At 30.9% G+C, this 72,089-nt stretch overlaps 6 non-coding genes across 6 annotated transcripts; all 6 read left to right on the top strand.

Annotated features, from left to right (window-relative positions):
* Positions 1–3,103: 3,103 nt before the first annotated feature.
* Positions 3,104–3,175, top strand: Trnac-gca (transfer RNA cysteine (anticodon GCA)). Its single transcript has one exon. It is a non-coding gene; the product is annotated as a tRNA-Cys (tRNA).
* Positions 3,176–19,552: 16,377 nt separating this feature from the next.
* Positions 19,553–19,624, top strand: Trnac-gca (transfer RNA cysteine (anticodon GCA)). The gene has a single exon. It is a non-coding gene; the product is annotated as a tRNA-Cys (tRNA).
* A 10,999-nt stretch (positions 19,625–30,623) lies between these two features.
* On the top strand, positions 30,624–30,695 carry Trnac-gca (transfer RNA cysteine (anticodon GCA)). The gene has a single exon. It is a non-coding gene; the product is annotated as a tRNA-Cys (tRNA).
* Positions 30,696–37,727: 7,032 nt separating this feature from the next.
* On the top strand, positions 37,728–37,799 carry Trnac-gca (transfer RNA cysteine (anticodon GCA)). Its single transcript has one exon. It is a non-coding gene; the product is annotated as a tRNA-Cys (tRNA).
* Positions 37,800–40,868: 3,069 nt separating this feature from the next.
* Trnac-gca (transfer RNA cysteine (anticodon GCA)) lies at positions 40,869–40,940 on the top strand. The gene has a single exon. It is a non-coding gene; the product is annotated as a tRNA-Cys (tRNA).
* A 3,991-nt stretch (positions 40,941–44,931) lies between these two features.
* Trnac-gca (transfer RNA cysteine (anticodon GCA)) lies at positions 44,932–45,003 on the top strand. The gene has a single exon. It is a non-coding gene; the product is annotated as a tRNA-Cys (tRNA).
* The last annotated feature ends 27,086 nt before the right edge of the window (positions 45,004–72,089 follow it).

A 72,089-nucleotide genomic window follows, 5' to 3' on the forward strand; every position in this document is an offset into this window, starting at 1 on the left:
CAGTTGCCTTTTCATATAATATAAAAAAGGAAAAAAGGAAAATAACGTTTCGAACGAAATGAGTAAATGTATACGCTGACCAATCCCATCTGGGAAACAAGAATGATTAAACATTATTTACAACATAGTAACAGATGGTTTTGCAACTAACAATTTAACGTAACTCAAAACTAACATTGATGAAATTATGACTAGCAACTAGGAAGTTGGAACATTTCATACCATTTTAAGCAATATTTTTCCATTACAATAATGCAGCAAAGTGATATCAGCCGAAAAGCAGATTGACACATTTGTATTGAAACAAAATATATGAATGCTAGTCATCTTAAGTAAAAATAGCACCTGTTTTTCTGTTTATCTTTTGCAATAGATGGAATTATAATTAAATATTCAATGTTTGTGCTTTAAATGTTGCTTCAAACAAACATAAATGTTTTAAGAGAAAGAAGTACAAATAGGTAAAGATGAGTTTGTAACAACATTATGACATTAGAGGGACGAACATATAAAGCAAATCGGTCAAATAAATGTGAACGTAACAGAAGTAAGATTAATACACGAAAAGAAACACAAATCTGAATTATACACGCACTGGTAAAACATGCAATATAACCACAATAAAAATGTATTGTTGTCTTTGTAAGGAGAATACAAAGAACGGCATAGATCTTAGTAAATAGAATACAGCTTGTTGATATATTGCTTATTTCGTACTTTTGTCCATGTTATCTATATCACTCGCATGTTTTACATTTGCTTTAACATATTTAGCGTTGGACTTTAGAAATAACTTAAATAACAAATTCTTGAATTTCCTTTGACAGATACGAATTGTCTTGAGAGAAAATGCAGGATGTACGTACGCAATTTGTAGATTGATAAATGAAAATGACATGTATTAAGCAGATCAAAAAGAATATTGTCATTCCTTTTAGATATCTAACAACAGCATAACAATCTGATGACTTAATCATATGTATTGTAGACAATATCACATAGAGGCTTGATTCAATCGTCATATATAAACGAAAACGTGTGATTCAATGTGTGTTTCTGAGCACATGGTACTTTCGGTGTTTTCTAAGGGACACTATTACAACAGTACGTATACAAACGCCAACGTTGAACAACTCATTTGTATGGTTTTGTATGTTTTTTTTATTTTAATACGTCTAGCATAATGTAAACGATTGTTCAATGCTATGTATCAAAAGAATCTTAGAAGAGGGTGCTCAATCAAACGATTTAAAGGTGAAAATTGCAAACTCGGTTTGATTTCATATCTCTCTAGCATATAGACCTAAAGTGTTTTTATTCAACACAATCACATTTTGGATTTGACCAGAACAATGAAACAACACGTTACGTTACATAAAGTTGAAATAAATACCTCTAACCACTTGATAGAAAAAATGATTAAAACGGAGAAATAAAGCTATAAAATAAGAATTGTGTGATTTTATAATTTCATTTATTTGAAAGAATATGAAACAAAATGAAAATAGATAAAAATAGCTTTCGCAAATTGTTGATATATGATCTGTCAAAAAGATGACAAACTTATTAATTATTTTAAGTTGGCTTGAAGTTTATGGAACTTCTTACCCTTCAATATGTTTGCACTTTCCAATACCGTCCATGAACAAGCTCAATCAAACCTAGCCTGCAACACTGTCAATTTTGCCGTGTTAGGCTTTCTTTAGTGATTCTGTTTTTCTCTATCATTTTTGATGAGACAATCTGAATAAATTGCAAGTACATAAATGTAACACTGCTCGTCAATTATGTTTTTCTACTAGACAATGATGGTTTTCTGATCGTTATAATATGTACGGCGTAATAACATATTTGTTCTAGACGAATATTTAAGATCTGTATCATATATCTTGGTATAATTTGTCATGATTAAAACCAAAAATAGAGATAGTTTTCTGCGTATGTGATCCAACAGAATATATTTTTTTATAATGTCTATATAAGAATTCTCCTACCTTAAGTTTTGTAATTTATGTGTATTAAAAACATACATTCTAATATAACACGAGAGAATGTTTGTAATCTTTTTTCCTAAGGATGGCTAAAATAACGTTAGACGTGATAAACATTTTGTGACATGTGTGATATGTGGAAAGCTTAGTGGCAGATCGTTTTTCCAGACAAGGTGGTCTCCTGTTAAAGCATTTTCATTTCTACTTGACAACATTTCACAGAACAACATTTATCAGCTTGCATATTGGACAATATTTAAGCCTAACAACGCTAAATTCTTTACATGGACATGGTCATCTTCCAATCTAGACATACCATTCATCGTTTCAGGGAAACTTTAAAAGTATGTACATGTGCCAAATGAATAGCAAACCGTGCAGACCACGTGCACACAGAAAGGACCTCTGGCACACTTAACAACTGGAAAGAATATCTGTTGCTGCCAACATCATCAGATAAGAACATTTGCATTCAAATGCTAATGGAAAGCTTACAAAATGCATGGTTTGGAAAGCAAGATATTAAAAAGCATAGAATATAATTTGTTAAATTGCACTGAACAATACTTTAAACATCATGACTGATATAATTGCATATTTAACATAAAATATTCATATTCGAAGCAGAGCAGTTGCTGCGTCGCCATTAGGTTCATTCGACTGTATGGTTAGCCCTTTAGCGACGTGGTAAAATATCCGTCAAGTATTTCGGAGGTTTGTTGTACAACACCCAGATATTGCTTTGAGAATGTTAGAGGTTTACAATCCTTTCTAATTCTTTTGATGTGTCAATATTGGTTTAAATGTTTTACATGTGGTAAACACGTTATCTGTCCATATCTATCTCAGGTTGTTCAGATTGTTAGAAAACAACATGACCATTTTTTGTTCGTAAATAAAACTCAACATGAACATTTTTTGTTTCTTAAACAATACTACCAAGTCAAAAGTTAATGCGACATAAGATGATAATAATTACAGAAGTTAGTTTAAAGCAAGTATATATGCTATCTTTTGAGGAAATCGATAGCATTAATTTGAAGAAGACAACATGTGTTACAATAGTAAAGATAAACGTTTATTCATAGATAAAGACGTTAAGAAGATAAGAAGGGGATATAGCTCAGTGGTAGAGCATTCGACTGCAGATCGAGAGGTCCCCGGTTCGAACCCGGGTGTCCCCTTTCATTTTTAATTTCCACTGAAAAGAATTAACAACATAACGGCAAAGAGCTATATAATGAATGAACCACATAAAAAAATAAATAGAATAAATAGTGATTTAATTTTATATTCCCTAATTCACACATTATTTATATTACACATTTTATTGATACAAAATGCATGCTTGTTGTACATATGATACATTTCTCTCCCCATTAATATGTAAATGATACTGAATGACTTTTTTCCCACACGTGTTAGCATCTTTTAACGCAATGTCATCATTATATACAGTATATAATTAATAACATGTTCATTAGTTGAATTAATTTAATAAAGGTTCGAGCGTGGTAAAAGCTGGCGGCTTATTGAAATCGCTCCTTTGTGTCTTAGCATGCGCAATTATGTATACATCATCAAAACAAAAATGCTCCAGGTATATTATATGGGAATTTGCAAATGATTGATTCGCGTTGACGTTGCGGTGTTCTATACGACAAACAACAATCAAGTAAGTTAAAATATGCCATTTGTACATTTTGTTTGTTTGTTTTGGGTTTTACGTCACATCGACACAGTATAGGTCATATCGCGACGTTCCAGCTTTACTAGTGGAGGAAGACCTCAGGTGCCCTTCCGTGCATTATTTCAGGCACGAACGGGCACCTGAGTAGAACCACCGATGCCATTTGTACATAAATGCAAAAATATTTCATCTGTAGATATAGAAATAAAATGCAAAAATCTTGTTAGTGTACTTCTTGTCACTGTAACATTACGATTTGCACCAGTGACGGATTTGTCCTTTATCAGAACAGTATCCATTTGTCATATTATTCCACGAAACACTGTTAAAAAGAGCACGTAGATTGAATGCATCTTCAGCTCTTCACATCTATTTAATATTTTTTGGTCGGTTTCGAAATAATTTATCACTAAAGTGAATAAACCGAATTTGTTGAATGCAAATAATGTAAATACAAATATTAAAACGGGCGACCATTAAACTTTGATTGCCTGGCTTAAATTGAATATATCTTAATATATTTCAAACCCATATGTTTAGTTACCTTAACAATTTATTATTCGGGCATATAAATTCATTACATTGGGTATGCAATAGTATAAACTTATACTGAATTAATAATTTAAACCATGTATGTTGTTCGTAACAAAATAAGATAATAATCTTTTAAGGTCCTGATGAAGGTCCAGAATTGACCAAAACTAGTAGATATAAATAACATGTTGTATACCTGTCCTTGTGATGACGTACATTATTCATTTACTTGAACTTATATTGCAAGATCAGTCAAGTACAAACAAAACATTAGTGATAAACAAAGTATATATAGCATTATACAACTGGTCTGACTAATAAACAAAACAAAAAAGCTCTAACGGACATAAAACGTAATTCATTATGTGAATTCATTCAAAATATGCAAAGAATTGTTACGAATGTGCAGTTCAGCAAGACAAATGTTATCATGCCCTTTTGGAAATGGGCATTTTGGGAAATCTCAGAAGAGACGTTTCTTAAAAAGAACAAAAAACAAATTATGTTATTAATGAAAGAGTCATAAACGAACTTAATCATCAACCATGTAGGGCTAAGGGTTCGAATAAGAATTTTAATCAAACGGTGAAATTATTTACCCCTTTTGTAAAATGAATATAGGAAATATGAATTAAAAGACACCCTGGAAAAACAGAACAAGAAAGATGTCGGTATTGCCATTTTTGTTAGGAATGTTTGCTAAGTTCGTTTTTAACACTACTAGTCTGTTTTAAGTTTTTTTTATTCTTTCATTTCATGTAAAACTATAAGTATTTTCATTATTTCTCACAAAAGGAAAATGCTCGAGCTCGAGTTACTTCCGGAGTTCGCTAAAATTCATAATAGGGTCAAACACAATATTAAAGATATGACTGAGCATTTTTAAACAGAAAAAATGAAAATATGAATTAAAAAGGTAAAAATTGAAGCCTCAAGTAGATAATAATATTGTTAAAAACATCTCTCGCTTGTTTAAAAAATCAGCACTTTCAATTTCCAGCAGAAATGACTTTTGAAACTAGTGACCTCTAACAACCAGTACAAGTAAAAAAAAATACTTGCTAGAAAAAAATGAATATGAGATACAAAACGAGGAAGTAAAGAAATGAAAAAGGAAGAATATTAAATTGCAAATTTTCGATTCTTCGATAAAAAATGAAGAAGAAAAAGCGAAGCATTCAGTTTCGCAGCCAAAGGATGTTAATCATTGTAACTATATACCCCAGAATCCTGACAAAGATTAAACATCTCTGTCCGACTTCTTATTTGTTTTCATATTTCCTCCTAGCAGAAGTTATGTTCTGATTATCATAACCGTTTTAGCAAAAATGTTACTTTATAAAATAATGCAAGTTTATTTGTTAAAATAACAATATTGAAACTAAGGAGACAATGTAATTACAATGTAATAATTCTATTTTTATATGATTGATAAAAGTTATAAACTTACTTCCTCTTCAAGCAGTGTTAGTTAAGACAATCTGATTAAATATTCTACAACATAAACAACAGCATCAAGGAGAGCTTGTCAATTATGAAACACCTTTAAAAAACTAAGGTTTTGTGAACATTATGAATGACACTACTGTGCCACATTGAAGATTCCATGATAAGCGCCGTATGAACACATCTGCGGATGTTTTTGTCAATTCAAAATTTCACCATTTTCGTGTTAAATGTTGAATCTGGTTAAGCCGGTACTAGGGGGCGTGGACGGTAACTTGCACTTTCCAGTACCGTCAATGAACAGGCTCAATCAAACTGAGCCTGCAACATTTTCAATTTTGTTGTGTTGGACTTTCTTTAGGGATTCTGTTTTTCTTCGTTTTAATGACATATTAAATCTAGACGACATTCTAAGATATGTGTTTGATATCTTCGTATACTATGTCATGATTAAAAACCAAAAATGGACAGTTCTCTGCTTGTGTGACATAGAATAGAATATGAAGATAATTATTGACTGTATAAGAATTATTCAATCCTCAAGAGATATTGCCGAGGGCTTCTTGCTTCACGGGAGTTAAATTATTTTTTCGAAACGTAGTACATGTGTACCATTATATGGTCTTCGCAAAATACGAGTGCGTTAAATGCCAGATCATTTGCTTATGTTGTTCTTCCAGAAAAAAAGATCAGTTTTGTTTTGTGTAAACATACTCAAGAATGAAAAGCGTTTTATCACGTTTAACACAATTTGGATTAACACAGAAATGAATTTAAATGTAATGCTGAGTATTTTCTTTTTTTCCGTTTTCATTATTTCTTGTTCTCATGTTGATTTTTGTAAGATTTTGAATTTTTTTATGTTTATAGGCTTTTAGGCCTTATTGGAGCTCTTTTTAATTTTGTAAATAATGTATAATGAAAATACCTGTTTTAATATGACAAATTTAAACAAGAGAGCAAAATCAGTTACCGGCATATACAATAACTTGGCTAAACAATCAACAATCAACAATCGACATTCAATGTCTAGCTAGACAATCAACATTCAGCTCAACATTCGATCTATAATAATAATCAAACAATTCTCAAAGTGAATGTTGAGCTAGACAATCAACAATCAGCTAGACATTTGAAAATTTCTTATGTCGAGCTAGACAATCAACATTCAGCTCAACATTCGACTGTAATAATTATCAAAGTATCCTCAAAGTGAATGTTGAGCTAGACAATCAACAATCAGCTAGACATTCGATAATTTCTTATGTCGAGCTAGACAATCGACATTCAGCTCAACATTCGATCTATAATAAAAATCAAAGAATTTTCAAAGTGAATGTTGAGCTAGACAATCAACAATCAGCTAGACATTCGATAATTTCTTATGTCTAGCTAGACAATCAACATTCAGCTCAACATTCGATCTATAATAATAATCAAACAATTCTCAAAGTGAATGTTGAGCTAGACAATCAACAATCAGCTAGACATTCGAAAATTTCTTATGTCGAGCTAGACAATCAACATTCAGCTCAACATTCGACCTGTAATAATTATCAAAGTATCCTCAAAGTGAATGTTGAGCTAGACAATCAACAATCAGCTAGACATTCGATAATTTCTTATGTCGAGCTAGACAATCGACATTCAGCTCAACATTCGATCTATAATAAAAATCAAAGAATTTTCAAAGTGAATGTTGAGCTAGACAATCGACAATCAGCTAGACATTCAGAAATTTCTTATGTCGAGCTAGACAATCGACATTCAGCACAACATTCGATCAATAATAATGATCGAGGTTTTCTTAAAGTGAATGTTGAGCTAGACAATCAACAATCAGCTAGACATTCGATAATTTCTTATGTCGAGCTAGACAATCGACATTCAGCTCAACATTCGACTTGTAATAATAATCAAAGTATTCTTAAAATGAATGTTTAGCTAGACAATCAACAATCAGCTAGACATTTGAAAATTTCTTATGTCGAGCTAGACAATCAACATTCAGCTCAACATTCGACCTGTAATAATTATCAAAGTATCCTTAAAGTGAATGTTGAGCTAGACAATCAACAATCAGCTAGACATTCGATAATTTCTTATGTCGAGCTAGACAATCGGCATTCAGCTCAACATTCGATCTATAATAAAAATCAAAGAATTTTCAAAGTGAATGTTGAGCTAGACAATCAACAATCAGCTAGACATTCGATAATTTCTTATGTCGAGCTAGACAATCAACATTCAGCTCAACATTCGATCTATAATAATAATCAAACAATTCTCAAAGTGAATGTTGAGCTAGACAATCAACAATCAGCTAGACATTCGAAAATTTCTTATGTCGAGCTAGACAATCAACATTCAGCTCAACATTCGACCTGTAATAATTATCAAAGTATCCTCAAAGTGAATGTTGAGCTAGACAATCAACAATCAGCTAGACATTCGATAATTTCTTATGTCGAGCTAGACAATCGACATTCAGCTCAACATTCGATCTATAATAAAAATCAAAGAATTTTCAAAATGAATGTTGAGCTAGACAATCGACAATCAGCTAGACTTTCAGAAATTTCTTATCTCGAGCTAGACAATCGACATTCAGCTCAACATTCGATCAATAATAAAAATCAAAGAATTTTCAAAGTGAATGTTGAGCTAGACAATCAACAATCAGCTAGACATTCGAAAATTTCTTATGTCGAGCTAGACAATCAACATTCAGCTCAACATTCGACCTGTAATAATTATCAAAGTATCCTCAAAGTGAATGTTGAGCTAGACAATCAACAATCAGCTAGACATTCGATAATTTCTTATGTCGAGCTAGACAATCGACATTCAGCTCAACATTCGATCTATAATAAAAATCAAAGAATTTTCAAAATGAATGTTGAGCTAGACAATCAACAATCAGCTAGACATTCGATAATTTCTTATGTCGAGCTAGACAATCAACATTCAGCTCAACATTCGATCTATAATAATAATCAAACAATTCTCAAAGTGAATGTTGAGCTAGACAATCAACAATCAGCTAGACATTCGATAATTTCTTATGTCGAGCTAGACAATCGACATTCAGCTCAACATTCGACTTGTAATAATAATCAAAGTATTCTTAAAATGAATGTTTAGCTAGACAATCAACAATCAGCTAGACATTCGATAATTTCTTATGTCGAGCTAGACAATCGACATTCAGCTCAACATTCTATCTATAATAAAAATCAAAGAATTTTCATAGTGAATGTTGAGCTAGACAATCAACAATCAGCTAGACATTCGATAATTTCTTATGTCGAGCTAGACAATCGACATTCAGCTCAACATTCGATCTATAATAATAATGAAACAATTCTCAAAGTGAATGTTGAGCTAGACAATCAACAATCAGCTAGACATCCGATCATTTCTTATGTCGAGCTAGACAATCGACATTCAGCTCAACATTCGACTTTTAATAATAATCAAAGTATTCTTAATATGAATGTTTAGCTAGACAATCAACAATCAGCTAGACATTCGAAAATTTCTTATGTCGAGCTAGACAATCAACATTCAGCTCAACATTCGACCTGTAATAATTATCAAAGTATTCTTAAAATCAATGTTTAGCTAGACAATCAACAATCAGCTAGACATTCGAAAATTTCTTATGCCGAGCTAGACAATCGACATTCAGCTCAACATTCGATCTATAATAATGATCGAGGTTTTCTTAAAGTGAATGTTGAGCTAGACAATCAACAATCAGCTAGACATTCGATAATTTCTTATGTCGAGCTAGACAATCAACATTCAGCTCAACATTCGATCTATAATAATAATCAAACAATTCTCAAAGTGAATGTTGAGCTAGACAATCAACAATCAGCTAGACATTCGAAAATTTCTTATGTCGAGCTAGACAATCAACATTCAGCTCAACATTCGACCTGTAATAATTATCAAAGTATCCTTAAAGTGAATGTTGAGCTAGACAATCAACAATCAGCTAGACATTCGATAATTTCTTATGTCGAGCTAGACAATCGACATTCAGCTCAACATTCGACTTGTAATAATAATCAAAGTATTCTTAAAATGAATGTTTAGCTAGACAATCAGCAATCAGCTAGACATTCGAAAATTTCTTATGTCGAGCTAGACAATCGACATTCAGCTCAACATTCGATCAATAATAATGATCGAGGTTTTCTTAAAGTGAATGTTGAGCTAGACAATCAACAATCAGCTAGACATTCGATAATTTCTTATGTCGAGCTAGACAATCGACATTCAGCTCAACATTCGATCTATAATAATGATCGAGGTTTTCTTAAAGTGAATGTTGAGCTAGACAATCAACAATCAGCTAGACATTCGATAATTTCTTATGTCGAGCTAGACAATCAACATTCAGCTCAACATTCGATCTATAATAATAATCAAACAATTCTCAAAGTGAATGTTGAGCTAGACAATCAACAATCAGCTAGACATTCGATAATTTCTTATGTCGAGCTAGACAATCGACATTCAGCTCAACATTCGATCTATAATAAAAATCAAAGAATTTTCAAAGTGAATGTTGAGCTAGACAATCAACAATCAGCTAGACATTCGATAATTTCTTATGTCGAGCTAGACAATCGACATTCAGCTCAACATTCGATCTATAATAATAATCAAACAATTCTCAAAGTGAATGTTGAGCTAGACAATCAACAATCAGCTAGACATTCGAAAATTTCTTATGTCGAGCTAGACAATCAACATTCAGCTCAACATTCGGCCTGTAATAATTATCAAAGTATCCTTAAAGTGAATGTTGAGCTAGACAATCAACAATCAGCTAGACATTCGATAATTTGTTATGTCGAGTTAGACAATCGACATTCAGCTCAACATTCGACTTGTAATAATAATCAAAGTATTCTTAAAATGAATGTTTAGCTAGACAATCAGCAATCAGCTAGACATTCGAAAATTTCTTATGTCGAGCTAGACAATCGACATTCAGCTCAACATCCGACCTGTAATAATTATCAAAGTATCCTTAAAGTGAATGTTGAGCTAGACAATCAACAATCAGCTAGACATTCGATAATTTCTTATGCTGAGCTAGACAATCGACATTCAGCTCAACATTCGATCTATAATAAAAATCAAAGAATTTTCAAAGTGAATGTTGAGCTAGACAATCGACAATCAGCTAGACATTCAGAAATTTCTTATGTCGAGCTAGACAATCGACATTCAGCTCAACATTCGATCAATAATAATGATCGAGGTTTTCTTAAAGTGAATGTTGACCTAGACAATCAACAATCAGCTAGACATTCGATAATTTCTTATGTCGAGCTAGACAATCAACATTCAGCTCAACATTCGATCTATAATAATAATTAAACTATTGTCAAAGTGAATGTTGGGCTAGACAATCAACAATCAGCTAGACATTCGAATATTTCTTATGTCGAGCTAGACAATCAACATTCAGCTCAACATTCGACCTGTAAAAATTATCAAAGTATCCTTAAAGTTAATGTTGAGCTAGACAATCAACAATCAGCTAGACATCCGATAATTTCTTATGTCGAGCTAGACAATCGACATTCAGCTCAACATTCGATCTATAATAATGATCGAGGTTTTCTTAAAGTGAATGTTGTACTAGACAATCAACAATCAGCTAGACATTCGATAATTTCTTATGTCGAGCTACACAATCAACATTCAGCTCAACATTCGAATTTTGAGCTGAATGTCGATTGTCTAGCTCGACATAAGAAATTTCTGAATGTCTAGCTGATTGTCGATTGTCTAGCTCAACATTTTCTTTGAGAATTGTTTGATTATTACTATAGATCGAATGTCTAGCTGATTGTTGATTGTCTAGCTCAACATTCACTTTAAGCATACTTTGATAATTATTACAGGTCGAATGTTGAGCTGAATGTTGATTGTCTAGCTCGACATAAGAAATTTTCGAATGTCTAGCTGATTGTTGATTGTCTAGCTCAACATTGATTTTAAGAATACTTTGATAATTATTTCAGGTCGAATGTTGAGCTGAATGTTGATTGTCTAGCTCGACAAAAGAAATTTTCGAATGTCTAGCTGATTGTTGATTGTCTAGCTAAACATTCATATTAAGAATACTTTGATTATTATTACAAGTCGAATGTTGAGCTGAATGTCGATTGTCTAGCTCGACATAAGAAATGATCGAATGTCTAGCTGATTGTTGATTGTCTAGCTCAACATTCACTTTGAGAATTGTTTGATTATTATTATAGATCGAATGTTGAGCTGAATGTCGATTGTCTAGCTCGACATAAGAAATTATCGAATGTCTAGCTGATTGTTGATTGTCTAGCTCAACATTCACTTTGAAAATTCTTTGATTTTTATTATAGATAGAATGTTGAGCTGAATGTCGATTGTCTAGCTCGACATAAGAAATTATCGAATGTCTAGCTGATTGTTAATTGTCTAGCTAAACATTCATTTTAAGAATACTTTGATTATTATTACAAGTCGAATGTTGAGCTGAATGTCGATTGTCTAGCTCGACATAAGAAATTATCGAATGTCTAGCTGATTGTTGATTGTCTAGCTCAACATTCACTTTAAGAAAACCTCGATCATTATTATAGATCGAATGTTGAGCTGAATGTCGATTGTCTAGCTCGACATAAGAAATTTCTGAATGTCTAGCTGATTGTCGATTGTCTAGCTCAACATTCACTTTGAAAATTCTTTGATTTTTATTATAGATCGAATGTTGAGCTGAATGTCGATTGTCTAGCTCGACATAAGAAATTTCTGAATGTCTAGCTGATTGTCGATTGTCTAGCTCAACATTTTCTTTGAGAATTGTTTGATTATTACTATAGATCGAATGTCTAGCTGATTGTTGATTGTCTAGCTCAACATTCACTTTAAGCATACTTTGATAATTATTACAGGTCGAATGTTGAGCTGAATGTTGATTGTCTAGCTCGACATAAGAAATTTTCGAATGTCTAGCTGATTGTTGATTGTCTAGCTCAACATTGATTTTAAGAATACTTTGATAATTATTTCAGGTCGAATGTTGAGCTGAATGTTGATTGTCTAGCTCGACAAAAGAAATTTTCGAATGTCTAGCTGATTGTTGATTGTCTAGCTCAACATTCATATTAAGAATACTTTGATTATTATTACAAGTCGAATGTTGAGCTGAATGTCGATTGTCTAGCTCGACATAAGAAATGATCGAATGTCTAGCTGATTGTTGATTGTCTAGCTCAACATTCACTTTGAGAATTGTTTGATTATTATTATAGATCGAATGTTGAGCTGAATGTCGATTGTCTAGCTCGACATAAGAAATTATCGAATGTCTAGCTGATTGTTGATTGTCTAGCTCAACATTCACTTTGAAAATTCTTTGATTTTTATTATAGATCGAATGTTGAGCTGAATGTCGATTGTCTAGCTCGACATAAGAAATTATCGAATGTCTAGCTGATTGTTGATTGTCTAGCTAAACATTCATTTTAAGAATACTTTGATTATTATTACAAGTCGAATGTTGAGCTGAATGTCGATTGTCTAGCTCGACATAAGAAATTATCGAATGTCTAGCTGATTGTTGATTGTCTAGCTCAACATTCACTTTAAGAAAACCTCGATCATTATTATTGATCGAATGTTGAGCTGAATGTCGATTGTCTAGCTCGACATAAGAAATTTCTGAATGTCTAGCTGATTGTCGATTGTCTAGCTCAACATTCACTTTGAGAATTGTTTGATTTTTATTATAGATCGAATGTTGAGCTGAATGTCGATTGTCTAGCTCGACATAAGAAATTATCGAATGTCTAGCTGATTGTTGATTGTCTAGCTCAACATTCACTTTGAGGATACTTTGATAATTATTACAGGTCGAATGTTGAGCTGAATGTTGATTGTCTAGCTCGACATAAGAAATTATCGAATGTCTAGCTGATTGTTGATTGTCTAGCTCAACATTCACTTTGAGAATTGTTTGATTATTATTATAGATCGAATGTTGAGCTGAATGTTGATTGTCTAGCTCGACATAAGAAATTATCGAATGTCTAGCTGATTGTTGATTGTCTAGCTCAACATTCACTTTGAAAATTCTTTGATTTTTATTATAGATCGAATGTTGAGCTGAATGTCGATTGTCTAGCTCGGCATAAGAAATTATCGAATGTCTAGCTGATTGTTGATTGTCTAGCTCAACATTCACTTTAAGGATACTTTGATAATTATTACAGGTCGAATGTTGAGCTGAATGTTGATTGTCTAGCTCGACATAAGAAATTATCGAATGTCTAGCTGATTGTTGATTGTCTAGCTCAACATTCACTTTGAGAATTGTTTGATTATTATTATAGATCGAATGTTGAGCTGAATGTTGATTGTCTAGCTCGACATAAGAAATTATCGAATGTCTAGCTGATTGTTGATTGTCTAGCTCAACATTCACTTTAAGGATACTTTGATAATTATTACAGGTCGAATGTTGAGCTGAATGTTGATTGTCTAGCTCGACATAAGAAATTTTCGAATGTCTAGCTGATTGTTGATTGTCTAGCTCAACATTCACTTTGAGAATTGTTTGATTATTATTATAGATCGAATGTTGAGCTGAATGTCGATTGTCTAGCTCGACATAAGAAATTATCGAATGTCTAGCTGATTGTTGATTGTCTAGCTCAACATTCACTTTGAAAATTCTTTGATTTTTATTATAGATCGAATGTTGAGCTGAATGTCGATTGTCTAGCTCGACATAAGAAATTATCGAATGTCTAGCTGATTGTTGATTGTCTAGCTCAACATTCACTTTAAGGATACTTTGATAATTATTACAGGTCGAATGTTGAGCTGAATGTTGATTGTCTAGCTCGACATAAGAAATTTTCAAATGTCTAGCTGATTGTTGATTGTCTAGCTAAACATTCATTTTAAGAATACTTTGCTATTATTACAAGTCGAATGTTGAGCTGAATGTCGATTGTCTAGCTCGACATAAGAAATTATCGAATGTCTAGCTGATTGTTGATTGTCTAGCTCAACATTCACTTTAAGAAAACCTCGATCATTATTATTGATCGAATGTTGAGCTGAATGTCGATTGTCTAGCTCGAGATAAGAAATTTCTGAATGTCTAGCTGATTGTCGATTGTCTAGCTCAACATTCACTTTGAAAATTCTTTGATTTTTATTATAGATCGAATGTTGAGCTGAATGTCGATTGTCTAGCTCGACATAAGAAATTATCGAATGTCTAGCTGATTGTTGATTGTCTAGCTCAACATTCACTTTAAGGATACTTTGATAATTATTACAGGTCGAATGTTGAGCTGAATGTTGATTGTCTAGCTCGACATAAGAAATTTTCAAATGTCTAGCTGATTGTTGATTGTCTAGCTCAACATTCACTTTGAGAATTGTTTGATTATTATTATAGATCGAATGTTGAGCTGAATGTTGATTGTCTAGCTCGACATAAGAAATTATCGAATGTCTAGCTGATTGTTGATTGTCTAGCTCAACATTCACTTTGAAAATTCTTTGATTTTTATTATAGATCGAATGTTGAGCTGAATGTCGATTGTCTAGCTCGACATAAGAAATTATCGAATGTCTAGCTGATTGTTGATTGTCTAGCTCAACATTCACTTTAAGGATACTTTGATAATTATTACAGGTCGAATGTTGAGCTGAATGTTGATTGTCTAGCTCGACATAAGAAATTTTCAAATGTCTAGCTGATTGTTGATTGTCTAGCTTAACATTCATTTTAAGAATACTTTGATTATTATTACAAGTCGAATGTTGAGCTGAATGTTGATTGTCTAGCTCGACATAAGAAATTATCGAATGTCTAGCTGATTGTTGATTGTCTAGCTCAACATTCACTTTAAGAAAACCTCGATCATTATTATTGATCGAATGTTGAGCTGAATGTCGATTGTCTAGCTCGACATAAGAAATTTCTGAATGTCTAGCTGATTGTCGATTGTCTAGCTCAACATTCACTTTGAAAATTCTTTGATTTTTATTATAGATCGAATGTTGAGCTGAATGTCGATTGTCTAGCTCGACATAAGAAATTATCGAATGTCTAGCTGATTGTTGATTGTCTAGCTCAACATTCACTTTGAGGATACTTTGATAATTATTACAGGTCGAATGTTGAGCTGAATGTTGATTGTCTAGCTCGACATAAGAAATTTTCGAATGTCTAGCTGATTGTTGATTGTCTAGCTCAACATTCACTTTGAGAATTGTTTGATTATTATTATAGATCGAATGTTGAGCTGAATGTTGATTGTCTAGCTCGACATAAGAAATTATCGAATGTCTAGCTGATTGTTGATTGTCTTAGCTCAACATTCACTTTGAAAATTCTTTGATTTTTATTATAGATCGAATGTTGAGCTGAATGTCGATTGTCTAGCTCGACATAAGAAATTATCGAATGTCTAGCTGATTGTTGATTGTCTAGCTCAACATTCACTTTAAGGATACTTTGATAATTATTACAGGTCGAATGTTGAGCTGAATGTTGATTGTCTAGCTCGACATAAGAAATTTTCAAATGTCTAGCTGATTGTTGATTGTCTAGCTAAACATTCATTTTAAGAATACTTTGATTATTATTACAAGTCGAATGTTGAGCTGAATGTCGATTGTCTAGCTCGACATAAGAAATTATCGAATGTCTAGCTGATTGTTGATTGTCTAGCTCAACATTCACTTTAAGAAAACCTCGATCATTATTATTGATCGAATGTTGAGCTGAATGTCGATTGTCTAGCTCGACATAAGAAATTTCTAAATGTCTAGCTGATTGTCGATTGTCTAGCTCAACATTCACTTTGAAAATTCTTTGATTTTTATTATAGATCGAATGTTGAGCTGAATGTCGATTGTCTAGCTCGACATAAGAAATTATCGAATGTCTAGCTGATTGTTGATTGTCTAGCTCAACATTCACTTTGAGGATACTTTGATAATTATTACAGGTCGAATGTTGAGCTGAATGTTGATTGTCTAGCTCGACATAAGAAATTTTCGAATGTCTAGCTGATTGTTGATTGTCTAGCTCAACATTCACTTTGAGAATTGTTTGATTATTATTATAGATCGAATGTTGAGCTGAATGTTGATTGTCTAGCTAGACATTGAATGTCGATTGTTGATTGTTGATTGTTTAGCCAAGTTATTGTACATGTTACCGGCATGTTTATATCTTAACACGACTAAAATAGCGTTCGAAATGACATAAGAAATAATAAAAAACTATTTTAAGAACAACATGTATATGATACATGGTATGCTTAGTGGCAGAACGTTTTATCAAGATAAGATGGTCGTTGAAAGAAACATTTATAATTGATAACATTACACCGAATAATACTCATCATCAAAAGATGTAACACTTATATTATGGACATACAAGTTGAAACGTAGACTTTGCTAGATTTAGCCATCACAACGCTTTATATTTTAAATGGACACTATATGGACGTTATATTTCAAATTATACAAGTTTATTAGTTAAAATAACAATATTGAAATTAATGAGACATCAAAAGGGGACAAACAGTTTACAATGTAATAATTCTATTTATATATGATAAATAAAACTTATATAATTACTTCCTCTTCAAGCATTAGTTAAGACAATCTGTTTAAATAATCTACTATATAAACAACTGCATCAAGGACTGCTTGTCAAAAATGAAACACTTTTAGGAAAAGTAAAGTATCGTGAACATTATATATGGCTTAATGACATATTTAATCCAGGCAACACTCTATAATATGTGTCCTATATCTTAGCATACTTTGTTATGATGAAAAGCAAGAATGACAAGAACCATTTTAGACAAGATTTTTAAATATGTTCTGACTGGACAGCGAAGAGTGCAATCCGTAATCAAGCAGGGCGGAGGTTTCGACCGACCTTGGTCATCACTGGTCGGCTTGTGGTCGCATGGATAGAATAGGTTGCCGGCAGCAGGCTTATGGGTAAATCATGCTCTCAGATAACGGTTGCTTCGCTGAACATGATTATGTTTCAAACTAGCATTTGTTCAACAGACGAGCCACTAATTGAAAGTTTAAAAAGTAATGACATGTTTTGATGTGTAGTGATTAAAGGCACATGTCTCTTCAAGCAGTCTTGCTATTTGGTTAACCCTTATGCGACCTGGTTCAGTTTCGCCAGTCATGACCTTTTATATTTATAATTACGGCGGCAAAATTAAAACAAAAATGTGCATGTGCTTCTAAAGTTACTGTTATAGGAAAGAAAGATTATGACAGAGCTTTTAGCATGCCTGTTAAGATGAAGGTAAGAAGAGCATGAGCATCCGGTTTTCCGAACTAATATATTGTGTGGGAAGCTGAGTAGTTGAGGCATCGCTTCCGATTGCACTGTCAAATAAAACTGGGAGCATCGCAATGATAACAGATACATGAGCTTTCTAACAGTCTTGCTGTTGTGTTAGTCCATTAACGACGTGTTTGATTATCCGACTAGTTAGTAATCAAGAGGCCTTAGTTTTCAAACCAGTGACTGCGCTTTTTTCAGGATTACAATAGTGCGTTAACACATATCTAATTCCTTTGTTGCGTAAGTGGTATTAAAGGTATATCTATGTTTTCATATTTATTTCCGATTGTATATTTTGTGAAATACTCGTGTAGGGTTAATGAAAAGCAAAAATACTTTATAAGACACGAACAGAAGTAATAATTAACTGGAAAATGGGATATTATAAAAAGATAAGAATAATTACAGTAATTTGATATTATCTTTTGTGGAATTGATATCGTAAATTTTATTTATTTCTGCCAATTAGAAATGACAATACATGCACTATAATTACAAATTTTGCAAGGAAAGCAGTTTATTTGTAAAAATTATTTCTATCTTTTTTACTTTCTATTCATAAGACGATTATCAATACAAAGACAAGGCATGTGTTGTATATGACTTGTCCCACTTAATCTGTTAATGACACTCAGCGTGTTAGCATCTATTATTGCAATGTCATCAGTGCATACTATATCTTGTTAATTATATATATGTTTTCGTTACATTAATTTAATAATAATTCCAGCTCGAGAAGAGCTTGCAGCATAGTGAAATAGCTCCTCTGTGTCCAAGCATGTGTAGATATACATGTGTACATTACCAGAACAAAACAGTCATGCTTATTATTATAAGATGTATTTTATGGGAATTTGTAAATGACTGATTTGCGTTATCTTTGCGTTGTCAAAACATAAAATTAGTTAATTTGTACCTAAATTCAAGTAATAATTCAGATGTAAGAATTAAAAAAATTGTTACGGGTAACAGTTTAGCGGAAACTTGGCACAGCCTCGAGTTACCCTCGAGCTAGATATTCCGGTCTGTACCGGCAGCCGGTGTAAGATTCTTATAAGGTTCATTCAACTGCCAACAGCCTCTCCGTGTGTGTATGGCTAGCCCTTTAGCGACGTGGTAAAATATCCGCCAAATAATTAGGAGGTCTGTTGTTCAAAACCCAGCTAGTGCCTGGAGAATGTTAGAGGTTTACAATTCTATCTTATTCTTTGATGTGTCAATATTGGTTTAAATGTTTTACATGTGGTAAACTCTTTATCTGTGCATATTTATCTCTGGTTGACAACTTCTTAGATAATACTAGCATTAAAGAGTTAGTGCGAAATGTGATGATAATAATTACAGAAATTGGTTTATAGCAAGTATATACTATCTTTTGAGGAAATCGATAGCATTAATTTGATGAAGGCAACATGTGTTACAACAGTAAAGATAAACGTTTATTCAGAGATAAAGACATTTGTAAGATAAGAAGGGGATATAGCTCAGTGGTAGAGCATTCGACTGCAGATCGAGAGGTCCCTGGTTCGAACCCGGGTGTCCCCTTACATTTTTAATTTCCAACAAAAAGAATTAACAACATAACGGCCAAGAACTATATATTAAATGAACCACATACAGATATAAATAAAATAAAAAGTGATTCACTTTTTATATTTCTTTATTCACACATAATTTGTATAACACATTTCATAGATACAACAATCATGTTTCATATACATATGATACTTTCTGTCCCCATTAATATGTAAAATATGTAAATGATACTCAATGACTTTTTCCCACACGTGTTAGCATCTTTTAATGCAATGCCATCATTATATACAGTATATAATTAATTACATGTTCATTTGTTGAATTAATGTAATAGATTCGAGTGTGGTAAGAGCTTGCAGCTTATTGAAATCGCTTCTTTGTGTCTAAGCATGTGCAAATATGTATACATCATCAGAACAAAAATGCTTTAGGAATAATACAAGGGAATTTGCAAATGATTGATTCGCCTTGACGTTGCGGCGTTTTATACGGCAAGTAACAAACAAGTAAGTTAAAATATGCCATTTGTACATAAATGTAAAAGAATATTTCATCTGTAGAGTGTATTTCTTGTCACTGTAACATTACGATTTGCACCAGTGACAATGACCTTTATCAGAACAGTATCCATTTGTCATATTACTTCAAAATATGACATAATGACACAAGCAGTTCCCTATATGAAAACTAGAATATAATCATTATTATAATATTCTGTATGAATATATTCTATTAAATATATAATATTATTTTGAATTATACCGAACTATATTTATTATTCCACGAAACACAGTTAAAAAGAGCAAGTAGTATTGATTGAATGCATCTTCAGCTCTTCACGTCTATTTTACATTTTTTACTCGGTTTCGAAATAATTTATCACTAAAGTGAATAAACCGAATTTGTTGAATGCAAATAATGTACATACAAATATTAAAACTGGCAAACATTAAACTTTGATTGCCTGGCTAAAATTAAATATATCTTATTATATTTCAAACCCATATGTTTAGACACCTTAACAATTTATTACTCGGGCGTATAAATTCCTTACATATACAATGCTATAGATTTACACTGAATTGATAATTGTAACCATGTTAACGTTGCTCGTAACAAAATATGATAATAATCTTTAAAGGTCCTGATGAAGGTCAAGAAATGACCGAAACTAGTAGATATAAATAAAATATTGTAAACCTGTCCTGGTGATGACGTACATTACTCATTTACTTGAACTTATTTTGCAAGACCAGTCAAGTACAAACAAAAAATTAGTGATGAACAAAGTATGTATGAGCGCATTACACAACTGGTCTGACTAATCAGCAAAACAAACATAATTTATAATATGTGATTCATTCAAAATATGCAAGGAATTATAAAGAATGTGCAGTGCAGCAAGACAAATGTTATCATGCCCTTTTGGAAATGGGCATTTTGGGAAATCTCAGAAGAGAAATTTCATAAAAAGAACAAGAAACAAATCATCTTATTGATGAAAGAGTCATTAACGAACGTAATCATCAACCATGAAGGGCAAAGTGTTCGAATTAGCATTTTAATCAAACAGTGTGGACATCGAAATTATTTGCCCCTATTATAAAATGAATATACTTTTATTAGGAAAAACGAATTGAAAGACAATCTGGAAAAAAAACAAGAAAGATGTCGGTATTTCCATTTTTGTCAGGAATGTATGACTTAGGATATCACCCTTAGGATATGTTGCCTGCTTTTTAAATTTGTCTTTTGACGTCCTATCTGTGATACGCAGGCTTCATAACCTCAGATCCCCTTTCAAAATTCCATTTTATTTAGTTCCGCCCATTGTTTTCTCGTTTAGGGCACACGCATTTTTTTACTTGGGGACCATATGCCGCTTTTCATGGAATGGCACTACCGTGTCACATTGAAGGTTCCATGATAACCGCCATATGAACACATCTGCGGATGTTTCAAAATTCTAAATTTTACCAGTTCATGTTAAATGTTGAATTCTGCTTAAGCCGGTGCTAGGGGGCGTGGACGGTAACTTGCACTTTCCAGTACCGTCCATGAACAGGCTCAATCAAACCGAGCCTGCAACATTTTCAATTTTGCCGTGTTGGGCTTTCTTTAGGGATTCTGTATTTATCTATTTTAGTTCGTTTTTAACACTACTAGTCTGTTTTTTAGTGTTTTATTTTAATTCTTTCATTTCATGTAAAACTTTATGTATTTTTATTATTTCTCACAAAAGTAAAATGCTCGAGCTAGAGTTACTTCCGGAGTTCGCTAAAATTCATAAAAGGGTCAAACACAATATTAAAGATAAGACTGAACATCTTAAAACTAAAAAAAAAAATGAAAACAGAAATTAAAAAAAGTGAAAATTGGAGACTAAAGTAGATTGTGTTTCGTTAATGATATTGTTAAAAACACCTCTCGCTTGTTTAAAAATCAGCACTTTCAATTTCCAGCAGAAATGACTTTTGAAACAAGTGACCTCTAATAACAAGTACAAGTAAAAAAACAATAATTACTTGCTAGAAGAAATGAATATGAGGTACAAAACGAGGAAGTAAAGATATAAAAAAGGAAGAATATTTAATTGTAAATTTTCGATTCTTCGATAAAAAATGAAGAAATAAAAGCGGAGCATTCAGTTTCGCAGCCAATGGATATTAATCATTGTAACTATATATCCTAGAATCCTGTCAAAGATTAAATATCTCTGCCCGACTTCTTATTTGTTTTTTATATTTCCTCCTAGCAGAAGCCATGTTCTGATTATCATAACCGTTTCAGCAAAAATGTTAACGGTACTTTATAAAATTATGCAAGTTTATTTGTTAAAATAACAGTATTAAAACTATTGAGACAATGTAATTACAATGTAATAATTCTATTTTTATATGATTGATAAAAGTTATAAAATTACTTCCTCTTCAAGCAGTGTTAGTTAAGACAATCTGATTAAAATTTCTACAACATAAACAACAGCATCAAGGACTGCGTGTCAATTATGAAACACCTTTAAGAAAACTAAGGTTTTGTGAAAATTATGAATGGCTTAATGACATATTAAATCTAGGCGACAATCTAAGATATGTGTCTGATATCTTTGTATACTATGTCATGATGAAAAACCAAAAATAGAGACAGTTTTCTGCGTGTGTGACCTCAAATAAAATATTAAGATTATTATCGACTGTATAAGAATTATTTTATCCCCCAGGAGATATGACTGTGGTCTTTTGGCATCACGTGAGTGGAATTATTTTTTCGAAACGTAGTACATGTGTACCATTATATGGTCTTAGCTAAATACGAGAGCGGTAAATGCCAGATCATTTGCTTATGTTGTTCTTCCAGAAAATAAGATCATTTTTGTTTTGTGTAAACATACTCAAATATGAAAAGCGTTTTATCACTTTTAACAGAATAATAGTAATTAATAGTAATTTACCCTGGATATATTCGTACACTAATTGAACACTTCTTGTAAGACAAACAACTATTTAATAAGATTACAGATACTTTAATCTAATAAAAGCTCTTCTAAACCCAATTATACTTTAGATGGAAAGAACCAACAGCTAAAATATCATACCAGAATTTAAGTTATACATGTACATCTGTTACAAAATTGCATAAAGGAAACATCCACAGGAAATCTCAATTAACGTCTACATATTTACTCATAACAATGAAGAATTTTAGTTTGTTAATACTGAAACCAACTAATTTCTCCTCAGTAACTATTAAATCAACTTAAGACTACAGAGTTAGAACTACATTTATGCAAAACAAACATTTTGGTGAATATGAACACTTAAACCATGCTGTAAAATGGTCATTGACATAGATATGATCTGTGGTTATCCAACACTTGAAACATTTTATATGGAAAAATAACTTGGCACTTTGCCCAGAAAAACTTGGCACTTAGCCCAGATAAACTCATTTATATGTCTATTTATAGTAACATACGTCACATTCGGTTTACACATTTTTAGTACTTCAGTAATCATTTTTCTTTGAAATGTATCCTGATGAAGGTCTTGAAAGACCGAAACCGGTAGATCCTAGAATAAACCAGTTATAAACCATCCTGATGTTTGATGTGTATTCTCTCCTTCCTTTAATTTACTTGACTTTTAACAGAATTTGGATTGATACAGAAATGATTTTTGAAAGAATACGGAGTATATTTCTTTTTTTAATTTTTCATTATTTTGTTTTCATCTTGATCTTTGTAAGAATTTGAATTCTTATGCTTATAGAAGTTTTGACCTCATTGGTGTTTCATTAGTTTTGTAAATAATGTATAATCAAAATACCCGTTGAAATATGAGAAATCTAAACAAGAGAGCAAAATCAGTAAAATTCATATCTTGATATTGCGGAAATATAGTAAGAAATGGTAAAAGAAATAAAAAAGAGAAAGAGAAATAAGAATATTTTATGATATATACGATACATGGAATGCGCAGTGAGTTTTATCCAGATAATATGTTCTTCTGTTCAAACATTTTATTGAAACATTTACGTATAATTGATAACACTTCACCGAATAATATTTATCATCAAAACGTGTTACACGTATATTATGGGCTTTGTAGACTTTGCCAGTTTTAGCTTAAACGCTCTATAACTTTTTATATGGACATTACCATTGTTTTCTTCACAAAACCATTTTAGACAGTATTTTTAAATATGTACTATCTGGACAGCAACAAAATGCAATCAAACGTTTTGGCTGACCTTGGTCATCAGTGGTCCCATGGATAGAATATGTTGCCGACAGCAACATTAGTGTTAATTTAGATAACTGTTGCTTCGCTGAACATAATTTGTATGTCATTTAGGATATAATATCTATGTCATTTCAGATATAATCATATGCTTGCAAAAGCAATTTAGATAAAATAACATCCACAATTAAAAGCAAGTTTATGTTGTTGTAATATTCTAAACCAAGGCATGATGTATAATTTGTAATATTACATTTAACAATACTGATATCTATCATGATATTATTGCAAAGGGGGCATAAAATATTCATGAAGATTTACGTTTTATTCATACCTTTCATACAATATGTTTAGGGCATTTTTAAATTGTTAAAAATAGGAAACTGTAAAATTAACTCATGCAACAAGTTTGTTTGTTTTTGTTCTCGTTCCATTAGATTATTTTAGCGCGATTTCGTGCGCTTCAAACTACTCAAAGTCATTGTATAGGTACCTATTGAAGAAATTGCATACAATAGATAACATATTGAAAACACAGACTAACAACAGAGGGTTGGAAACCTTTTGGCAATGCTTTACCTGTTTCATTTATCCATGTTTAAAACTAGTATCTGTTCAACAGACAAGCCCCTAATTTAAATTTTAACTGGGTTTAAAAGTAATGACATTTTCTGCTGTGTAGTGATTTAATGCACAGGCCACTTCAAACATTCTTACCAGTTTGTTAACCCTTGTGTGATCTAGTTCAGTTCCACCAGTCAATGTATAATTACGTCGACAAAATTAAGATGATAATAGGTACATGAAATTTTCTTTCAACAGCATCGCTTTTGTTCTTTTAAAGACGTGGTTGAATATTCGCAAGAGACCTAAGGCTTGACTTTTTTTAAGATCACACCTATGTAATACCTCTTGTGTGGAACTGGTCTGAAAAATCTATCTCTGCATATTTATTTCTGATGAGATACACGTGTATAATGTTAAAGGCCCATTATACCTTAGCAATGCTTTATTTATTACTTTGAAACTTTTTATTTCTTGTATTACATCATACTTTCCAAAACGTTACTACCTTAGCCATCATCTGCTTCTATTGTTTAAGTAAAGGTGTATTGATACTGTTTTTTATAAAGGCAACATGTGGTAAAATTTTAGAGGATGATTCAGAACTGTACAGGATAAGTAGGGGATATAGCTCAGTGGTAGAGCATTCGACTGCAGATCGAGAGGTCCTCGATTCGAGCCCAGGTGTCAACTCTCATTTTTATTTCTGCCAATAAGTAACGAAAATATAACAAAAATGAGATAAAATTAAAAATTTTGCAAGAAAAGCAGTTTATTTGTAAGAAAAAGATTTTATGCACTTTCTACGTGTATTCATACGACGAGTATCAATACAAAGACAATGCATTTGTTGTATATGACATGTCCCACTTAATCTGTTAATGACACTGTATGTATTTTATTCAGCGTATTAGCATCTATTAATGCAATGTCATCAGTGCATTCTATATCTTGTTAATTATATTTGCTTTTAGATTTTAGTTGCATTAATTTTATAATAATTCCAGCGCGAGAAGACCTTGCAGCATGATGAAATAGATCCTCTGTGTCCAAGCATGTGTAGATATACATCTGTACATCACCAGAACAAAACAGTCATGTTTATTGATATAAGATGTATTTAATCGGAATTTGTAAATGGCTGATTTGCGTTATCTTTGCGCTGTCAAAGCAAATAAATGTAGTTCATTTGTACCTAAATTCAAGTAATAATTCAGATATATGAATATTAAAAATTACGAACTCAGCAATGTATTCCTCAGTGTAATTGTTTTCATTGCAAATATCAAGATTCACATAACGAGCTGTCAAAGGCTATAGTCAATAACCCTGGTGCATTTTCAAGGTCATTATGCCATTGGCAACACAACATTAATTTACGACAGAAGAAACGCATTTATACATGGTTAAAGAAAATGTTCTGTTAAAATCTTATATTTCAAGACAAGGAAATATTAATCGTGTGATCAACAAAATATTGTCTTAGTTTTCATATGATTACAGAAATTTCTGCCAATGTTGGTTTTTTTTTTCAATCAAACGTATGTCATAATCAATACTGACTTTCTTGATTTTTGTTTTTAATGCTCTATCTCGATCCATGTAGAATACTTGTAGTTAAATAACTTATAAGCCTATGTATTGATGACAATATGTCTTTATCATATCTTATTTTCTAACATATATCGTATTTGAATTCATATCTAAAATCACATCAATCTGACTGATATGTATATCTTCAGGAGAGAAAATCACAAGATCAAATTATTTTCTTACATGATGCCAATTACACTTTATGTCAAACTAAGTACGATGGTTCAGCCAATATTAAGGTCTCTGACAGTTTACAATTTGTCATATTACTAAAACAATTATTTGCAATTTTACACAATTGCATGCAGAAAATCCGAAAAAAGAAACCAAAACAATAAAATATACCTTATTTGATTTTATGAACTATACCAAACGTTAACCAAATTTCTTTTATCATTTACAGCATGTTATGTTGATGAATGTATCTTCCCACATATAGTATGTTTTGTGTGCAAAAGTCTGAAATTATTTATCACCTTATATATGTACAAAAGGTTTTGTTGAATTCAACTCAATGTAAGGGCATGTTTACAAAGGATGCAATTCAAATTACAATTTAACCGTGAAATTTATTAACCTGGTATAACTACTGAATTGTAATCATGTGATACTGAACTCATTATCACAGGCAAATTTTGTCTATCAAAGTACATTGAGTTGTCATCTCAATTTGACATCAAATTATTTAAGCAAGATCAGTCATGTATATATAAATACATTAGACAGAAATATTTTACTGTTGGATAATGTATCATAATCATTTAGATAAAGTATCTCTAACATGCATTAAACATAATTATTAATATTATATGGTCCATTCAAACCATCCAAAAAGTTCTACCAATTAGCATTGGAGCTGGCTGGAAAAATTGAATGCGTTTAGAAAAATTAATGAATCTTTCGGGAAATCTTGATAAATTCAAAGCATCAAGTATCTCGAATGAACTTCCATAACAAGATTGCTAATAAATGGCTCATGAAACTCATTGAGTGAATAAAGGACTGTAAAGATAATAGATAAACAGTTTCAAATAATTTCTTGTTGAATGCACAGAACACACTAGAGAGAACTGTCAGATTACAATGTTCCAAATATACAGCCAGACAAGTGAGAATAAAAAAGGCAGATCACAATGTCCCACTGGTATATATAGTGGTTGATTGTTAAAGTCAAGTCATTGACATGGAATACTCGATTAAGTTTATTAGTAGTAACGCGTTTGCTACTGACACGTAGGAAGATATATTGTTTGACATTCTATGAAACATCAAAAGAGTAAACGTTCTTCTCACGCACAACTCGCTGGTCTAAGAACAATGTAATTGTATAGAATGATGACGTAAGAGTCCTCTAATTTTGTTACAATGTCCTGTACGTGATTTTAATGTTGGTACAAACAAACATAAATGTTTTAAGAGAAAGAAGTACAAATAGGTAAAGGTGAGTTCGTGACAACATTTTGACATTAGAGAGGCGAAGATATAAAGCAAATCAGACGCATAAATGTGAACGTAACAGAAGAAAGATTAATACATGAAAACAAACAAAAAAATCTTAATTAGACACGCACTGGTATCGTTGTCTTTGTAAGGAGAATACAAAGAACGACATATTCAGATCTTAGTAAATAGCAAACAATTTGTTAATTTCTTATTTTGTACCTTTTCCATCTTATCTATATCACTCGCATTTTTTACATATTCAGCGTTCGACTTTAGAACTAACTTAAATACCGAATTCTTGAAATTCCCTTGACAATTACGAATTTTCTTGAGTGAACATGCAGGATGTACGTACGCAATTTGTAGATTGATAAATGAAGAAAGACATGAAAAAAGCAAGTGATCAAGATATTCGATGTAAGACATTTATCACAAAAGTCCCAAGTCAACTTCAAGCAGGCTTAAACTTTAGTCACACAATATCACAACATCTTTACAATATCTGTATACTTACCACAGTGTACAAATGAGACGTATGCCATGTACGACTGAGCAATACCCGATCAAAAAGAATATTGTCATTCCTTTTACATATTTAACAAAAAACTAACAATTTGATGATTTTAATCATATGTTTGGAAGACAATATCGCCTGGCCATTTGTTTCTATCGTCATATATAAACGAAAGCGTGTGAGTTTATGTGTTTCTGAGCCCAGGGTATTTTCGGTGTTTTCTAAGGCAAAACAGTACGTATACAAAAGCCACTCATTTGTATGGTTTTGTATGTTTTTATTAATTTTTATATTGACATAATGCAAACAATTGTTCCATACTGTCTATTAAAATGAATCTTAAATCGAAATATTAAAAGGTAAAAATTGCGAATTCGGTTTAATTTATCTCTCACTAGCATCGACCTAAACAGATTTTATTCAACACAATCACGTTTTGGATTTGACCATAACAATGAAACAACACATTACTTAAAATTCAAATAAATACTTTCAACCACTTGATAGACAAATTGATTAAATCGAAAAAATAAATCTATAAAAATTAAAATTGTATGATTTTGTAATTTTGTTTATTTGAAAGAATGTAAAAAAAGAAAATAAATAAGCCTAGCTTACACAAATTGTTGAAATTAATGATCTGACAGAAAGATGACAAATGTATTAATTATTTTAAGTTGATTTGAAGTTTATGTAACTTATTCCACTTAAATAGGCTTGAACTTTCCATAACCGTTCATGAACAGGCTCAGTCATACCGAGCCTGCAACATGGTCAATTTTGCCGTGTTAGGCTTTCTGTTAGGGATTTTGTTTTTTTCTATTATTTTTGATGAGACAATCTGAATAAATTGCAAGTAAATAAAAAGTAACACTGCTTGTCATTTATGTTTTTTACTAGACAATGAAGGTTTTCTGATCGTTATAATATGTATGACTTAATAACATATTTATTCTAGGCAAATATTGAAAATATGTATCATGTATCTTGTTATCATTTGTCATGATTAAAACCAAAAATAAAGATAGTTTTCTGCGTATGTGACCCCAAAGAATATTATTTTCTATAATGTCTATATAAGAATTCTCCACTCTTATGTGTATTAAAGGCATACATTATAATATAACACTAGAGAACGTTTGTAATCTTTATTTCTAAGGATGGCTAAGAAAAAGTTAGACGTGATAAACATTTTATGACATGTGGAAAGCTCAGTGGCAGATCGTTTTTTTTCAGACAAAATGGCCTCCTGTTAAAGCATTTTCATTTCTACTTGAAACAATATTTATCATATTGTATATTGGACAATAGCTAAATACTTTACATGGACATAGTCATCTTCCAATCTAAACATACTATTCATCGTTTCAGGGAAATTTTCAAAGTGTGCACATGTGCCAAATGAATAGCAAACCGTGCAGACCACGAGCATACAGAAAGGACCTCTGTGACACTTTACAAGTTGCTGCCAACATCATCAGATAAGCATATTTGCATTTAAATGCTAATGAAAAGCTTACAAAATGGTTCCGTTTGCAAAAGATTAAAAAAAAACAACATGGAATATAAAATTTACTGAACAATACTTATAACATCAAGTTTCAATTGCATAAATTACATAAAACATTCATATTCGAAGCGTTGCCTCTCATTTGAACTAATAATAATATCATTAGGTTTATTCGACTGCCAACAGCAATTGTGTTGTTTGGTTAGCTTTTTAGCGACATGGTAAAATATCCGCCAAGTAATTGGGAGGTATGTTGTTCAAAACCTTGTTAGTGCCTGGAGAATGTCAGATGTTAACAATCCTATCTAATGCTTTTGATGTGTCAATATTGGTTTAAATGTTTTACATGTGCTAAACGATTTATCTGTGCATACTTATCTTTGGTAGTTCAGATTGTTAGAAAACAACATGGCCATTTCCTTGTTCATAAATAAAACTTAAAATGGCCATTTTTTTGTTCTCAACAGTACTAGCAAGTAAAAGGTTAATGCGAAATATGATGATAATAATTACAGAAATTGGTTTACAGCAAGTATTTATGCTATCTATGGGGAAATCGATAGCATTAATTTAATCAAGACAACATGTGTTACAATAGTAAAGATAAACGTTTATAAAGAGATAAAGACATTTGAAAGATAACAAGGGGATATAGCTCAGTGGTAGAGCATTCGACTGCAGATCGAGAGGTCCCTGGTTCGAACCCGGGTGTCCCCTATCATTTTTAATTTCCACCAAAAAGAACAACATAACGGCAAAAAGCTATATAATGAATGAACCACATAAAGAAATAAATAAATTAAATAATGATTTAATTTTTATATTCCCTTATTCACACATTATTTTATTGATACACAATGCATGCTTGTTGTACATATGATACATTTCTGTCCCCATTAATATGTAAATTATACTGAATGACTTTTTTCCCGCACGTGTTAGCATCTTTTAACGCAATGCCATCATTATATACAGTATATGATTAATTACATATTCATTAGTTGACTTAATTCAATAAAGGTTCGAGCGTGGTAAGAGCCTGCAGCTTATTGAAATCGCTCCTTTGTGTCTAAGCATGCGCAAATATGTATACATCATCAAAACAAAAATGCTTCAGGTATATTACATGGGAATTTGCAAATGATTGATTCGCGTTGACGTTGTGGTGTTTTATACGGCAAACAACAATCAAGTAAGTTAAAATATGACATTTCGCATAAGGCAAACATATTTCATCTGTTGATATAGAAATAAAATGAAAAACACTTGTCAGCGTATTTCTTGTCACTGTAGCATCACGATTTGCACAAGAAGACGGATGTGTCCTTTATCAGACCAGTATCCTTTTGTCATAATACTTCTCAATATCACATACTGACGCAGTTCCCAATATGAAAACTAGAATATAATCATTATTATAATATTCTGTATGATGTAATGAATTATACCGAACTATATACATGTATATTATTCCAAGAAACACTGTTAAAAAGAGCACGTAGTATTGATTGAATGCATCTTCAGCTCTTTACATCTATTGTACATTTTTTGCTCGGTTTCGAAATTATTTATCACTAATGTGAGTAAATTGAATATGTTGAATACAAACTTATGTAAATACAAATATCAAAACGGGCGAACATTAAACTTTGATTACCTGGCTTAAATTAAATATATCAAAATTATATTTCAAACCCAAATGTTTAGATACCTTAACAATTTATTACTCGGGCATATAAATTCATTCCATATGGGTATACAATGCTATAAATTCATACTGAATTAATTATTTAAACCATGTTATTCATAGCAAAACAAGATAATAATCATTAACAAAGATCAGTCAAAGATCCTGGTGAAGGTAAAAAATAAAAGACTAGCAAACATAAATAAAATGTTGTAAACATGTCCTGGTGTTGATGTGTATTACTTTTCTATTTGAACTTATATTGCAAGATCACTCAAGTACAAACAAAAGATTACTGATAAACTTATTCCATTTTGTTAAAAATGCATAGTCGCATAATATTCAAACAAAGTATGTATAAATGCGCATTATACAACTGGTCTGACTAATAAGCAAAACAAAAATCTCTTCCGGACATAACACGTAATTCATTATGTGATTCATTCAAAAATGCAAGGAATTATTACGAATGTGCAGTGCAGCAAGACAAATGTTATCATGCCCTTTTGGAAATGGGCATTTTGGGAAATCTCAGAAGAGAAATTTCTTTGAAAGAACAACAAAACAAATTATCTTATTGATGAAAGAGTCATCAGGCTTTAAAGACAGAAAATAAGAAGTCAATGAAACAATCATTGATATGACATGCACCTTGCATTTTCTCCATATTTTGTTGTGTTACGATTAAAAATGTTTCGAAAATGAAAGAAATGCAAAATTTAGATGTATTTATTCTTTAAAAAGGGAAGGAAATATATTATATTTTGAATAAAATTGAATGAATCTAATTGCCGACCTTGTCTTTCCTTGAGAAACTGAGCCTTACCAGAAAAAACTGACACAGAAATTTGTTTATTACGTCATGGTTACAAAAATGACATTTTAAAAGTAACAGTGACACATTACTTGTGGTCATTACGATCATAATCTGCATCAATGTATAAATGTTTACATCAACTAGCGAGCGGACAAATTGCCTTTACTGTTTTTAAGTAATATTTTAGAATTTCTATGTCAGCACAAAAACAGACGTAGAAAATGAATATAACTATATTATCATAGGGATGGCCGATCAACATTTTAATCATCAAAGAAACCGAGTAACAAATGCCTGAACTTAATTCATTTTGAAAAAGCATCATTTTCTCTTATTCAATAAAGGAAACAAATGCATGAACTTAAGTCATTTTAAAATACTAGCATTATTTTCTCCAATTCAATAATATAAATCAAATCAAATATAAAGTAATTCGGAACAGTATTTGTATAAGTGGTAGAGCTATTAACTTGTTTTATACAGACATTGTGCGTATAGTTACATTTTCGAATCCGTTCCTTCACGCCCGTTTAACTCACAACGAGTGAAGAATGTTCATCGGTAAAAATGTTGTGAGCAACTTCCGTTCCTCGTTGTGAGCACCCATCTTTGACGTGTGACACGATAAACAAGGTGAGTTTTTCATAATTTTTGAAGATTAGAGACATTTATGTAAAAATATCGAAATGCAGTTAGCTAGCGATGTGTTTTCCGAGTATGCACATGTAAAGATATTGCCTGTTGGTGGACAATTTGATGGAAATACCGTGCGACGCAGTCACTCGGGGTAGCTGGAAAACTGAAGACAACTTCTCTTTGGACCTAATTTAACATTGAAAACGTCGATTCTGGTAACGTTTTGTGCATTCTAACCTAAAACAGATGCCCACAAGTCTTCAGCGTAAATTATTATCTGAAAGTCTTCATAGAAACGAAGATATACCCTTTTTTGCTTTAATCCTCGTTGTGAGCACCATAACCTCGTTATGAGCAAGACAAGCGCAGTGCGTGTATGGTTTTAATATGTAATTCAGATGGTGAAAATATAATTTTCAATCTACCACAGCAATTAAAACGTTTTTGCACAGCAGCATTTCTTTGCAAGACGTTGTGCATACCCCAAAGGGAGGCATTATTAGTTTTGAACTGTCCGTCTGTCAGTCCGAAAACTTTAACAATGGCCATAACTTCCTTATTAGTAAACGGATTTGATTCATATTTGAACACAACTTCCCTTAGCACCTTCCTACGGACCTGTATTTTTTTACCTTGACCCCTGAATGGCCTTTACCTTGAAGGTCAAATTGTCCAAACACATTTAAGATTGGCCATAATGTCCTGGCATAATGTTTAGGCACAACACATCTTTGGACAAGGCCTTTCAACTTTCCTATATTCTTTTGACCTTGACCCCTGAATGACCTTCACCTTGAAGGTCAAATTGTCCAAAAACTTAAAAATTGGTCATAACTTCCTTATTAGTATACGGACTCTACTCATATTTGGAAACAACACCCCTTTAGGCAAGACCTTCAAACTGATCTGTATTTTTTTTACCTTGTACCGTGAATGACCTTCTAGAACATCCAAAAACTTTAACATTGATCATAACTTCTTTATAAGTAAGTGGAATTAATTCATATTTGGACACAATGCCCCTTTAGACAAGACCTTCCAACTGACCTATATTTATTTCACCTTAACCTTGAATTACCTTCACATTGAAGATCTAATTGTCCAAAAACAAATAATCTATCTGGTCCATAAATCAAAGGACAAAGCACCACTTCTGGGGCATTGTCAATTTACCGTGATAGTTCTTGTTTTACATAACTTGGTCAGTCTTCAGCTCAGGATAAACACATGTATGTATGTATCACACAGATTGTGAAATTGTTGAAATATTCATTAACACCCCGTGATGTTCACTCGTGCCACACTAGAGTATACGAAATAAAATACCTGATTTACCTCCACTTATTAGTTCTTCTGTTAATCTGATGACTTGTGAATATGAAGAATAATTTTCAAAAAAAGAAAAAGAAGAACTATTGCAAAGAAAAACTATTGTACAAAAACGCTTTGATTGCTTTTGGTAGATTGAAAATTGTATTCTTGCCATTTGAATAACATATTAAATCCAGACAAGCACTGCGCTTGTCTTGCTCACAACGAGGTTATGGTGCTCACAACGAGGATTAAAGCAAAAAAGAGTATATCTTCGTTTCTACGAAGACTTTCAGATAATAATTTACGCTGAAGACTTGTGGGCATCTGTTTTAGGTTAGAATGCACAAAACGTCAACAGAATCGACGTTTTTAATGTTAAATTAGGTCCAAAGAGAAGTTGTCTCCAGTTTTCCAGCTACCCCGAGTGACTGCGTCGCACGGTATTTCCATCAAATTGTCCACCAACAGGCACTATCTTTACATGTGCATACTCGGAAAACACATCGCTAGCTAACTGCATTCCGATATTTTTACATAAATGTCTGTAATCTTCAAAAATTATGAAAAACCCACCTTGTTTATCGTGTCACTCGTCATAGATGGGTGCTCACAACGAGGAACGGAAGTTGCTCACAACATTTTTACCGATGGACATTTTTCACTCGTTGTGAGTTAAACGGGCGTGTTCCTTGAAGCAACCAGAACTAAGCAATGAATGTTAAGTTTCTTGCTTAAGGAAACAACGACTTGCCGCTGCCGGTGTTTGAGTCCATTATTATAGAGATTATATGATTACTAGTCCGACGTGTTAACCACTCGGTCATGCCGCTAATGCTATTAATTTGCAAAATGGTTGTAGTGCATGCAGTTCAAAACTGGTTAACATGTTGAAACGATGTGATTCGCTATCAACCTACTATCATTTATGGTTTGGCAAATAAGACGCGTGTCTATTATTATATTAAATGACATCTGTTGCAGTTAAATAGTAAAGAATGACTTGATTATTTATAGTTAAAGCAAGAATACAAACCAATTATCAACATAAGAACAGATCAGAATTTCAGCTGTAAAACATTTGCTTATTTCTACCGATTGAATTTGACCTTCTACAACCAGCAGTTCACTAATTAAATACTAAGATACGTTGTTATTCCGATTGATAAGCTTCGCTGGTTTCCAGGAATTTCAGTGCTTTGATTTATACATTGTTAGAAGTAAAGGCAAACTAGATGGTGAGTTCTAGGCTACACTTTTATTGTATGTAACTGCAACCTTAAAGATGAACGCATGCATTGAAATACCATTACTGAAGCAATTAATTGAAACTGCTAAGACAGCAAAAGAGGACAAGTGCACTCGTATTATCAACTCTGTTTTGAGATGATTTTCAAATTTACATAACAACCTACTTTTAAAGCATCATTAGTGAAGATAATCTGATAAAATTTCCTCTTCATCAACAAAGTCTTGTCTAATATGAAACATTTCTAGGACAATCTATTGGCACTCTAGTTACATTTTATGTTCTAAATATGACATTTTTTATTCTGTTCTATTTGAGATGCTGGTATATTAGGTATATAATGTTATTATACTAACCCACAATTAAGACATTTTACTGCGTGTGTGACCTCATTGAATATATATATATATATATATATATATATATATATATATATATATATATATATATATATATATATATATATATATATATATATATATATACATGTATGAAAGTTGTTTATCGACTTTAGATAATTCTAAAATCTCAATTCTATCAAAACTGTTTAATAATCCGTCAGTTTCAACATACATGTACTCTTAACAAACGCTAACGCCCCGGGTAACAGTATTTTTCTGGGGATGACTTTTTTACTTGTTTTCCACGATGCTATGTATATAGTTTGAAGAAGACTATATGGCAAAGGTCTCTTGTTTGAGCCTCTTGTTTTACTTTGTGTTTGTTTAAAATTATGATGTATGTTTAACAACGCGCTGATTGCGCTCGACAATTGCTTTATTTAAGTCGTTTTCTATTTTCTTTGTTAAAATGATTGTAAAGATATTGACATGATTACTTCCTCCAAGCGCATCAGTAGAAACGCCTAACTCTGACAAAATACTGTTCAAAGTCAACAACTTGTCATTTATGAAACCTGTTAGTGAAAAAAGCATTAACCGACATCAAGTAACATACGTATGGACCTTATTTTAGCACACATATAAGACACATATCTTAAAGCGCTTCGATCCGATCAAAACCAAACAAATGAAAGTAATTTCCTTTCTTTACAGAACACACTATCTCTTGAAGATTTTTTTTTAAATCCATAATCTTGGATATATTCCAACAGAACACGTATTTGGCACTAAATGAAAGTTTATATATCCTTCTGTTTTGAAAATAAAAGTGTATTTTTGTTTTAGGAAAACATGGTATATGGGTTACAATATAATATTTAAATAAAAATTTCTACTTCATTTTATGACAAAATTGTGCTCACTTTTGTAAGCATTTTTCGTAAAACAGTAATATGTTAAGACATTTTTCTGCAACATTTTAGCTATGCATATAAATGAAAACAGAATTTGAGAGACGCGTTAATTTTAACACCAGACACATACGATATATAAAATGTTAAGTTTTTAGTGTGTAGTCGCAAGTTCACGAAACATCAAATTCCTCAGGATATTGCAAATGAATATTGTGTGATTAATAAAAGAATATTATAAGTGTAGACAAATGCATTTAAATACTCAGTTATTTATCTTAAAGGGTATACAGCTATATCTTATGTAATATTTTTATGAAATTATTCAACAGTAAAATTGGATTGTTTCCATAATAATATGGTTCATTCCCGAAAAAGTTTTAACATAGAATGTCTCTGTTAATTAACACACATGAATATTGTACATAAACAGGAACAAAATATTATACTGCTGTTTTAAGTATAGTTTAAATTGTTAAGCTGCACCATCCGCTTTTAAGGTATTTAAGGCATACACTTCCAATTCTCTTTTATACGTACAAGCATATTGGAAGCATTCACTTTTAAAATTCAAACAATGATTTTTTTTCAGCAGACATATAGCTTTATACACTTTAAATCAGAACTGTTGTAGCTGTTATGTATTCATGTGTTACTTCAAAACCTTTTACTCTACTTTGAGTAGCTCTAGTGATAAGGCTGTCAAAAATTGGAGATATCTTCCAATGTACGGTAAATATGGACATTTTCAATGTGACATATGATAAGAATGAGAAAATAACATTCAACAAACAGATGGGGATATAGCTCAGTGGTAGAGCATTCGACTGCAGATCGAGAGGTCCCCGGTTCGAACCCGGGTGTCCCCTGTTTCTTTTACGTTTTCTTGCTCAGTTGTACAGCATTTGACTGCAGATCTAGAGGTACCCGGTTCGATCACTTTTAAACCGTGGCAAACATGTACACTTACAACCGTATCCTTCCTTTCTTTATTAGAATTAAAGTTATACAAGGATATATATATATATGTTGGCATATATGTTAACTTATATAAGCAATTCATATAATAGTACATTTTTATAATTAACATCTTCGTTGTATTTCATGTATTAAACATTCAATGATAAATGTAATATACACCTCAGTCAGTATGGTAAACGAGCTATATTTAGAATTATAACATGGAAAAACAAAAGGTTTAATTAGCAAAACTTGGGTTTGTATCCTTGAAAATTTTCCTAGAATAGTCAAGCAACAAATGAAGAACAAGCACTAATAGAAATATGTTTCGTTGATATTTTCCTATTATAATGTGGTAAAAATAAAAAAAAACAACTGAAAAACTGAAACAGTCACAAAAAGTGATTATAGTTTTCTAAATTATAGGGATTTTAATCTTAAAGTCATTGTATCTGTTTAAATGATTGGAGCTGAAATAATACTTATATAACATCTTGTATTTTGTTTGAGTTTATATTTATCCCTATCTGAAACTAAGCATAAAATCGGTCTTTTCTTAAACTGTAACCGAATTTTCGTTTATAAAGAACAACTAATTTGTAACTAGTATATCAACATTAAAGTTATATGGGGTAAAGGGCACGCTAATAAGAAATTATTGCTTATAAGGACCTCGTATTACAGTCTGAATTTAGAAAAAGCATACACAATCACATGGTTTGAACTACCTGTAAATAGATCCTGTATTTTCTACTTGTGTTTTCATTGGCGCGGATTAACGAAAACGGTGATTATATATTATCATCTTAAGATAAGACAAATATTGCAAATGATCTGCCCCTAGTAACCAAAGCAGAAGTTATTGTGTCTCTGCATAATCTCCGAGCATAGTTTGAGTCTGATGAACATGTAAAAGAATCCGTTTTTAAAAGTTTATCAGACATTGAATATAACATGTACAGTTTTGAACATAAGCGACTTCTTTAGAGTAAGTTTATTGAAACGAATTTATCCTACATGCTCATATAATATTTAAAACGGTAGTTTTAAATGGATATCTAATTGTTTATCACGTTCATGTTTATTATAAAAAGTTTATTACATTTATACCTATATGAAACTGAAGACAGAAGAACAAAGCTGTACGAAAATTTTAAGAGGTGATTGATAATTATGCATATTTCATAATGAATATCTATGATCAATGTATGATTGTTTTTGATTGCAGACGTAAAACATAATAATTGCATGAACTTCAACCGAAATTTTATGTCTCGATTCCCAATAAGATAAGGAGGACAAAGCCCTAGCAAAGCTTAAAAATCAAAATTTTATAACAAAACAATACAAGTACATATGTATACACGATTTAAATAGCTTCGAATAGTATCCATGTTATCCTTACATCAAAAAGTAGAGTAGTAAATTAAAACATGTAAAGTGTTGTGTGCGAAAATGGAGATTTTTATGAACCTTAGAACAGAAAAAACCCCAAACAACAAAACAAATATGAGCAAATAAAACTGAATTGTTTTTCAATATGTTAGATCTTTTGAACGATACATCTTTGTACTTTTACAAGACCACAATAAATCTTTGTTTCATTGACCTATAAACATGTCTACACTAATCATTAAACAACAACATTTTTCATCAATATTTGATGATAAAGAAATCAAGCAAAACAAATAAATCCCGGTAGGTATTGAGCTTATATAGTTTTGCATAAATCAATACTTAATGTTCTTACGCGCTGGTAATGCTGTAATTTTATCATCTTTCAAACAGTTAATTCTCTTTTACGACATATGTTATTACATGTATTTTGTTTTCACAAAAGTGCATTAAACAACCTTCATGGAAAACAATAAAAATAAACCTTTTCTAAAATTACAATTACCGTATCATTATTTGTTCAATTCAAATTCAGCTGCATTACCAACGCAATGTCTGGTGCTCATATGGTGCTCAATTATAAAAAAATCATTGTGCATACAATGTCAGTTGTACCCCATTGCGTTTTGTTGGGCATTGGGCGTTGACATTGATATACACAAGTACGTATTTAATTGTATGAAATTTATTTTATAATATTTCTTTAACTAATATAACATAGTATTGAAATATTATTCTTCATATCACAAAAGATTCTGAAAAAACAGAACATACTTTAGAATGTATGTTTACGCTACGTTCTCTTCCAGGAAGTAATTATGTTAAAATTTACACATCAACGCAAAAAGTAACAATCAAATTTCATTCGGACTATTTGACCTGAAATAAATTTTATCCATTCAACAATAAGATTAGAGTTTTATATATTCATAAAAAATGAATGTCTTCCATTTACGACCAAATAATAATTCTTCCTAATAAAATTGTAGACTTTTATCAGGAAATTAATGTCAAAATCAGCTTTAAAAGGATATTAAACCCATGATTAAACCTACCATCGCATGTTGGAAATCACGTTATAAGCAATTGAAATGCGGGTCCGTTTTATTTTAGCATCAAATATACTTGACAAATAAAGATATATTTTTTAAACAATTATTCAAACTTAATTTCAAGAAGAGGGTGTTGATTTAACTTGGTTAAAACTTCCTTCGTTAGACGGGTTTTTATTATAAATGCTAAATATGGGCAAATTTGGCATAATTTTACAAACAATGTTGGAACGTCGGAAAGTTAAAGTTGCAGATTTGTACTAATTTGTAATAGTTATTCTTTATCTTTATATATATTTAAGATAAAAAAATAGGGATATGAAAATAATCAAAATTCAATTCAAAATCATCTAGTGGCTAAACATTTAATACGTTATTAATTTATAGGTAATCTAAATGTCCCTCTAACTTTCCTTTTTATGCGATTTATAAAGGAACTTGTGTTAGGTAGATACGACACAATGTAGTATATTGTTTTGATCAATATGTGAGATGTGAATAAGTATAGGAAAATAATATGACTTGTCCAATGGGGATATAGCTCAGTGGTAGAGCATTCGACTGCAGATCGAGAGGTCCCCGGTTCGAACCCGGGTGTCCCCTGACATTTTGCAACTTGGGACGAACAATATATAAAGCAGTACAAAGTGACAACTACTCGTCTACTTTTTATAATTTAAATTAAATTCATGTTAACTCTGGGAATCAAGTCAAACAACTGTTCGTCCATATAATATAATTTCATTATAAAGAAAATACCTTAATTCTTTGTTGTTTTAATCACCGATTCGAAAGATGCAGATCTTAATTTATCCAATAGTTTATAATTTATAATAATATATAATTTATATAATAATACTTAAGATATTTACGTTCAACTATCCTATTTGTGTAATGGAAATCAATGAAATAATCAGGAAATGATTCTTTTCTTTTTTTAATCTTTACGAACTCCACAAGACGTTTGTATTATTTTATAATGTAGTAATGTAGGTATCAATATTTCCTACTTTTACACATAAATACCCGACACATTTTATCGTCTGGTAAACAGTAAGTGTAATTAATTTTATAATAAAATTTATGTAAAAAGACACACATCTTTATTTTCAAAGGAGAAGAGAACATGTTACTCAAAATTATAATGGTTTAAAATCAACAAATTCTTTCAAACATTTACAATCAAAACGTAATAAATATACAAATAAATTAAAGACATTCTACAGTATCGCCATTTTTCACAAAGGCAAAGAAGGAAGAATTTGACTATTGCGAAGAATTTTCTTAAAAAATGTGCATGACTATAGAGAATTATAATAGCAGCAAATCCATGAATTAAACAGGGGGGTCACAATGCTATATTGTTCTAATTGAGTTATCTTCCGCTGATTACGTTTCTTATGCAAAAAATTGATTCACATGTAACGATCATTAAAGCTGTATTCTTTATAATAATACGACTGCATTCTTTGATGTACTTCATTTTAAATACAAAATATCAAAGTAACATTCAACAAAGCTCTAGAATATTTGAAAGGAATAGGCTTGTATTACTATTTTTCGTTTCTTTTAATCTATCCGAGGGAATCTTATGATTAACACGTTTGACATTCTCTACAACTATCTTGAAATTTGAATATTTATGTATGAAAAATTAGAAGCAATCAATTTCTATTACTAATTCTATTAGATAGAAAGATAGAATGTTTATAATCATACAATATAAACATGTACCACATACCATTCATCCTTACTAAAACTCGTTTCTAGAGTATCAAGACGATTCAAAGATATAATTACAATTACAATTTGGGATTGAATAAATTGTTCAATCATTGTAATGCGTACATGTTATTTGAATTTTCTGTAAAGTAAAACTCTGTGAGGGCAATGAAAATAGAATAAATTGGCAAACGAATATAACAAGTACTTGGTTTGATAAGGACAGTTCATGGATGAACCTCTCAAAGTCTCCTACTAGTGGCCCTTTTGTTAAGATAGGATCTGGACAAATTGTAGATGTCTTTAAATGTAGCCATGGAAATGATTTGTTATTACTACAGGAAATACTATTAAAATATCATTATTTTATAATAAACATTTCACTTAAATAGAGAAAATAAGAATCCCTAAAGAAAGCCCAACACTACAAAATTGAAAATGTTGCAGCCTCGGTTTAATTGTGCCTGATCATGGACGGTACTGGCAAGTGCAGACTACCGTCCACGGCCCCCTAGCACCGGCTTAAGCAGAATTAAAGACTTCATTGTGATAGAATAAAGCAGACAAAAATGTCGCAATTAAAAATGCACTTACAGGAAGTACGTATTTATGTGTACATTTTTACTTTAACCTGAAATAGTAATAAGCAAATTTCCTTTTATTTTATTTCGGACTATTTGACCTGAAACAAATTAAATCTATTACACAATAATAACAATTTTATATAGTCATAAAATAGAATATCTACCATTTATGATCAAATAATTACTCTCCGTAATTAAAATTGTAGACTTTTATCAGGAAAATCATATTTTTAGTATTTTAGTAGATCAAAAAATATTATATTTTGTCATTAATGTCTATCTCAGTTTAAACAGAATGGAAAAATACAATCGCGTATTAAAAATCACGTCAGAGGGAGTCTTCATAGTAACTTTTATAATTTTGCAAAATACAGGCAAATTTAGAATAATTACCCTAACATCGGAACGTATAAGTTAAAGATTTGCATGTTTTGAAACTGCAAAGCAATAATTCGATTATCATCAAAATTTATTCAATGTAAATGAGCATGTGGCCAAAACATGTATGTACACTTTGAAACAACATTATTTGCATATACTCATAAATACTTTTATACTTATACAAACTGTCAACCAAACAAAGAATGTACTTTCCTTCTCGTGTGTAATATTAATGTCAGTTTTAATAAACTTGTTGTGTAAGATAGATGAGAATGTAGTCAAATCGTGTATATAGTTCTGATCAATGTTAAAGATATTAAAGATATAAATAAATATTAGAAAGATTTTTTTTTCTAAATTAAAATTGGGGATTTAGCTCAGTGGTAAAGCATTTAATCAAGATTCGAACCCGAGTCTGAATCTTTTTTTCTATATACAACATCAATATTGTATTCATATCAATATCTCAATCCATCTTTCCAGGATTATCATTTTTATCGTGCAAAATGACCAAAAAAAAAGTTGAAAAAAAATCGTCACTCAAATCCGAAAAAGAATCGCCCGAACAATCGATATTCAATTTAGTTCTGAGTACTTTGCTCATGTATCCTTAAGTTTGCAGAGTTATCCATTTTCAGGGCTTCATTTGATATTTGTAAGACTTTCAGTTTTCTGTTTTAGGATTCTTGACCTCAGTAAATAGCCTTTAAAGATCAATGACATGTAACTATTCTCCTTCGTCAATATTTGATGGATGAAAAGGAAATCAATGAAACAATCATAAAAATAAAAGTAAATGATATCCGTAAGCTTTATGAGCTATTTTCATTTTATTTACAAGACATATACATTGTTTTATTCTGTTGGAATCAATATTTCCTACTTTTACACTCGTATATCTGACATGTTTTATCGTCTAGTAAACAATTAGTGCTAGTCATTTCATGATAGAAATAATGAAGTGTGTAACATAAAAAGAAACGCATCTGTTTTTCAAAGGGAAAGAAAACTTACTTGCTTAGACGGCGATGCACAATTCACAAAATTATAATGATCTAATTTCAGCACAATCTTTCAAACAATTTTAATTATAATGCAATAAATGTGTAGGTGAACTGGGCATACAATAAACAGTTCTGCTCATGTTTTGCACCATATGACGTAACACGGAGAGAAATAAATACACGAAATTGTGTATGTAAGTAAGGGTTCACAGCTGCGCAAAACTCGGCTACTGGTTGTTGTGTACTATCTTTCATTTTCGGCTTCCAAAAATGCTTTCGAGAAAGCAATTTTATGGTGGCTGATTAGTGCCATTCGTTTTTTCGTCCCGCGACCCCGCCAAGCGAAAAGTCGACAATTAACAAGTTAAAATGGTGAGGGCGCGGAGCGAAAAGTCTCTTATTACATGTACTATGGGCGCGGGGCGAAGTGTATAAAATAAAACTTCGACCTGCGGGGGTGCGGAGCGAGATATTAGAAATAAAACAACGGGGTCGCGGAGCGAAAACATGAATGGCACATATCAGCCACCATACAAGAACTGCTCATTTTTATTCCACCAGTGTAGAGAAAGCCCAGACAGTACGACCGACTGGCTATTTGTAATAATTTGCTGTTAAACGGTAAGTGTTGAGTGACAAAATCTACATGCTTCAGAATATTCAGGACATTAAGACAAAATAGAACGTTTCAGAAATATTTTTATTACCGTAAAGTTCCTGAAAACGAAATTTTGTCGCATCCAATTTCATCATATTAAAATTATTCAACTTATACTTCGCCAAAAATGTATTATCTGTGATGGTAAAGTAATGCTAGTAGATAAGAATGTTGTATGATAACTCATGGATACAATCAATATGCGAAATGTTTTAAAAATATCACAACTATTACCTGTATAACAAGGGGATATAGCTCAGTGGTAGAGCATTCGACTGCAGATCGAGAGGTCCCCGGTTCGAACCCGGGTGTCCCCTGTTTCTTTTTGCAAAATTCAATTTTGACGCACAACACAATGATATTAATTTATCATTTATATTTTCTAATGCTAATGCAATTAAATATGATTAATTGAAACAGCATGCACAATTTGTTGTTTGTATTTTGACTGAATGTGTTAGTTTATTAAAATCATGCAAATTGTTGTACCCATACTTGCAATTTGCATATTCTAATTAATTTGTTTAAAAGACATAATACCAAATTAGAAGGCACTGTTGACATGCGCATATGCAACCCTCCTTTTCTATTACGGAATCAACAACATGTAATAAAACAAATCTATTTCTGTCAAAGAGTGTCACGTAAATCATTTTTGTTCAATAACTCTTTAATATCAATCATCCACATAAAACTGCAAAAGACAGCTTTCAAAGACACAATCATTACATTGAGTATTGATTCAATCCAGCGGTCTTCCCTCCATGTGATCAATTATCGCCTACCTTGACAGAAGCAGCTCAGCCAAGGTTAATAATTAACGCTCGACAGCTACCATGTGAAGAACTTTTTCACGCATTATTTGATGATTGATTAAATGCTGCTTCTATCAATGGTTTCTCCGCATTCATTTCGTTACTAAACTTTATACGTTTTATTATTATATCAATTATATAGATACCCGGTACGTCATTACTTACTTTCTCTATAAGTAAAATTAATCTACCTTTTTTTATTGCAATGGTAATTACATTAATCTTTTACATTTACACATGAAATAAGAATATAAAAGTGATAATTTCGTATGCATGGTTCTATCTCTTTGACCACAATAACGTGAAAATGAATGGCAAAAAAAAATGCTTTTACTGGACGCAATAGCAAGTGACTACTTTCAATAATCCAATGAAAACAAATTGTTTATATCACAATAATATGATTTGAGGGGAGTGAAAATGATTAAAACAATTGTGTAAAAATTAACCAATCAGTTGTTTTAAATTCATCTTTGTATGGGTATTTACAATTTAAGAGGACAAAGACTATTTTATTTTTGTCTGCTGTATATTGAAGGACAAATATCAGTCAGGAAAATACTTGACCAGTCTTGAATCCTTGCTATCGCCCGTCTCAGAGGCTAGTGTTATGATTGTTGACCAATATAATTTAGTGGTGTATAACCTCGAAGACGATCGGTACCATATACCATGCTTAATGCAAGCGGTCTGCAAATCGTTTCAGTGTAAATTACATGAAATGCTCTTGTTTGAGCAATATGATTTTCGCTTGAATGTAAGTGTAAAATGCGGTGTAATATAAGAAAAATACATAAATAAAAAGTACTTTGGACATCAGAGTATCTTAGTGACCTCCAAATAAGCCTCCAAATGTTAAACGGACTCAGCGTCTGGCTGTGGTAGTATTACGTAAAATGTTTGGACAAACAGCATGGACTAACAGCATGGTCGCTAAACTAAAACGCCACGATGACCAAAATGCTGTATACTTCAAAAAATTTTGTTCTAAAATAGAACACAATACATGGAGACAAATTAAAATAAATTGTACGCAAAAAGTACTTATAGAATGTCATGAATAGTTAAACTAATGCTAATGATTAAGAATCGAATACAATAACTGTTGCTTACCAGGAAGCCGACAGTCTGTTGTGTACCATCATCCTGTTTGTGGTGCTTTCGTATCAACTATAATATTCCTATATCATATATGAATCACACGTTTCTACAAATTATGTTATATTCCAGTAGATAATTTCCAAAATTGCACTTAAAATATCGCAGTATCACCATCCAAGAACTTTTAACACTTACAAAGTTTAATGTTAAGAAATACCTCACACACGTTCACAATTAAGTTGGATACGAAACAGAATTCAAACACTTCTTTGACTGGAGTCCTGTTTCATAAAGAAATGCAACGAGGTTTTTGTATGAATCAAGGAATCAAAACCGTGTTAATACATCGTCAGTAATTCAATCCAGTTTTCAACATTCACTATGGTTATTCCCTTTAGTAATGATTAATAGATTATCACACATTTCTACGATCATATCTGCTGTAAATCCATTATCAAACTCTCCTATGGATGCTGTGCGGTATTGCTTTCATTGGCGATCTGAAAAACAAATAGCAGACTGATTATCCAATTTTCACTAAAATGAAATTTTAGACAAATATCTTTGGAAGTATATAATAATAATAACAACAACAACAACAAGAACAATAATAATAATGATAATAATATAAAATAACACATAGTAATAGTTGATGTAGTTGATTAGCATTGAAAAATTAACAAAAGTAAATCAAACACTAGATCCAACATTTTACGAACCAACGTTCCCCTCGAAATGTTAGTAACAAATGTAATATATTATTCAGATGTGTTTCTTTCATCATGGTTTAACGTTTCGTATACAACCATGAAAATGAATGCAGTATAACCTAATCACAGCCTTTTACCATAACAGTTTCAACATGAATCTTAAAGACGTATAACGGTACCAGAAATTTAAGAGAAGATTCTAGAAAGCGTCAATTGTATCTCTATACAGAATTCAGAAAAATCACATTTAATGAAATAGAACTCACAACCTGTTTCTATTGATTGGCAACATTCTCTCATTAGGAATGTAAATGAAAATATCAAATCGATTTTCCGCCGCTTCATTGAACCTTTGGTATTTCTGCAATAACGCCTTCGGCGATGCTCCTATCATACATTAATCCATTTATATCTTTCTGTTACCAGTAAGTCACTTAATAAGCCTCTGTCGCTTTCTGACTTTATTTTGTGCTTTGTTTACAAGAATTGTACGGCATGTTTCTATTGTAAAACATTTTCAATGCAAATAATATAAGTTTGAGGACTACGTTGTATTCTTAGGCTATTAACTTGACTAATACCTTCAATTTAAGTTTAGTTAGAACGTATTTTCAATTTAGAACACAATATATTTTATACTTTCATTCAGTCAAATAAAAATGCCGAGGAAGTTGAAACAAAACATATTAAATTTCATACATTATATTCTATAAAGCTACTATTTTGCAAACTAGACTAAGATCGTAATTTTTTTTGTAAACCTGATAGTGGAATATTTCGAAATAATAAGAAATGCTTTGGCAAATAGCGATGATAGAATAATAAACTCAGTTTAAACAGTTTCTAATTATATTGACAATGAAAGAAATAGATGTAAAACAAACGACACTGCATATGTGATATACATTTTAATATGCATTACCTAAAACAAATTATAATTATAACTTTGAAAGTATCCATTGGGAGCAAAACTAGAATATCGTTTGTATTAAGCGTAATTAAATTCACACTCATTTCAAATTGTAACATTAATATGGGTATTGATAATCATAAATTTTGACGTTTCAATAACAAGATAATTTGAAAACCACACTATGTCTTTCTTAGAAAAAGCAAAACCTAGATAAGACTGTTATCAATTTATTCCACTGCCGTTTCAATATTGTCTCTTAAGATTTATTTCATGTCATTCATTTAATAATCAATTCAATACTGAAACGTTTAATAACATTCAAAATGAAACCAAAAAATAAGTTCATAAACAATAAAACAGGTGCAGAAAAGTTAAAGAAGATATTTGATATAGCTAAACTCTTGACTTACGTACAGACATATGTGAAATAAGATAAAAGTAGTATCTAAGTGAATTGACAGGATAAAACCTATTACGAACATGTGTAAGATCATGGCATTCAAGTCGGAAATGTTTGACAGTGAAAAATTCATTGTAAGCTATAAAAATGAACAATGACCTTCTGTAAAAATGTAACAATGTGTAATTTTAGTCAGTCCAATTCTACATATAAAAAGAACAATATGAGAGACAGTAAAGAAGTTGGTGATTTACATTTATCACGACAAGGGTTACTAGTATATCATGAAGTTTGTTAATACAGCTTTGTCCAATTTGATTTCCCTTCAGGTGACAAAAGTTTATTTATTGAGGGTTTAAATCACTATTTGGTAGCGATAAATATAATGGATGAGAATTTAAGGATTTTTGAGCAAACGCATCTAATTTTTCATTTCCTCGTTTTACTATGTGGCTTGGGATCCAACATAATTTGACTGACTTAGTTTTTAAAATATCATGAAAATCGCAAAAGGAGTTTCTTAATCATAATATTATCCGAATTGTGCTTTTTGAATATTCAAATATATTTCCACTGGTGATTTTCAAAATACGCCTTACGCTAATCGAAGGCTTTGACGGTGAAATAGTATCTGGCATTTGTAAATACAATTTGTTTGACGAATAAAGTTCAAGGACAAATACATAATATTCTAAATGTCTTAAAATGACATAATCGTAATTGTACTTGATATTTTTTTTATATCTCTATCTATAATAAGATGTCTGAAATGCGATTTTCAGAAAAGAATCAAGGCTACATCATTATTTTCTGAATGATGCTTTTTAACTCAATTAAAATGTTTTATTATTATACAAGTTTTATTTATTTGGTATTTCATACAAAAAATAATAACGTTATGTAAATGATTTATTCTTAAATGTTTCCTTTTTAGTTATAGCTAAATTAAATATAAAGAAAATTCATATAACAACTGGTCCTAATTAGAAGCAACTCATTAATTATTGACAAAGATTCCATTCAACACTCCTGTATAATTGCTTTGATTAGGACAAAACAATTCATATATGGTCTCATCTTCATCTTTTTTATAATTGATCATTTGCAAAATAAAAAAATACAATTGCATATAAGACACACCGCTATGTTGTAATTGTTCTTGTGCATCAGATGTTGCTACGGGTAATTGATCATCAATTCAAAATTCCATTTGCAAATATAAAATACACTTTTATGCAAATGACTTACTAATTACAAAGGAGCAGACGAAACAATCTAAATAACCAGGTGGTGAGAAAACTATATGATTAACAAATACAAGTAGTTTGTAAAATGCTCATATCAGTTTCATGGAAAACATACACAGATATTATTATCGAAAACTTTAAAAATTATTCTTATTATTATTATAGTGAACAGATATTTGGTTAATATATGACGTTATTGCCCATGTTATAACATAACTGTAAAATGTCATTTAAAGCACGACAAAATCAATTGATTCATACAGACATGTAAATAAAACATATATATCAGCTAGGGAGTATGTAAAAAATGTCACTGACCAACTGCTGACGAGAACAGCGTTTAAAAGGTATAAATCTATATCTTATGAACTATTATGATAAAATTTATAAACAGTAAAACTATATTGATCCATGATGATATAGTTGATTCCCGAAACAGTTGTAACATAGAATGTCGCTGTTATTTAAAAGCACACGAATAATGTACGTAAACAGAATAAAATGTTCCGGAACAAAATATTATTTTGCTATTTAAAGTAGGTTTTTATCCATTTAGCAATTATTTTGTGCATGCACCATTCGCTTTTAAAACAATAAATTACTATACATGTATTTATTTCATGCAAGCGTTTTGGAAGTACACATTTTTTTTAAATTTAAACAATATTTTTTTTTGCATCAGATATATTCCTTTATACACTTCAAAAAACATTTCCTTGCTCTAAGTGGGTAATGAATTTCATCAGAAATGAATTTTTTTGTTTGTGCCCAGCGCTAAATTGATTTATTTTTTATATTCGTTATTTTAACTTTAGTTTGTAAATTATATTCATGTGAACTTTACCTTAAGTGATTTATTTACATCGCTTTGGTATGAAATCGAAGGGACATTGATGTGTCATCATTTTATGGTCTCCTTAGAAAACCATAGAGATTCAACATGTCTCTTCGCAGGATTTACAATAATGTTAGATTATTTCAAGTAAATAAGATAAGACATTGTGGTGACTGTTAAAGTTATCCTTTCCTTATCTTGTTAAAACATCTCTAAGTGATATCATAATCTGAAATTTCATATAGAAACAAACGAATTTTCTAGAAATACCTAAGGATTTTTTTACTTTCGCATATTTTTATATTTGCCTTTAACAGACAAAGGGTTTTACAAAAAAAATATTGCAATCCGATTATATCTGCTTCTAAATAACGCTATGATTGACGGTCACCGAGTTAAAAGGCAACCTTCTCGTGACTCTTCAATAAGCCAATCAATGGCCGCTTTTGCGTTCTCGGAAGTGGATCAGTTTCTATTTAAAACAGTTGGGGTACGTAATTTTCAAAGGTTTTATTCGAAATACCTACTTTTACTATTCTAACTTCACGGATGATGACATTTTTGTAAACTGATTCTCTGTAACGGATGATTTGATCAGATTTAATATTGTGATATAATCGTTGATACTGAATGTAGGACAATTTAAACTAGAATATTTCACGAGTTTGTGATGGTTGTAAAACTGTGTAGCCAAGCAATTTTATCATTAATATTGCAAGAACTAATCGTGATACAAACTAATTTGTTGTTGCACTCTGTCAAAATATTCATTTTTGTAAAATTATATTCCTTTGATTCCGTTGATCATTATAAAAAAGTAGTAATGAAATATATGTATAATTTTCACATAAGACAAACAAAACATGATTTTTACTACATAATTTCAAAAACCAAGAAGAAACTTTAAAAATATTTATATTTCAAATAAAACTTTTACCATTGTATACTAGTACAAGGACTGCCGATATTTTTATGCGACAATTTGCGTTTAATGATAAAGATTTAGACATTTTTACTGGTGCTTTGGGAAATCAGTTTGTAATAAAGTAGCATACATTTAAGTCAGGGATGCTTTAAGAGAATTTATAATCAATGACTCAATAAAATCTGAAAAGTCCCATATCTGGAAAAAATAAAATAAAATGATTCGAAGACAAACAAAAGCAATTGGCAAAACTTCACAATTTTGCTATTACATGAATAGCTAAAATCGTTTGTAAAGAAATAGTTCATGGGGTTGAAGAATACATTTGCTACTGTAAACATTTACTACTCATTTGACAATAACTATTTTGTAAATGTAAGGAGATCCAAAGCACGGTATTATATATTTTTTAATTCTTCATCATTTTGACCTCTTATATCTCAACAAGTAACGTATTTCATTAAACCTAAGTACATGTGTAATTTATCTTTATTGAGTTAGTATGGCAAGGCGGAGTATTGATATGTCCTCAGTTTATAGTCTCCTTGGGAAATCATGCAGACGTAAATAGATATATCTCTAAGTTAAATTGTCTCATTGCTGAATTTACGATAATACGAGATTTTTATCGATTATGCAGTTTTCTGCATTTATTTAGACACATCATTGCGGAGGCTGTTAAGATTTCCTGTTTTGTCTGGCTCAAAATCCATAAAACGAATCTTTTTTTGATCAAAATCATAATTTAAAATTTCACAAAGTTGTGAATGCCAACAAAAAATAACAAAAGATACGCGTGTAGATACACGTGACGAAATTATTTTGTTACACATGCATACTTCAATCGCACAAAAGCTTTTCTGAAAATTACTTTGCTATTTTAAGCATATTTCAAGACTAGTATATTAAGTCTTTACACTTATTGCGTTAATTAAGTTCACTTTTTTAAATAATAATAATAATAATAATGATAATGATAATAATAATAACATGTATAATAATAATACAAATTATACTACTACTACTTCTACTACTACTACTACTACTACTACTACTACTACTACTACCACTACCACTACCATCACCACCACTACCACTACCACTTAAATAATAATAATAATAACAAAAACAACATCAACAACTTAACAATAATGATAAACAAACAAGAAAAAGGAAAACTACAAAGCACAACAAACAAAAAAGAAAGAAACAAAAAAACATGATATCACACATAAAAAGATCTATTTTGTGATTTGATCTCTTATTATGAAGCACTATTTTCCTATTGCAACCGCCTGCAACCTAGAAATCTAAAGAAGCCAGCTCAATCTTACTGGGATAAGTCATAGACATAACACTCATTTCACTTCAGATTTCGAAGAAACAGACGATCATACTCGTGTATAATACAACATACCTCCGATGACTTTATCGATTTTTTGTACAAGCACGACACCTATAGTGATGTTAAGTATGGGCGGTTACTCATTCATATTAAACAGAATATTCTTGATTAAATAACGAAACACATCTGCCTTCTACATGGACCATAATTGGAATTCTTTTTAATTATATAAATGACACCTTAGCCTGCGGAAAACCAGACTAGGCAACAACATTAATCTCTGCTCAGGGTGACCATATTCAATGTAGGAAAATAAAAGGGTTATATTTATGCTTTGTTTTACACTATATTAACGCAATCAAACTCTTTATCAACATAATTGATTTTATTATCAATCACAATGCGTTGGATCGTAACACTGATGGATTTATCGATAATGCATATACAACAAATTGCACAGTACGTTTCAATGCATAATGCGATGTTAACAAAACTTTACAGGCATGCAATATTATCATTAATGTTGCAACACATGATCGTGATAGAAATGAGTTTGTTATTTACCACTTTGGCAGCAGCATAAATCTAGATATTTTTCTTATATACCATTGCTTGGATTCAGTAAATTATGTAGTAAAGAACGAAAAACGAAGCTTATGAAGACTGGTTTTCAATGAGACCAAGTCTTTATTTGTATCTTATTGTTTTAGGATCAAACGTTCTTGAAGCATTACGGACCCCTATTGAAACTATGTTTCCTTAATTCTTGAATTAATTAACAGGGATAGAAGAGTGATAGAAGAGCGGAAGAACTTTCCTGCAAATATTACAAAAAGAGCGGAAGACGTTCCTGCAAATATTACAACAAGATGTTTAAAACAACATAATGAGAACAAAATAGGGGCATCAACAAAATATTTAATTGGGATTGCATCAACTATTCATAATTACATAATTATATATGTCAAAGAGAAAGCATGAAATAAAAAGTGATATAGAACATATTAAAGCAAACTTAGTAAAACGAATGTAAAATAGATATAACCGACAACTTATGTGGACTCTTCTAAAAGTAGGTCCTACATTAGGAATCTTATACATAAATTATATTTCAATTTTTCGATATTACCCAATGAGTAAGAAATAGTACTTTTGACCAACTGCAGACGAATAAATCCGTTGAGTGACAACATTAATTTGCTGAGATCATCAGTTATAAAATCATGAATGAGCACGAAATAAATTCTTAATATTGTTTGTGGATAAATTATTATTTTTTTTAAATCAAAATCCTCGTTATTTTAAAAATATAACTCGTATATGTCAATTCTTAGCGGATAACTTTTTTATTAACTTTATTTAAATGATTTGATTAACAATATCGAGTCAGTACGGCCGACGAAATCAGTGAATGGTCTCCTTGGAATAAATAGATGAATCTCTAAGTCAATGGGTGTAATTGCAGGATGTACAATAATATTTTCGATTTATTTTTTTGCAGTTTCCTGAATTTAATTTTGATATTTCATTGTGAAGACGTACCAATGTTATCTTGATTGAAACAATCAATCGGCTTTTATTGATAGTTTACAAAGTTGTAAATGCCAACTAAACTTCAAACGTTTCCAAGAAGTAAACAGCCAATACACGACACAACAACTATAATAAAAAGTCCATTATTTTGACAAGTGTGTCACTTTTTCAATAGAAATTTGTGTCCGAATCTATTATATAACTTTTTATACTATTTTATAGTTAATAGAGACAAGATATTTTTTCGATATAAGGTATAAATTAATTGAATTTCATGTTTATTGTTTCGGTGTGACGACTCCCATTAAATTTATTTTGTAGTCAGTAAACATATTGTGAACAAGGACCTGTCACACATAAGAGTCTTGTTAAAAATCAACAAGCTCATACCATATATTAGCATTTATAATGTCCGTTATGATACAACTTTGGGTTTCTTAAGTACAGACGGACGAGGACATATATACAACATTTCTCTAAGGAACTTTCGATTTTGCCTTCATAAACGACACATGTAGTGTTGAAATACTTACTTGGCGGTTACACATTTATAAAACTAAATTCATTACCAAGGCAGACAAAAAATAATTCTCATTCAAAATAAAAGAATAACACTTCGGGAAGGCTTTCCATTTCGTTAAATAAATAACTTTAAAAATATTATCTATTTCAGTTCGCATGAAAGCACTAAGTCTCTTTAAGAAAGACAATTTACGATGCGAGAAAAGCGGAAATAATATGCTCTGTTTACCATCATAAAATTAAAACAACACCGTCATTCTTAATACCAATCATAATGCTTTGGAGTGTAACAAATCTCTAACATTCTGAGGAACATATCGATAGAGCATAAACAACAAATTGGACAGAAAGTTTCCATGTACAAATTGTGCAGTCATGCAATCTGATCATTAATGTTGCAACCTGCGTATGCCATCGATATAGAAATCGTTGAATTTTGCCATGGCACAAGGCAACAACATCTATAGGTAAATAATATAAAAGGACGGATTCTAAGAATCCATAACTCGTTATTATGATTGTATTATACTATCAAAGCACACCAGTGTTCAGTAAGAAAGTCCCGATAGCGAATACACTGTGTTAAAAGTACCTTGTACCTAATCACATTTTCTACTGTTTATGTGAGAGGGAGGGGTTTCAGGGATATACTTAACACATTACCCAACAAGCAAAGTGCTAGTATTTTGATGACATTTTATTCTATTTTTATATGAACTGAAGAATGATTCTTATAGTCTTTTTAGTAATATCAGTACAAAAATATTGTTTAACGTTCAAATTTATATTTCAACAATGGAGAAAATTATCTGGCCTAGATTCTTATAGGAATGTCTTGGATATTTATTACGACAATCTGCGTTTAATGATGAAGACTTTGACATTTTTATTGGTGCTTTGGGAAATCACCAAGTGATAAAGCATGATGTTTCTGTTAGTCAGGGTTTTATTTAAGGAAATTAAAATCAATGACATAAAGACGTACTGGCAATAGAAACCTAATTCGTAAACAATTGGTATTGCAATGCTATTGTACTTTAGAGTTATTTGTGTATCAAGTTCGGTAACATGATTAGAATATCTAGCACTAAATATTTCATTAAATTTACTCTTACATGAAATAATCACAATATTTATATTTAATACTATAAGAAATGGTTTTAGTTAAACAAAGTCAACAGGTAGGGTTACAGTTATTATCTCTGTTGTAACATAGTGTTGTAAGCGCAGTAGTTATAGAGGCAACATGATAAGGTTATATAGCCATTTATTAAGGAAATTTAAAACAATTAAAATTGATTCAAGAGCACAATAAATGACATTTATATACTTTTCACAAGCAATTGCAAAAACACATGGCGGAGGTAACAATAATATTTCAAAATAATAAGGAATGCTTTGGTAAATAACGGTGATAGAACAATAAACTCAGATTAACACTTTTCTATTTCTATTGACAATGAAAAACAATAGATGTAAAACATACGACACTGGATATAATAGAAATTTTAATATGATTATAAGATGTATATGCATAATCTTAAACAATTTGTAATTATAACTTTAAAAGTATCCATTTGGAGCAAAACTAGAAAATCGTTTGTATTAAGCTTAATTAAATTGACACTCATTTCAAATTGTAACTTTTTATATGGGTATTAATAATCCTAAATTTAACAATTCAATTCAAGGATAATTTGAAAACCACACTATGTATTTATTTCTTAGAAAAAGCAAAACCTAGATGAGACTGTTGAACGTCTATTCAAAAGAAAAAACAGAAATGTGTTCATAAATATTAAAACACGTGCCATAAAAGTAAAAGAAGATATTTGATATAGCAAAATTCCTGACGTTCAGACACATGTTAAATAAAATAAAAGTACTATCTAAGTATATTGACTGGATAAAACCTATTACAAACATGCGTAAGATCTTGGCATTCAAGAAGGAAATGTTTGACAGAAAAAAAATTCATTGTTGGCTATACACAATTGTTTGTTTGTTTGGGTTTTATGTCCCATCAACACAGCTTTACTGGTAGAGGAAGACCTCAGGTGCCCTTCCGTGCATTATTTCAGGCACGATCGGGCACCTGAGAAGAACCACCGACGTTCCGTATGCTAGCTTGATAGCTAGCTATAAAATGAACCATTGTCTTCTGTAAAAAAAGGTAAGAACGTGTAATTCTAGTATGTCTAATTCTACATATAAGAAGAACAACATGACGGTTAAGGAGTTGGTGATTTATCAAGTCAATGGATAATATCATGATGTGTGTTAACTACAGCCTTGTCCCAATCTGATTTCCCTTTTACATAAAATAACTTTACTTATTGATGATTTAAATCACTATTTGGTACTGGATGAAAATTTTAGGTTTTTTGAGCCAGAGCATCTATTTTTTCATTTCCTCGTTTTACTACGTAGCTTGGAATCCAACATTATTTGACTGACTTGGTTTTTAAAATATCATAAAAATTAACCATGATATTATCCGAATTGCGCTTTTTAAATGATAATAACATCCATTTAAATATATTTCCACTGGTGATGTTCGAAATACGCTTACTGCTAATCGAAGGCTTTGATGGTGTATATTTCTAGCAATTGTAAATAAAATTTGTGGACGAATAAAGTTCAAGGACAAATACATAATATTCTACATGCAATTTTAGTATCTATTATGTCTTAAAATGACATAATCGTAATTGTACTTGATGTTTATTTATATCTCTATCTAATAAGATTTCTGAAAATGTGGTTTTCAGAATAGAGTCAAGGCTACATCATTATTTTCTGTATGATGAGTTTAAACTCAATTAAAATGTTTTATTATTATACAAGTTTCTACTAATTTGATGCTTCATACAAAAAATTATACGTTATGTAAATGATTAATTCCAAAATGTTTCCTTTTAAGTTATAGCTAAATTAAATATAAAGAAAATTCATATAACAACTGGTCCTAATTAGAAGCAACTCATTTATTATTGACAAAGATTCTATTCAACACTCCTGTATAATTGCTTTGATTAGAACAAAACAATTAATAAATTGTCTCTTCTTCACCTTTTTAATTATTGATGATTTGCAAAAATAAAAAGTACAATGGCATATAAGACACACCGCTATAATGTTGTAATTGTTCTTGTGCACTAGATGTTACTATGGATAATTGATCATCAATTCCAAATTCCACCCGAAAAATAAACTGCATTTGTATGCAAATGACTTGCTTATTCCAAATAAAATAATCTATTTTACCAGGTGCTGAGGAAACTATTTGAATAATAAAGAGATGTAACTTGAAAACTGCTCATATCATTTTCATGGAAAACATACACAAACGTTATAATAGAAAAAAATCAAAATTATTCGATGATAATGAAGATATGTCGTTGTAATACTACGTAAACACATGTAATAACATAACAGAACGGGGTTTAAAAATATAGATTTCTTTGCTCATAGCAGGTAGTGAATTTCATCAGAAATGAAACTTGATTTTTTTGTTTGTGCTCAACGCTAAATTTATTCTTTATATTCGTTATCTTAACTTTAGTTTGCAAATTATATTCATGTGAACTTTACCTAAGGTGAATTATTTACATCGTTATGGTATGAATCGAAGGGACATTGATGTGTCATCACTTTATGCTCTCTTTAGAAAACAATCGAGCCATAAAATAAATAGATGAGATTCAACGTGTCTCTTTGCAGGATTTACAATAATGCAAGATTATTTAAGATAAATTAGATAAATCATTGTGGTGACTGTTATATAAATCCTTTCCTTATCTGGTTACAAAATTTGTCAAACATCTCTAAGTTATGTCATAATCTAAAATTTCATAAAGAAACAAATGCAAAATTTTCCAAAAATACCTAAGGATTTTCTTATTATACTTTCGCTTACCTTTAAATTTGCCTTAAACGGACAAAGCCTTTTACAAAAATTTTATTGCAATCCGATTATATCTGCTTCTAAATAACGCTATGATTACGCGGTCACCGAGTTAAAAGGCAACCTTTTTGTGATTCTTCAATAAGCCAATCAATGGCCACTTTCGCGTTCTTGGAAGTGGATCAGTTTCTATTTAAACAGTAGGGGTACAAGCTTTTCAAAGGTAGTATTCGAAATATCTACTTTTACTATTCTAAATTCACGGATGATTGACGGTCACCGAGTTAAAAGGCAACCATCTCGTGACTGTTCAATAAGCCAATCAATGGCCACTTTCGCGTTCTTAGAAGTGGATCAGTTTCTATTTAAAACAGTAGAGGTATGTGCTTTTCAAAGGTAGTATTCGAAATATCTACTTTTACTACTCTAACTTCACGGATGATGACCTTTTTTAAATAAAATGATTTCTTTGTAATGGATGATTTGATCAGATTTAATATTGTGATATAATCGTTGATACTGAATGTAGAACAATTTAAACTAAAACATTCCATGAGTTTGTGATGGTTTTAAAACTATGCATACCATGCAATTTTATCATTAATTTTTTGCAAGACATAATCGTGATACAAAAATATTTTGTTATTGCAACTCTGTCAAATATCAAATTTTGTAAAATCATATTTCCTTGGATTCTGCTGATCATTAAAAAGAAATTATAGAAATATAGTAGATTTTTTATACGACAAACAAAACAGTATTAAATGTTTTTCTACTACGTAATGCAAAAAACAAGAGGAAACTTAAAAAAAAACATTTATATATTTGCAAAAATGAATGACAAATAAAACTTTACCATTGTATACAAGTACAAGGACTGCCGATTATTTTATGCGACAATTTTGCTTTATTGATGAGCATTTAAGACATTTTGATTGGTGCTTTGGGAAATAACTTTGAAATAAAGTAGCATACATTTAAGTCAGGGATTTATAATCAATGACACAATTAAAAATCTTACAATTCAAGTATCTGAAAAAATATGGGAACGATTTGAATAGAAAAGAAGAATAATTGATAAAACTTTACAATTGTGCTATTATATGAAATGTTAAAATCATTTTTTTTAAGAAATAACTTATGATAATAAAGAATTATTTTGCTACTGATAATATTTACTACTCATTTGACAATAACTAATTATTAATTTATTTTGTAATTTAAGGAAATTAAAAGCACGGTAGGTTATATTCTGAACTTCTTCATCATTTTGACCTTTTATATCTCAACAGGTGACGTATTACCATTAACCTAAGTTATTTATCTATATTGAGTTAGTATGGCAAGGCGGAGTATTGATATGTCCTCAGTTTATAGTCTCCTTGGGAAATCATGCAGACGTAAATAGATATATCTCTAAGTCAAATCGTCTCATTCCAGAATTTACGATAATGCTAGACCAGTCTGAAAATGTTTCCGATTATGCAGTTTTCTGCATTTATTTAGACACATCATTGCGGTGGCTGTAAAGATTTCTTATTTGTCTTGCCAAAATTCATCAAACGAATCTTATTCATAAAAAAATCATAATTTGAAATTTCGCAAAGTTGTGAATGCCAACCAAAAGTAACAACGGATACACGTAATGAAATGTTTTTGTTACACATGCATACTTCAGTCGCACAAAAGCTTTTGTGAATTGTTTTTTACTACTATAAGCATATTTAAAGACTATTATATTAAGTCTGTACACTTATTGCGTTAATTAAGTTCACTTTTTTAAATAATTATAATAGCGCATTTCTTACGTATAAGTGTTAACATATGAACAGCCGCCTGTAAACACGCAGAAATCTAAAGAAGCCACCAACAAACTTAATGGGATAAGTAATCATTGACATATCACTCATTATTCTCTTTAATTAACATTACGTTTCGAGGAAAAGTCGCGTATAACTCGTGTATATACAGCATATTATTCGTACACACACGACATTTATAGTACTGTTAAATATGGGCGGTTACTCATTAAAAACGAACAGAGTAATTTTGATTAAATAACGAAACGAATCTGCCCTCTACATGGACCATAATCGGAATTCTATTGCATTATATAAATGACCATATACAGAAAACTAAATCGCAGAACAACATTAATCTCTGCTCAGGGTGACCATATTCAATGTAAAAAATAAAAGGGTTATATTTATGCTATGTCTAACACTGTATTAACTAATTCATACTCTTTTACAACATAATTGATTTTATTATCAATCAAAATGCGTTGGAACGTAACAAATCACTTACAGTCTGATGGATTTATCGATAATGCATATACAACAAATTACACAATACGTTTACATGCAGTATGTGATGTTAACAAAATTTTACAGGCATGCAATTTTATCATGAATGTTGCAAAATACATAATCGTGATAGAATTGAGTTTGTTATTTACCACTTTGGTAACAGCATAAAGCTTGATATTTGTCTTAAATACCATTGCATGGATTCAGTCAATTATAAAGTAAAGAATATCAAGACTTGTTTCCAATGAGACACAGTCTTTATTTGTATCTTAGTTGTTTAAGGATCAAAGCTTTAGCATTCTTGAAGCATTACGGACCCATATTTAAATTATGCCTCTTTAATTCTTGAATTAATTAAAAGTGATAGCAGAGCGAAATAAAGACATTCCTGCACATATTACAAAATAATGTTCAAAACAACATGTTGAGTACAAAATAGGGGCATCAACACAATATGATTTAACAATATCGAGTCAGTACGGCCGACGAAATCTTTTTATGGTCTCCATGGCATAAAAAGAAGTATCTCTAAGTCAAGATGTCTCTTTGCAGGATTTACAATAATATTTCCGATTTATTTTTTGCAGTTTCCAGCAATAAATTTTGATATTTCATTGTGAAGACATACTAATCTTACCTTGATCCCCATAATCCACACATCGGCTTTTATTGATTTTTCACTTAATTGTAAATGCGAACTAATAAATTCAAACGTTTACAAGAAGTAACCAGTCAATACACATGCATCTTTTTACGGCACAACGACTATTATGACATATCCACTTTTTTGACAAGTGTGTTACTTTTTCATTAGAATTTTGTGTCTGAATTTATTATATAACTTAGACAAGAGACAAGATAGTTTTTCGATATAAGGTATAAATATATTGAATTTCATGTTTCTTGTTTCATTGTGACGACTTCCATTTGATTTATTTTGTAGTCAGTAAACCGACCTGACACACATAAGAGTCTTGTTTAAAATCAACAAGCTCAATACCATGTATTAGCATTTATTAAATCCGTTATAATACAACTTTGGGTTTCTTAAATACAGACGGACGAGGACGTGCATTCAACATTTCTATGATGAGCTTATAGATTCTGCCTTCATAAACGACACATGTAGTGTTGAAATACTTACTAGGCGGTCACTCATTTATAAAACTAAATTCATTACAAGGCAGACAAAATAATAAATTGTCAATCTAAATAAAAGAACGACAGAACACGTCGACAAAGTTTTCCATTTTATTAAGTAAATGAATTTAAACTATCGACTATTTCAGTTCGCATGAAAGCACTAAGTCTCTTTTAGAAAGACAATTTACGATGCGAGAAAAACGGAAATAATATGCTTTGTTTAACATCATAAAATTAAAACAACACCGTCATTCTTAATACGAATCATAATGCTTTGGAGTGTAACAAATATCTTTCATTGTGATGAACATATCGATAAAGCATGAACAACTAATTGAACAGAAAGTGTCCATGCAGCATGTGAAAATTGTGCAGTCATGCAATCTTATCATAAGTGTTGCAACATGCATATGTCATCAATATAGAATGCGTTAAATCGTGCTATTGCACAAGGTAGCTACTTGATATAAAACTTAAAAAAATCTTGGAATCCTTAATCATTATTATCAGTGTATAATAGTATCTAAGTACACCCGATTTATTTAGCGAGGAACTCCTAATAGCGAATACACTGTGGTGAAAAGCCACATTTTCTACTGTTTATGTGGGAGGGAGTCGGGGATTATGCGTAGCACTTAACTTAACAAAGCATGATGCTGGTTCTGTTATGACTTTTTGTTGATTTGGAAAAGGAATGTTTTACGAACTTAAGTACGATTCTTTTAAGTAATATCAGTACAAGAAAACTGTTGAATGTTATAATGTCAACAATTGATAAAAAAAACTTCTCTAGCTTAGTTTCTTATAGGAATGTCTTGGATATTTATTACGACAATCTGCGTTTAATTATGAAGACTAAGACATTTTTATTGGTGCTTTGGGAAATCACCAAGTAATAAAGCATCATGTTTCTGTAAGTTAGACTTTTATTCAAGGAAATTTAGATCAATGACACAATGGCGTACTGGCAATAGAAACCTATTTCGTAAACAATTGGTAATGCAATGCCATTGTACTTTAGAGTTATTTGTGTATCAAGTTCGGGAACATGATTAGAATATCTAGCACTAAATATGTCTATATTGGTTACTTGTATTCAATACAAATGTGATAAAACCAGATGACCTATATGCATGACTGAAGTTGCAATGCCATCTGTACCGAAAACTATACTTTTCATGTTTTATTTATGCAAATCCGTCATGTAGCAAATAGAATATTGCAAAAGCGATGTGTATTTATCAAATCATAATTCAAATAAATGCGTGAAAATATGTAGTATTTGTTAGTTATGTGTATCTTACGAGTGTACATTAATTTGAAATTGACCGATCGTGAAATATTTTGTCACATTAACGGAATATCATGAATAAATTTTGCTTTCACAATTTTGAAAAACAAACATGAAACTTTGAAGGATTTGTTAAAATAATGTGTCGTTTACTTTATCAGGGAGGAAATAAGGTACAAACACAGTTACTTTTTTAGAGAATTTGAACAGAGAAAATAGATAATCAGTTACAAAGCAAATCATGTCAGGATTGTTATTCATATATAATTGATATGTATCATTGAAAGTACCCGTTTTGTAGAAGAGGACCAAAAGTTTTTCTCAATCCGATACTCTTTATTTTTTAATATTGATTAACAAAATCTCTCACGGCGAGCTTTTTTTTTTTGGAAAAAAAGCCTTTAAAGCTTTGTAACAAATTCGTAAAATATTTTCTGTACTTTATTATGTTAAAGCAAAGCTTACAAATAAAATATTGTTTAAAAATAATCTAAAGATCTTACAAAAACCACCCAACTTAAAACAGAAGAACCAGCGGAGTACAAAATAACAATCAACTAGTGTTCTTGGATTGAGTAACAGTTCCCTAAGCTATGAAAATCTAACTTCGATAAATATTGTTATTCTGAAGAACAGCAACTGTAACTTCATTCAATGAAATCAACACACATATGTTAACCTAAACAGGATAGTTTTTTAGAAATAGATCAGTTAAAATTAATTCATTAAATTTCACCCTTACATGAAATAATCCCAATATTTATATTTAATACTACTCGTATAAGAAATGGTTTTAGTGGAGTAAGCACAGTAGTTATAAAAGCAAAATGATAAGGTTATATAGCCATTTATTAAAGAAATTCAAAACAATTAAAATTGATTCAAGAGCACAATTAATGACATTTATATACTTTTCACGTGAAGATGCAAAAACACATGGCGGAGGCAACAATAATATTTCAAATCAATAAGAAATGCTTTGGGAAATAACGGTGATAGAACAATAAACTCAATTTAAACAGTTTCTTTTTCTATTGACATTGAGAAAGAAAAGATATAAAACAAACGACACTGCATATGATATAAATTTTAATATGATTATAAGCTATACGAGTATATGCATAACCTAAAATAACTTTGAGAGTATCCATTGGGAGCATAACAAGAACATCGTTTGTAATAAGCGTAATTAAATTCATACTCATTTCAAAATTGTAACACTTTTATATGGGTATTGATAATCCGAAATTTAACAATTCAATTAAAACATAATTTGAAAACCACACTATTTATTTCTTTCTTAGAAAAAGCAAAACCTAGATGAGACTAATGAGATAAAACTGTTCCACTGTCGTCTCTATATTGTCTCTTAAAATTCATTTCAAGTCATCAATTTAAAAAATATTTCAATATTGCAATATTGAGAAAAACCAGAAATATGGTCATAAACAATAAAATACGTGCAGAAAAAGTAAAAGAAGATATTTGATATAGCAAAATGTACAGACACATGTAAAATAACATAAAAGTAATATTTATGTAAATTGACTGGATAAAACCTATTACGAACATGCGTAAGATCATGGCATTCAAAAAGGAAATGTTTGACAGTAAGAAATTTCATTGTAAGCTTTACAAAATTGTTTGTTTGTTTGTTGGTTTGGATTTTATGTCACATCGACACAGCTTTACTGGTAGAGAAAGACCTCAGGTGCCCTTCCGTGTATTATTTCAGGCACGAACGGACACCTGAGTGAACCACAGACGTTCCGTAAGCTAGCTGGATAGCTATACAAAATGAAAATTGGTCTTCTGTAAAAATGTAAGAACTCGAATTCTAGTATGTCTAATTCTACATATAAGAAGAAGAACATGGCAGACAGTAAAGAAGTTGGTGATTTACATGTATCAAGACAAGGGTTAATATCATGAAGTGTGTTAATTTCAGCTTTGTCTCAATCTGATTTCCATTTAAGAGAAAATAAGTGTACTTATTGGTATTGATGGTTTAAATTACTATTTGGTAGCGATAAATATACTGGATGAGGATTTAAGGATTTTTGAGCCAGAGCATCTACTTTTTCCTTTCCTTGTTTTGGTTTATACATAATTTATTTTAGTTCGATTGTGAAGGAAGCTTTAAGCTAATAGACACACTTCTGAACCCGTTCCCGGAACCAATCAGTACTGAACAATGAGTGTAAAGTTTCTTGCTCAAGGAACCAGCGACTGGACCTTGACGGGGTTTGAACCCATGCGGCTAGCGGCCATTAGATTACTAGTTCGACACGTTAACCGCCACATTTTCACGTGGGATCCAACATAATTTGACTGACTAACCTTTTAAAATATCATGAAAATCGCAAAAGGAGTTCCTTAATCATAATATTATTCGAATTGCGCTTTTAAATGATAAAAACATCGATTCAAATATATTTCTACTGATGATGTTCGAAATACGCCTAATGCTAATTAAAGGTTTTGATGGTGTATAGTATCTAGCATTTGTAAATACAATTTGTTGGACGAATAAAGTTCAAGGACAAATACATAATATTCTACATGCAATTTTAGTATGTCTTAAAATGACATAATCGTAACTGTACTTGATGTTTATTTATATCTCTATCTAATCAGATTTCTGAAAATGCGGTTTTCAGAATAAAATCAAGGCTACATCATTATTTTCTGAATGATGATTTTAAAGTCAATTAAAATGTTTTATTATTATACAATTTTTATTAATTTGATATTTCATACAAACAATAATAACGTTATGTAAATGATTTATTCCAAAATGTTTCCTTTTAAGTTATAGCTAAATTAACTATAAAGAAAATTCATATAACAACTGGTCCTTATTAGAAGCATCTCATTAATTATTGACAAAGATTCTATTCAACACTCCTGTATAATTGCTTTGATTAGAACAAAACAATTCATAAATTGTCTCTTCTTCACCTTTTTTATTATTGATGATTTGCAAAATAAAAAGGACAATGGCATATAAGACACACCGCTATGTTGTAATTGTTCTTGTGCACTAGATGTTGCTACGGGTAATTGATTATCAATTCAAAATACAACTTACAAATATAAAATGTACTTTTATGCACATGAATTACTAATTACAAAGGAGCAGACACAATTATTCAAATGAAATAATCTAAGTAACCAGGTGGTGAGAAAACTATTGGAATAATAAAGACAAGTAATTTACAAAATGCTAATTTAGTTCCATGGGAAAACATACACAGATGTTATTATCGAAAACTTTGAAAATTAGTCTATAATAGTGAAGAGCTATTTAGTTATAATACGACGTTATTACACAATCATGTTGTAACAGTTCTTTGTAAATAGTCATTAAAAGCACGACAATATCAATTAATCCATACAGACATTTAAATAAAATATACATACATTTGTATCAGCAAGTGAGTATGTAAAAACGTCAGTGACCAACTTCTGACGAGTTCGAGAACGGGGTTTAAAAATAAAGATTTTTATGGTTTAAGAGGCTAATGATTTCATCAGAAATGAAACTTGATTTTTCTTGTTTGTGCTCAACGCTAAATTAATATGTTCTTTATATTCGTTATTTTAACTTTAATTGGCAAATTATATCCATGTGAACTTTACCTTAAGTGAAGTATTTACATCGTTTTGGTATGAAATCGAAGGGATATTGATGTGTCATCATTTTATGGTCTCTTTAGAAAACCATAGAGACATAAAATAAATAGATGAGATTCAACATGTCTCTTTGCAGGATTTACAGTAATGCTAGATTATTTCAGATAAATTAGATAAGACATTGTGGTGACTGTTACATTTATCTTTTCCTTATCTGGTTAAAACATCTCTAAGTGATATCATAATCTGAACTTTCATATAGAAACAAACGTAAAATTTTCTAGAAATACCCAAGGATATTTTTACTTTCGCATACTTTTATATTTGTCTTTAACGGACAAAGGCTTTTACAATTTTTTTTTTTATTAAATCTGCTTCTAAATAACGCTACGATTGACGGTTACCGATTGGAGGCCACCATCTCGTGACTTATCACTAAGCCTAACAGTGACCGCTTTCGCGTTCTTAGAAGTGGATCAGTTTCTATTTTGTAACATTTATGAAGCCAGGAACGTGTATGTGATTTTCACGATTTAAAGGTATTATTCGAAATATCTACTTTTAATTAATGACAATTCTAACTCCAATGATGATGACCTTTTTGTAAAATGATTCTCTGTAACGGATGATTTGATTGGAAAATTCAAATCGACTAGAAGGTGAAACAGAGTTAATGGCAATAAGATTTAATATTGTGATATAATCGTTGATGCTGAATGTAGAACAATTTAAACTAGAATATTTCATGAGAATGCGATGGTTGTAAAACTGTGCAGCCATGCAATTTTGCCATTAATATTGCAAGACATAATCGTGATACAAACTATTTTGTTATTGCACTCTGTCAAAATATCCAATTTTGTAAAATTATATTCCTTGGATTTCGTTCATCATTAAAAAAAGTAATAATAATATATATTTAGATTATTTTATAAGTCAAACAAAACATGATTTCTACTACGCTACTTCAAAAACCAAGAAGAAACTTTAAAAAGACATTTTACATTTCAAATAAAACTGTTATCATTGTATACTAGTACAAGGACTGCCGATATTTTTATACGAAAATTTGCTTTTAATGATGGAGATTAAGACATTGTTATTGGTGCTTTGGGAAATTACTAATAAAGTTGTATACATTTAAGTCAGGGATGTTTTAAGGGTATTTATAATCAATGACACAATTAAAAATCTGACAATTCCAGTATCTGAAAAATATGAAAACGATTTGAATAGAAAAGAAAAATAATTGGTAAAACTTCACAATTGTGCTATTATATGAATTGTTAAAATCGTTTTTTTAAGAAATAACTGATGATAATGAAGAATTATTTTGCTACTGATAATATTTACTACTCATTTGACAATAACTAATTTGTAATTTAAGGAAATTTAAAGCACAGTAGTTTATATTCTTAACTTCTTCATCATTTTGACCTCTTATATCTAAACAGGTGACGTATTACATTAAACGTAAGTAATTTAAGTTTACTGAGTTAGTATGGCAAGGCGGAGTATAGATATGTCCTCATTTTATAGTCTTCATGGAAAATCATGGAGACGTAAATAGATGTATCTCAAAGTCAAATCGTCTCCTTGCTGAATTTACGATAATACTAGACTAGTCTAAAATTGTTTCCGATTATGCAGTTTTCTGCATTTATTTAGATACATCATTGCGAAGGATGTAATGTAGTCTTCTTTCTCATCTAGCTCAAAACCATTAAACGGAATTTATTAAAATCATAATTTGAAATTTCACAAAGTTGTGAATGCCAACAGAAAGTAAAAAAAGATAAAAGTGACGAAACTATTTTGTTAAACATGCATACTTCAGTCGCACAAAAGCTTTTCTGAAAATTACTTTACTATTTTAAGCATATTTTAAGACTAGTATATTAAGTCTTTACACTTATTGCGTTGATTAAGTTCATGTTTTTAAATACTGCAACTACTACTTCTACCACTACCACTATGACTGCTACTACTACTAATAAAATAATAACAACAACAACAACAACAACACGAACAACAACTAAATAATAATGATAAACAAACAAGAAAAAGGAAAACTACAAAGCACAACAAACAAAAAAGAAAGAAGGAAAAAAATCATGTTATCACACATAAACAGATCTATTTTGTGATTTAATCTCTTATTATGAAACAATATTTTCGTATTGCAACCACTTTTAACCTAGAAATCTAAAGAAGCCAGCTAAATCTTACTGGGATTAGCATTCAAAGACATAACACTCATTCAACTTCAGGTTTCGAAGAAACAGACGATCATACTCGTGTATATACAACATACCTCCGATGACTTTATCGATTATTCGCACAAGCACGACACCTATAGTGCTGTTAAATATGGGCGGTTACTCATTCACATTAAACAGATTATTCTTGATTAAATATCGAAACACATCTGCCCTCTACATGGACCATTATCGGAATTCTATTTCATTATATAAATGACACGTTAGCCTGCAGAAAACCAGACCATAGAACATCATTAATCTCTGCTTAGGGTGACCATATTCAATGTAAAAAACAAAAGAGTTATATTTATGCTTTGTTTAACACTATATTAACATAATCATACTCTTTTACAACATAATATATCAATCACAATGCGTTGGAACGTAACAAATCACTAACAGTCTCATAGATTTATCGATAATGCATAAAGGAGTATATTTGACCAACTGCAGACAAATAAACCCGTTGTGTTACAACATTAATTTGCTGAGATTATCAGTATAAAGAACATGAATGAACACGAAATAAATTCTTTATTAATCAAAGTCCTCGTTGTTTTAATTTGTATATGTCAACTCCTAGCGGATAACTTTTTTATTAACTTTATCTAAGTGATTTAACAATATCGAGTCAGTACGGCCGACGGAATCTTTGTATGGGCTCGCTGGCATAAATAGATGTATCTCTTTGTCAACATACATATGCTTCTTTGCAGGATTTTCAATAATCCTATATATTTTGCATTTTCCAGCATTAAATTTTGATTTTTCATTGTAAAGACATAATTATCTTATCTTGCTCTTCAGAATCCTTCAATCGGCTTTTATTGATTTTTCGCTTAGTTGTAAATGCAAACTAATGAATTCAAACGTTTCCAAGAAGTGACCAGCCAATACACATGCATATTTTCACGGCACAACATCATTATGACAAATCCACTATTTTGACAAATGTGTTACTTTTTCAATATACATTTGTGTCTGAATCTATTATAAAACTTAATATACTTTTGAAAGTTAATAGAAACAAGATAGTTTTTCGATATAAAGTATAAATAAATTGAATTTCATGTTGATCGTTTCATTTTGACGACTTCCATTTGATTTATTCTGTAGTCAGTAAACATATTGTGAACAACGACCTGTCACACATAAGAGTCACGTTAAAAATCAACAAGCTCAATACCATATATAAGCATTTATCATGTCCGTTATAATACAACTTTAGGTTTCTTAAATACAGACATACGAGGACGAACATACAACATTTCTCTGATCAACTTACCGATTCTGTCTTCATAAACGACACATTTAGTGTTGAAATACTAACTAGGCGGTTACTCATTTATAAAACTAAATTCATTACCACGGCAGACAAAATAATTAATTTTCAATCTAATTAAAAAACGACAGAACACTTCGGCAAGGCTTTCCATTTGGTTAAGTAAATGAATTTAAAAATATTATTATTTCTGTCCGCATGAGAGCACTAAGTCTCTTTTAGAAAGACAATTTACGATACGAGAAAAGCGGAAATAATATGCTTTGTTTGACATCATGAAATTAATACAAACACCGTGATTCTAAATACCAATCATAATGCTTTGGGGCGTAACAAATATCTTACATTCTAATGAACATATCGATAGAGCATGAACAACGAATTGGACAGAAAGTTTCCATGCTGTATATGAAGGTTACAAAATTGTGCAGTCATGCAATCTGGTCATTAATGTTGCAACCTGCGTATGACATCGATATAGAATGCGTAGAATTTTGCAATGACACAAGGCAACAACATAAATAGGGATGTTAATATAAAAGTACGGATTCTAAGAATTCATAAATCATTATTATGATTGTATTATACTATCAAAGCACACCAGTGTTTACAGCGAATACACTGTGTTAAAAGTACCTTTGTACCTAATCACATTTTCTACTGTTTAATTGAGAGGGAGGGGTTTCAGGGATATACTTAACCCATTACCAAACAGAGCTTTGATGACCTTTTATTCTATTTTTATATGAACTGAAGAATGATGCTTATTGTCTTCTTAGTAATATCAGTACAAATATATTGTTTAACGTTCACCTATATATTTCAACAATGGAGGAAAAATTCTCTAGCCTAGTTTCTTATAGGAATGTCTCGGATATTTTATTACGACAATCTGCGTTTAATGATGAAGTTTTTGACATTTTTATTGGTGCTTTGGGAAATCACCAAGTGATAAAGCATGATGTTTCTGTAAGTCAGGGTTTTATTTAAGGAAATTAAAATCAATGACACAATGGCGTACTGGCAATAGAAACCTTATTCGTAAACAATTGGTAATGCAATGCCATTGTACTTTATTAGTTATTTGTGTATCACGCACGGGAACATGATAAGAATATCTAGCACTAAATATTTCAATATTGGTTACTTGTATTGAATAAAAATGTGTTAAAACCAGATGGCCTATATGCATGACTGAAGTTGCAATGCCATCTGTACCGAAGACTAT

This window comes from Ruditapes philippinarum, unplaced genomic scaffold (assembly GCF_026571515.1).
Source record: "Ruditapes philippinarum isolate M1 unplaced genomic scaffold, ASM2657151v2 ctg787_1_1_1_1, whole genome shotgun sequence".
In the NCBI taxonomy this organism is placed as follows: Eukaryota; Metazoa; Mollusca; class Bivalvia; order Venerida; family Veneridae; genus Ruditapes; species Ruditapes philippinarum.